General features: G+C 43.2%; 1 protein-coding gene across 2 annotated transcripts; it reads left to right on the top strand.

Moving 5' to 3' along the window:
• Positions 1-18,616: 18,616 nt before the first annotated feature.
• On the top strand, positions 18,617-59,502 carry LRATD2 (LRAT domain containing 2). Of its 2 annotated transcripts, XR_010936161.1 has the most exons (4): positions 18,617-18,750; positions 19,278-20,510; positions 49,586-49,705; positions 58,822-59,502. XR_010936161.1 is itself a non-coding variant. In XM_067711284.1 (2 exons), the coding sequence occupies exon 2, from the start codon at positions 19,374-19,376 to the stop codon at positions 20,310-20,312; it is 939 nt and encodes a 312-aa protein (XP_067567385.1). In that variant the 5' UTR covers positions 18,617-18,750; positions 19,278-19,373; the 3' UTR covers positions 20,313-24,013. The 2 variants fall into 2 exon arrangements, 1 of the variants encoding a protein (XP_067567385.1); XM_067711284.1 differs by lacking the exons at positions 49,586-49,705; positions 58,822-59,502 and having other exon boundaries at positions 19,278-24,013.
• Positions 59,503-72,089: the final 12,587 nt, after the last annotated feature.

Here is a 72,089-nt window from a genome sequence, read left to right on the forward strand (position 1 = left end):
AAAGGAACATGGAGGGCCTGGGATCATGAGTCTAGCATCAGCTTGGACAAAGTGGGGTTGGACATCTAACAGTAGTAGGTTTGAGTCCTGGCTTCATTACATGAGATCTGTGTTTTCTTGGCTCTGGACCCTCAGTTTCAATATCTGTAAAGTGGGATAATAATAATTACTTACAGATTAATTAGAATTATTTTTAAAATGGCAGAACACCAAATAGTAAATATTATAGGATAATGATAATTTTGCAAAATTTAAGTTACATTCCTGTATTTCTTAAAGAGGTTCACCCTCAGAGCTCCAGCTTTCTTTCTTATTTCTGTAAACATTTTTAGCACATATAGAAAATTTACACATAAGGGATACAAAGATTATCAAGACTCCGCCTTTGTCCTCTAGAGGTGTGGTGGAGACAGCCAGCCAGTTCCTAGAGCTCAGTAAGGGCTTCCTTCCCAGGAAGTGTGATGAGAAGCTCTGGAAACTGAGAGCACTTTATCTACCTGCTGTTGACAAAATAAAGGGCAGAGGCAGGTCTAGGGTGGGTACGACTGCTGGACCAAGGCCAAGATGGGCTGAAATGGGAACACATGTTTCCTGGCATATTTCCTCAATCAGGCCCAGGGATCACACAGTTACTCGCTTCCATCCCAGCTCCTCTCCAGGATTTTCCAAATACTATAGACCCGTGCCACTTTCATTTCTGAGCTTCCAGATGTGCAGGGACAGAAGAGTCCCCCTCCTCTGCCCCCAGGCATGTCCTTCCACCTTTCACATTTGGGCCCCAGTGACACCTCCAGATAAAATAAGCTTCTGAGGATAATTTGTCAAGCACACGATTCAGCAACAGGGCAGGGAATCTCTCCTGACTTCTGCAGATAGGGGCTTACATCACAGCATGAAATATGTTTACCCTTATCTTCGCACACAAGAACAAATTATCCCGCCCCTGTTATAAATCCATCAGCCCTGCTTCTGTGGGTAGGTTTCTGCGTAAATCTCCAGCAAACTCTACTTAGCTGACTGTTCACTTTGGTTTGCTGCCTTTTCCCGGCTCTGTGCTCACAAAATTGTCAGTCTCACTAGAGGACATGCTGGCTTTTATCTGTAGACAGAAGAAAAGAAAGAGAGCACTCATCAGTCTTAGACTGGACTTCTGATACCTGGGTTGACAGAGTCACTGCTGTCACCCAAACCACGTCAACAAGGGCATGTGTCTTCTCTCCCAGCTGAACTGCAGTAGCTCCCTCCCCTCCTCTCCACCAAGCCCTGGTAAGAAAAGTCCTTAACAGACTGGGAAACCAGAACTTACCAGCTTCCAGGTCCTCCTGTAGACTCACCCCGTTCAGGATGGTTAGTACCAATAGATGATCATGAGTGGGGTGAGGAACCTGTCCAAGGGGCTTAAGTAGCATCAGTAGGTCCCAAAGCCAAATGACCAGGATCAGGAAGGGGGAGGGGAAACTTTCCATACAGCTGACTGCTAATTGAACATCAAACACTAAAGTAAATATCCTTGGCCTGGGTGCTCATGTCTCAAGGACAACAGTATGGCCTAAGAAAATGATTTTAACAAATTGTTAGCAATGGGGGCTTCCCTGGTGGCGCACTGGTTGAGAGTCCGCCTGCCAATGCAGGGGACGCGGGTTCGTGCCCCGGTCCGGGAAGATCCTGCATGCTGCGGAGCGGCTAGGCCCGTGAGCCATGGCCACTGAGCCTGTGCGTCCGGAGCCTGTGCTCCGCAATGGGAGAGGCCACAGCAGTGAGAGGCCCGCGTACCGCAAAAAACAAACAAACAAAAAATTGTTAGCAATGGCGGCTTCCCTGGTGGTGCAGTGGTTGAGAGTCCACCTGCCAATGCAGGGGAAGCGGGTTCGTGCACTAGGCCCGTGAGCCATGGCCGCTGAGCCTGCGCGTCCGGAGCCTGTGCTCCGCAACGGAAGAGGCCACAACAGTGAGAGGCCCGCGAACCGCAAAAAACAAACAAAAAATTGTTAGCAATGGGGGTTTCCCTGGTGGCGCAGTGGTTGAGAGTCCGCCTGCCAATGCAGGGGAAGCGGGTTCGTGCACTAGGCCCGTGAGCCATGGCCGCTGAGCCTGCGCGTCCGGAGCCTGTGCTCCGCAACAGGAGAGGCCACAACAGTGAGAAGCCCGCGTACCGCAAGGGAAAAAAAAAAAAAAACACGTTAGCAATAACAACAGTAGCTATGGCGCCCTTACCTTCCAGAGGGCTAAGCTCCACTGAGCGCTCTCTCATTTGCCCTTAACCCTCCAGGTGCATTACATTGCAGGGATCACCACTGCCCAGAAGAGGAGTATACTGTTAAAACTAGGGAACTGAAGCTCAGGGTTAAGTGAGGTGCTCAAGGGCACACAGGTGTAAGAGATAGCGCTTGATTAGCGTGGGTGGTCTGACTTCAGAGCCTTTGTTCTAAATCAGGGCTTCCCAAGCCTTAACACTCACCAGAATCTCCTGGTGATCTTGTTAAACTGCAGATCCTCGTTCAGCCAATCAGGGGTGGCGTCTGAGATCCTGCATTTCCAGCAAGCTCAGCTCCCTCCAGCGTGAGGCCCATACTGCCTGTTGGTAACCACTCTTGGAGAAGCAAGGGTTGGCCTGATCCAGCCCTGAAAAGTGAAACGTGAGTATCTCTGCTGGTCCCCCAACTGCTTGTTACCTGTCCACAGAGGAAGAATGGAAATTGGGAGTGAGCTGGTAGAAATTTTATAACTATTTGGCGGTTATTTTATGTCTGCTGAGTGTAATAATAATTTAAAAATTGGGCTTCTATATCATTGTATTATATTCTTCATTCATCTAATAATTTATATCTGTTATTTTACAAAGGTATCAGCTCACAAAAAGTTGGAAGTTATAAACAAAACAAACAAAACAAACAGCCTGGCCCTTTTTTGCAGATAATTTGAAAATTACTTCTCTAAACTACTACACTGTCCTGGCTTCCTAACCGATGGGGTGTCTGGGACCAGGGTACATGTGTGTCTGTGTGTGTGTCTGTGGGTGTGGGTGAGGATATCTGTGTATATCTGTCTGTCCCCCCTCAATGCTCATTTCACGTAGGTTCCATTTCCTTATGGTTTTAGGGGCATTCCTGCCTATCTAGCCTCATATGCAGATGGAGACTACCATCCATAAAACTCCGCAAGTAATGTGGATTCTGGTTCGTCCCTTCCTAGGTTTTTTTGTTTGTTTGTTTTTTGCGGTACGCGGGCCTCTCATTGTTTTGGCCTATCCCATTGTGGAGCACAGGCTCCGGACGCGCAGGCCCAGTGGCCGTGGCTCACGGGCCCAGCCGCTCCGCGGCATGTGGGATCTTCCCGGACAGGGGCACGAACCCACGTCCCCTGCATTGGCAGGCGGACTCTCAACCACTGCGCCACCGGGGAAGCTCCCCTTCCTAGTTTTGGAATCTCGGCCAAGTCATTCAACCTCTCTGAGGCTGATCTGTGAGGTAAAACCCACCCACTGTGGGGCAGGGATGCAATGATATAAAGCACACAAAGTGCTTAGCACAACACCTGGAACCATCCCTAGCAATCAATAAAGAGCAGATACAATTATTATTAGGGGGGAAAGAAACAACAACAAGAAATAAATTCATATCAGACATTCATCGACTTATCAGAATTTTTGAGAAAATGCCCTGATACTCTGCTAAGCACGGGGTAAGCAAGATGCTGTACTTCTCTCAACAAAATTAAATTAAAATTTCTTCTTCAACTTAGAACAGTTAGAGCCCCATTTCTCACAAAAGTCGACAACTACAGTGAAATTTTAATCCTAACGTTTAGGCAGAATAATGCCCCAAGGCGCTGCAAGATGTCTGAGCATCAAGCAAAAATGTGATTATTTTCATTCTGCTCCAGAAACTTAGGTGCGTGAACTAACACAGTTTAAAAAGATTTTCAATAACAAGCCCTTAAACAAGGCGCGTTTTATTTAACCTTCAGTTAAGCAGGAATCCAGTTAACTAGAGATGGTCAAGGTGGGAGGGTTCCTGGTTAATGGCTTTAGATTCTGCCTGTAAGTCATTTACATAATGACTCAGGAGGCAAAAGCCCCTGGGGCTTGAGGATAAGGAAGGAAAAGGGCTGAGGACTGTATTGGTAAGAGTTGATCTAGTCCCTGACAATGGGGACAGGAATTTGTAAATCCCTAGGTGAGGGAAAATTGCCCTGGTGGGAAACAGAATCTTTGTGACCTTGCCAAAATGGCAAACTTCATGCCCAGGTTACTGTTGTGTTTAAGGGTCTGCAGGGACGTAGTGATTTGGTACAGCACACTGAAATCCAATTTATTTATCTTCATTGGCACGTCCCCAAAGCTCTAATGACCCAGGCCCTCCCACGGTAATACATTGGTCAAATTAGTCAGGGTCCCCAGGTTGTTTCTTTTTCCTTCTCCCTGGGCCATCCTTACATGGGAAGTTCAGGTTCCTCTTCCCAGTGGGGACATCTTCCATCAGTCTGTTTCTGCAATCAGTATGGGCATGCTAAATCCTAAGAAACCTGTTTGAAACCCTTGGACTAACGGCTCTGGGTGAAGCATGCCCCACTTAAAGGAGGAGGAAGAGGAAAAGGAAACAGTGAGTTAATGGCTGCATTTTGCCTCACCAAGAAGCTCTGTCCTATTGTTTGTGACGTCGATGGTCAGAGTGCAAAGGAGCCATGTCCAGTGGGGTTTCGATTCAGACCTGCCTGGGTCCACATCCAGTTGGTGGGATGACTGGCCAGCTCTGTGATAGGAACAAGTCACTTCTGACACTTCACGTTCCCCAGCTCTAAAATGGGTATTAGGATAATAATAGTACCTGCCCTGTGAAGTTGTGAGGAATGTTAACCAGGTAATGATTACAAGTAGTTAGCACAGTGCCAGGCACAGAATAAATCCTCCTGCCGTCTCAGAGATAGGACCTCATCTTTTTACTGGTTCGTAGTGAAGAGTAGCAGAATATGCTACCCCAAAATAGGCCACTTTGGTACAACGATTATTTTGAATTGAAGGCAATTGAGAAGAAGATACAAGAAAAGCTCTGCACCTTCCCCCTAGTTACCTAAAAACAGAACATAAATTTCCCTTGTTAAGGTGTCCCCTTCCCCACTTCTTTTTTTTTTTTTTTTTTTTTTTGGCTTGTGGGATCTTAGTTCCCAGACTAGGGATTGAACCCGGGCCCTGGCAGTGAAAGCACCGAGTCCTAACCACTGGACCACCAGGGAATTCCCTCTCCTTCCCCACTTCTGTACCAAGAGGGGCATAACAACCTTATCATTGGAGACAAGATGGCACCCAGAAAGGGTCAACATGAACAAACCTTAGCAACTAGCTTTTATCCCCCATTAGTTTCCCCACATATTTGCATTCTCACAATTTTCTGCCCCTAGAAGTTCAAAGTCCTTTTCCTTTGTCTTGTCACTTCTCTACAAAATTATCGTTCTTGGCTAAGATGCTCTACAAGCCCAAGCTCTAATATCCCTTTATCTACTTATCACAAGAGTGCTCCCATGTGTACATGATACACACATTAATAAACTTCTATTTGTTTTTCTCTTGTTAATCTGTCTTTTGTCAGTCTGATTTGAGGGCCCCAGCCAATGAACCTAAGATACATAGAGCAAAAACTTTTTTTCCTCCCCTACAATAGGTATGTGCAGAGTGGTTATAGCCCCTCCGATTTGCAAAAGCTAGGTCAACATAGCTTCTGTAGTTATATTGTTGGCTCAGTCTCTAAATAAATATCCCTTGCCTGACATTCCCAACTGCTTTTAAGACTCTTAAGGCAAAGGCCCTATTCTATGCACTCATTAATCCAAATACTTCAAAAATGTTTACTGATCATCTACTAAGTTGTTCAGGAGGTGCTAGTTGGGGTGATGGGTCTGTGAGCTCCCAGAGGGCAAAGATCAGGTTTCAGTCCCTTTGTTCAGCAAGTAGGAAGGGTGCGTGACGTAACATAGTAGGTGTTCATTAAGGATTCCTGGAACTGGACTGCCAGGCACAGCAGCTGACTGCCAGGTGTACTGGTGCACATTCAGCTCCAGCCACAGGGCCCAGGGCAGGGCTAGATGGAAGGTAAGTCCTCACCATGTAAAGACAGAGCTCCATCCCACTCTTTACTCCACTCCAGTCAGATAACTCATTCAGTCAACTGGAAATCAACCTGTCATGCAATGAACTTTAGCGAACCTTATTTGTTCTCCTTACTAGGCGTAACAGGCCCTTTCTGCTTTCCTCCTCTTGTGTTTTGTTTTTTCGTTTCTCTTCCTTGACCCACTTTTACTCCATCAAGCTTCCTCCTGGTTCCACTTAGCAGCTTAGCTTTGCAAACCTGAGCACATACCTGAAACTCAAAAATCACTCTTTGAAGAGCTGTTTCTCTTGACACATACAGAATGAGGAATGTCAGGCTAATCCAAAGAAGGACTTACTTACTCAGCACATATTTGTTAAGCATCTACTGTGTGTAGGATATGACACTGGACACTGAGGGTGTGACAGTGACATGTCAAAGTCTGGACTCCTGAAGAGACAGGCAGGCAATGACAAGCAAATAAGCAAATACCATCACTACTGTAATAGGCGTTTGTAGGAAGCAAGCAGGGGCTGAGGAAGAGTGAGGTGGGTAAAAGGCTAGTTAACAAAGCTCGCTCTCTAAGGACTTGACTTGATTGGAAGCAGAAAGAATGTGAGGAATTTAGCTTTGTGAAGAGTGAGATGAACAGAAACCAAGGACTGGTGTGGCCGAGGCATACAGGGCGATTGGGAAACTGGCAGATAAGCCTAGAAAGATGGTGAAGACTCAGACTTATGAACGCATGCAAAGGCGATGGCTTCATCACCCACAGATGGGACCAGGAGGAGTGTGGAGCACGAAGACAGAGGAACTCAGCCATATGGGTTCCTGTCTGGGCAAGGTGGATAGCAGGAGGTTACCCCTACTCCATGGCACTGTCCCGTATATGAATCTTGGCTCTGCAAATCACTAGTGGTGTTGCCATGGGCAAGATCCTTAAATTTACTATACCTCTGCTTTCTCGCCTGTAAAATGAGGATAATGATAATAATGCCTACCTCACAGGTAGGGATTACAGGAGTGAATACATATAAAGCTCTTAGGGTGGTGCTGGATACAGTAAGCATTCAATAAATGTTAGCTGCTACTATCTTGTTTCTTTGTTTAGTACCACCTTTATGAATTCTGTCACCTGAGGTGAGATCCTCAATATCAAAGGTTCAGAAACCCAACTCTGCCAACCCACTGAAAATGGACTCAGCCCACAGAGTGAGACACATAAAACCAGCCCCCGCAGCTTACTGAATGGCAAAAAGAACTGTAATTACTAGGTCAATATGTCATCTTTGTAAGCACGTCTACAGGGGCAGAAGAAAGCCTCTTAGAAGGTCGCTCGCTTGGCAGGGAGTAAAAGGGAGTAGAAGATGCTCAGTAATGCTAGGGCTGGAGTTCTGGCTCTGTGACAGCCAGCCTCGTCCACCTCCATCAGACTGGGAATTCCTTCTTCACAGACCCCACTCTCAATTTTGTGCAGGGGGCTATCTGCTTTAACAGAAGTTGCTTAAAACACGTAACCCTGGAGCCTACTTTAGCCCATTTCTTCCTCTGGAGATTTACCGTCCTCCAGAGACAGGCATTCATCTTTAGGTACTGTCTCGGGCAGCTTGGGCTACCATAACTAAATACCACAAACTGGTGGCTTAAACAACAGAAATTTATTTTCCTACAGTTCTAGAGACTAGGATTCCAAGATCAGGGTGCTGGTTATATCAGGTTCTGGTAAGGCCTCCTTCCTGGCTTGTAGATGGCCACCTTCTCACTGTGTCCTCACAAGTCAGAGAAAGGAAGCTCTGGTATCTGTTCCTCTTCTTATAAGGGCACTAATCCCACCACGGAGGCTTCATCCTCATGACCTCATTCTAATCCCAATTATCTCCCAAAGGCCCTACACCTCCAAATACCATCACATTTGGGGTTAGGGCTTTTACATATAAATTTGGGGGGGACACAAGCAGTATATAACAGGTATGTTAATCCTTTTGAGACTTGTTGATGCCTTCTGCATATCTTTGCTCTTATCCTCATAGGAAAGACAAACTCATTTCACTCTTGCCCTCAAGGGTCCAAGAGGTAATATACTGAAGACAGAGACATAAGGTGTCATGGAAACAGCTAGAAGAGCCAAATGCAAGCCACACATGTAATTTAAATTTGTAAAGTGGCCACATTAAAAAAAGTAAAAAGAAACAGGAGACATTAATTTTAATAATATATTTTGTTCAGCCCAATAGATTTAAGATGTTATAATTTCAGTATGTAATCAGTATGGAAACATTAGTAAGGTCTTTTACCTTTTCTGTACTCATTCTTGGAAATCGATGTGCATTTTACATTTATGACACATTTCAGTTCAGATGCTTAATAGCCACATGTGAGTGCTGGCTACCATGTTGGACAGTACAGAGATAGAATTTCATGGTGAACTTAGCTGTGTTACCTGGGCCCAACTTCTTAACCCCCCTGAAACTCAACTGCTTAGTACAGTACCTGGTGTACCCTAAGCATTTAGTACATTTTAGAATTCATTTTCTCATCTGTAAGTTGACAATATTCCCGCACCATTAAAGCTGTTGTGAGGATGACTAGAGATGACCCACAGAAAGCCTTTTCGCTTATTAATTTAACTACAATGTATTGAGCCTAGCACTCTTCTAGGAGGTCGGGAGAACCCAGTAAACAAGACAAGGATCCCTGATTTCATAGCGTGTATCGTCTAACTGGGAGAGATAATAAACTAAAATAAATTAATAAAGTATAGAACACTAAAAGGTGATAAGTGAGTTGAATAAGTGATAGAGAAATAGAGCAGGAAAGAGGATAAAGGGTATTGTGGATGACAAATGTCGCCTGCCATATCGGTAAACAAAGGGTGTTTCAGCCATCAAGCCATCAGCCACTGCAGTCACCCTGACTCTGCACCCTGAGGGGATTCGGGATGGAAAAAAAAGAAAAAAGATACTGGCCCTGGATAGTTAAGGTGCACATCAAAGGAATGATTTCAATGAGCCCAGACTCTTGCATCTTCCCATATATAGAAAAATGCTAAATTCATTAACTTGAGATGTCTGGTTTTTCTTTAACAGTAATCTTTTGATGTTCTGACTACCTGGTTTCTGTTGCAAAAGCTCCTATCTATCTTGGTTCTTCCTTTACCATTTTTGTAGCCATCCCTCAGAGCTATCTGAGTGGCTGCCTCCCAGACTTAAGTTCTCAGCAAGCCTGAGGAATAAAACATAATTCTCAACTTTCAGGTTGTGCGTTTTTCTTTTTCAGTTGACAGTATGTATGGGAGGACATTTGAAATTTTGAATAGGGCTCTTGGGGAAAGCTCACCAAGAAGCTAACATCTGAGTCAAGACTAAAGAGCACACCATGAAGATATCTGGGGAAAAGCGTTCCAGACAGAAGGAACAGCAAATGTTGAGGATGTGGGGGAGAAGCATGCCAACCACGGGGGAGGCAGAGCAAGGGGACAGTGCATCTGGAGGTGTGAGCGATGGGGCATCAGACAGGGAATGAAGGAGGCAGGCAGGGCTGTGGGGCTATTTTAGGGACTGATACTGAGCAGGACCCTGTGCGGCTCCTGGGCACAAAGCCTTTCTGTGTCCCCCATTTCTCTGATGACAGGAAACAGGCTTTATTCAGCCTCCATGACCCTCCCTGAGTTCCAATGGGCAGGTTCAAGTAGTTGTTAATTAGGGAAAGGAGGGGATGCAGAGACAGGGGAGGAACAAACAGTCAAGAGAAACCATAGTGCAGCCTTGGGACAAGGTCCTGGTTCCCCATCAAGGGATGCACACAACAACATCTTTGAGCTGTTTTGCGGATACTGAAACCCCCACCAGGTGGGAGAAGTTAACAGTTAATGGTTAAGGACAGTCTGCTGCCCACAAGCACGGAGACCCCAGACTGGCTGGAACCAGAAGGTTGATGATGCCGACTCCCTCCAAACCTCCCCACCAAACCATCAGGAGAATGTCCACCAGCTGATCACGCCCTCTTTGAACCACTCCTATAAAACTCCTCACTACCCCCTCTGGGTTGGGACACACAGTTTCAAGGGCATTAGTCTGCTGTGACCCCCTTTGCCTGGCAAAGCAATAAAGCTAATTCTTCTCTACTTCACCCAAAACTCTGTCTCCGAGATTTAATTTGGTGTTGGGGTAAGAGGCTGGATTTAGCTTCAGGACTTTGGCTTTTCTCCAAGGGAGACAGGGAGCCATAGAGTTTTGAGCAGACCTGGCTAGGCTCGCTGTCTCAGAGGATTGCTGGGGGCTGCTGTGTTGTGAATAGACTATAGGAGGGTGAGTCCTTCATCAGGATCCCTTGGCCCCAGGCCTAGAAGTAGTTTGGGGAAAGCAGACAGAAATCGACCAACAAGATGTAGTGAGCCCAATGCCCCAGTTACTGGGTGGGGGGTCCCCCTAATCTGTCCTGCAGAAGGCTGCACTGAACACCGTCTTCCTCTCTCTTGTCGGAGCTCTTCTTCCCTGGAAGCATGAAGAATGGCCAAGGAAAGAAAAGGAGGTTGGGTTTGCTCTGCCGAAGCTTCTCTCTCGTTATTGACAGCCTTGTCTCTTCTCTGAATAGCTCATCCTCCCCTTCTTGCACAAGAAGTGCAAAATAAGATGCTTAGAATTTAGATTTTTTTTGAAATCCCTACATTTGGATTTGCAGATATGCCAATATTTGGATTTGTAGAGCTGTAATTTAAGCTAGTCTCTCCCCTGGAACCACCTGGTGAAATGCATCTTTCATGAGGCTTCTGCAGGAGTCCAGCTACAAGCTCAGACTCCCCGGCACAAATCAGACTCTGGTTCAACACCAACAATATAATGTCAGGGGTCTCCTAAAACAGCCAGCTTCCAGGAGCCACAAGCCTCGGTGTTTTCCAACTGGTGATCCCTCTTCCAGGAAAGGGTTAAAAGCTTCCTCACAATTTAGGCACAGGATTAATGCATGGAGAGCTGAAGGTCTGGGGTGCGTGACAGCCCCAGACCACTTCTCAGGGCATCTCCTCCACATACCAAACCACAAGGCAGACCAGCTCTTGCCCAGCCTGCTTGAGAGAGCCTGTTCTGGGGATCTGAGGGGAAAAGGAAATAAAATGCAGAAGCCAAGGAAAAGGACACTCAAAAGCCTCTGTGCTCCCTTCCTTAATCTGAAGATGGAGGAATCATTCAGCCAAAGTGCAAAACTGTTTCTGCAGGTTTTAAAGCCCAAGACAGGCTGGGAGGGTGAAGAGAGAGGGCGCAGCTGCAGGCCAGTCCTCTCAAAGGAGAGACAGGCCCAGCCCTCACCTCCTGGAAAGAATCCAAGTAAAAAAAGAAAAAAAAAAGAATGAATGCCAAAAGCATGTAATATTTATTGTCTCTTTTACTGGATAACCCAGTTTGCCTAGCTGCTGCTGTTTGCATAACCTCGCCTGGAGATGGCAACCCTTTATGAGAGTGAGGTCTGGACTAGAACACCTGACTCTCCTTTCTCCCCTCCCCCTTCCCTGCTCCACCCCCAGCAATATCCCCAGTCCGCTCAGGGGCAGAAAAAGCAAGGACCAGGTTAGGGAGCCACCAAGGTAAGGCAGCCAAGTGTCCCAGTTTGCCTAGGACATGGGACTTTCAGTGTGAAACCAAGATCGTCCTGGGCGAACTGTGACAAGTTGGTCACTCTACATCCAGAAGACAAAGCAGCCCCCTGGTCCTCAGACTGGCCAGTGTCTGGATGAACAACACACATGCTGGTGCTCCTGAGGCCGCGTGACATGGCGTGAAAAGTATGGGCTTGGAGCCAGCCAGATTTGGATTTGAATCCAGCTTCTCCCACTCATAATCCGTAAGATTCATACTCCTGAGCCTTTGTGTCCTTATCTGGGAAGTGTAAAGAAACGGGATCGGTATGGACATTTAGTAAGCTGACGCCTGGAACAAATGGTTATTCTTTGGCTTCCCATATTAAAATCATCATCTGGCTCTAACATGGGCCTAACCTAGGGTTTGGTAGGTGTGAATAACACGTGGCATCTACACAGTCTTCAGGATTTTCGAGGTGCTTCCACATACACTGTCTCACATGACGATTCCCAAGCGAGGCAAATAGTATCACGAGCCCCACTTTAGAGTTTGGAAAAGGAGGCCCAGAGCAAGTAAGAGATGGCTCCAAGGTCATGAACCTGGCAAACAAGACGCCGACCCAGGTCATGTGTTTTCATTCTGCTACCACTCACTTTCTATGTCTCAACAGAACCCCAGCTGTGGGTAACAGGCATGGGGAAGTCTGGAAGTTTCCCAACATAAGGAAGTTGTGGAGGAACCTGTTTTCCAGCAAACTCACTCAGCTATCTGCCGTTGCCGTGAGCCTGGGGCCCAGCCCTGGGAACAGGCAGAGTTAGACTGCCGAAGCAGGCAACTCTGCTCTCCTGATTCTCTTTTGTACATTCTTGGGTCGAGCCATTTAAACCGAGATCTCCACTACACCTGCAGAGTCGGGGGCCAATGCCTTGTCAGATAGAAACATCTCTTCTCGATTATTCCCCTCTGCTCTGGACAGGAATGCTGTGAGAGCAATTAACTGGCATTCAACACAGCTTGTTTTTATTGAGTGCCTCCTCCAAGGAGGTGTGTGGAATGTGACACTTGGGTCACTGCTGGGGGAGGATGAAGCTACAGTATGGCTGGGAATTCAAATCTAACGTTTGAATTGAATCTAATGGCTGCTCTTGGGGAAGGTGCCTTGGTGGCTTTATCCCTTGTTCACGAGGCTCCATCTGCAGGGAAGGCCTTTCCGCCCTATGGCCTGGTCATTTATAGGACCTCTCTCATCCCTTTACAGTCCATTTCCCATAGGGCAGCCAGAGTGACAACCCTAAACCCCCAAAGCTTTCCCATGGCTCTAACTGCACCCCCTTATCACATACCTTCTCACTGACTGTGCTCTAGTCGCAACCTTTTATCCCCCCTTTTTCCTAAACACTCCAATTCCTTCTCACCTCAGGCCTTTGCTCTTGGTGTTCCCTGTGGAGGGAATGCCAAGGCCACCTCCTTCAAGTCTCAGCCCAAGTTTCACTTCTTTAGGAGCCCATCTCTGACCATTTTATCCAAAGTAGGCCACCTCACCCCTGCCACCCTCTCTGTAGCCACAGTTATTCAACCCCATTACCCTAGTCTATTTCTTTATGGCCCTTATCGCTCTCAGAAAGGAATATACAGTTACTTAAACTTGTCAATTGTCTCCTCCTGTCAACACATAAAAGCCATTAAGAGAAAGGACTTTGTCTACTGAGTCTGTGGCTTTTTATCTCTGGAGCCCAGTAAAGCCAGACACTCAAATATTTGTTAAATATTGAAGAATGTATTTGTCTCTATTTAAAACAAAGTGGTTATGAGCACAGGCCTTGAAGTCAAGCAGACCTGTGAGATCTTACCAGCTGGAAGAAGTCACTTAGCCTCTCTAAACTTAATTGTCTTTTATAACAGAATTAGAAGCTCACTCAATGGTAGATGTCATTGTTAATTTTAGAGTTGTGTCACCCCCACTAGTCCAAGCCCCTGATGGCAGGCACTTTAACATTCACCTTTGTATCAACATGTCTTGAAACTTCCCCTCCGCATCCTCTACTTTCCCTTCCTGTAGGACATGTCACACTGTCTTAAAGGAGTCTATATATTTCATGGGGACATGAATACCTACAAAACCTAACACAGTGCCTGTTGTAGAATAAATGTGTGGTGTTTAAGACTAACAGGTACCTAGCAGGTCTTCAAGAAATATATTTTGAATCAAGCTCTCTTTACTATTATTTTTTTTATTGGAGTGTAATTGTTTTACAATGTTGTGTTAGTTTCTGCTGTACAACGAGGTGAATCAGCTATATGTGTACATATATCCCCTCCCTCTTGGACCTCCCTCGCATACCCCCCAATCCGCCCATCTAGGTCATCACAGAACACCGAACTGAGCTCCCTGCGCTATACCGCAGGTTCCCACTAGTTAGCTATTTTACACATGGTAGTGTATTTATGTCAAACCTAATCTTGCAATTCATCCCCCCCTCCCCTCCCCGCCCCAGGAGTCCACACATCTGCTGTCAACATCTGCGTCTCTATTCCTGCCCTGGAAATAGGTTCATCTGTACTATTTTTCTAGATTCCACATATATGTGTTAATATACAATATTTGTTTTTCTTTTTTTTTTCCCCATCTTTACTGGAGTATAATTGCTTTACAATGTTGTGTTCGTTTCTGCTGTACAACAAAGTGAATCAGCTATACATATACATATATCCCCATATCTCCTCCCTGTTGAGCCTCCCTCCCACCCTCCCTATCCCACCCCTCTAGGTCTTCACAAAACATCCAACTGATCTCCCTGTGCTATGCAGCAGCTTCCCAATAGCCATCCATTTTACATTTGGTAGTGTATATATGTCAATGCTACTCTCTTACTTCATCTCAGCTTCCCTTTCCCCCGCTGTGTCCTCAAGTCCGTTCTCTACGTTTGCGTCTTTATTTCTGCCCTACCACTAGGTTCATCAGTACTGCTTTTTAAGATTCCATATATATATATGTGTTAGCATACGGTATTTTTCTCTTTCTGACTTACTTCACTATGTATGGTAGTCTCTAGGTCCATCCATGTCTCTACAACTGACCCAATTTCGTTCCTTTTTATGGCTGAGTAATATTCCATTGTATATATGTACCACCATGAGGTATCACCTCACACCAGTCAGAATGGCCATCATCAAAAAAAAAATTTACAAACAATAAATGCTGGAGAGGGTGTGGAGAAAAGGGAACCCTCTTACACTATTGGTGGGAATGTAAACTGATACAACCACTTCGGAGAACAGTATGGAGGTTTCTTAAAAAGCTAAAAATAGAACTACCATATGGCCCAGCAATCCCACTACTGGGCATATACCCTGAGAAAACCATAATTCAGAAAGACACATGCACCCCAATGTTCATTGCAGCACTATTTACAATAGCCAGGTCATGGAAGCAACCTAAATGCCCATCGACAGGCAAATGGATAAAGAAAATGTGGTACATATACACAGTGGAATATTACTTGATAATATTTGTTTTTCTCTTTCTGACTTACTTCACTCTGTATGACAGACTCTAGGTCCATCCACATCTCTACAACTGACCCAATTTCGTTCCTTTTTATGGCTGAGTAATATTCCATTGTATATATGTACCACCATGAGGTATCACCTCACACCGGTCAGAATGGCCATCATCAAAAAAAATCTACAAACAATAACTGCTGGAGAGGGTGTGGAGAGAAGGGAACCCTCTTGCACTGTTGGTGGGAATGTAAATTAATACAACCACTTTGGAGAACAGTATAGAGGTTACTTAAAAAACTAAAAACAGAACTACCATATGACCCAGCAATCCCACTACTGGGCATATACCCTGAGAAAACCGTAATTTAAAGAGACACATGCACCCCACTGTTCATTGCAGCACTATTTACGATAGCCAGGTCATGGAAACAACCAAAATGTCCATTGACAGATGAATGGATAAAGAAGTTGTGAATCAAGCTCTCTTTAGAAGACATTTTAAATATATGAATTAAAGAATAATACCAGATGCTATGTGATCAAGTGCTGACTTACATATAATCAAGTGATACAATGTATAATGTAGAAATTTGATGGCAGAGGTGGCCAACACAGAGTCTCCCAGGGCCAGTCAAGGAACTAGTAAGTGAGGTGGGTAGGACAGGGACTGGGGCCAACTGGAGGCTACATCTCATCTCCAAGGCAACCACTGCTCAGCTCTAGCTTTTTGTTGCCATCCTGGAATGTGGGCCCAGTGGTCTCATACATTAGCACTTTCAAGTGAATCTGAATTTTTATGTGAGATTTCCCAAGTCTCCAAATTACTGACAGTTAATTTAAATTTATTAAACAAGCATTGAGATGAGCAAAGCATGTTTGGGAGCCATTCTGTAAACTATGACCAAGAGCCCTGGGGGATCAGATGGAGGCTGGGCCCTAAACAGGCATTCATGGAAGAAGTTACACAGGAGACAGGTTATTGAAATGTCCAAGAATTCCCCTAAGGCGTCCATCAAGCATTTATTGAGTACTTACTGAGTGCCAGGCATTGGGATATAAAAATGACTCAGAGCCTGCCCCCTCCGAGACTTTATAGTTGGTCAGTTCAAGAACTGTTGTTGAGCCACAACCGGGTACCTGAACAGAGCTCATAAAGGCAATAGGCTAGACACCTGGACAACAAGGTGTTGTTTCCTTACTCATTAGATCTGTGCCTCAGAGTGCTGGCAGCAAACTGTCATACTACTGTGTCCTTCTGTGGATTCTCCCATCACCAGGCAAACTACCCAGTACCACCTAGGGGCAAAGTGGCCTACCACAGCTGATGGTAGCAGAGGTTCCCCAGCCTGACAGACATGGGATGACTTGCCATTGCCTCTTTCAGTCTAAACCCCCTCCCTCCCTGTAAAATGGGCGTCTACATGAGTTCACATGCTAGTGGCAAATACTAGTCAGGTTAAACAGCAGCTCCCAGAGCACGTGTTATCAAAAAGTCCAGGGAGGAGACTCATCTGGTCACACATGCCTGAGGCTGGTCAGAAAATACTTAATCTATACAGCAGACATACAGAAGTCTCTTTTGGTCTAACTTATACTGTGATCTTAGACTTGCTGAAGGACTAACTTCCATCACAGCCCTGCCAATATTGATTGTTGGGGCTCAAAAGTACGTAAGTAGATTAATTTTTTTTCCCCCCTCAAACTAAAAAGGATCACAGTGGTGTTAGTATATTCCTGTTTCCACTGGTCAGTATACACACTGAATAATAGTGTTACCTGGAAAAACGGAGTGAAAAGAAACAGTGATGGAAAACAGGGTAGAGGAGGTCTTGAGTTGCATTCTTAATTCCACCAAGAATTACTTTGGGTGTTCCAGTGTTCCAGTGAAAGTCTAAGCTTGTTTATTGTCATCCCTCCACCCCGACTCCAATCCATTATTTAAAAAAAGAAAAAAGGGCTTCCCTGGTGGCGCAGTGGTTGAGAGTCCGCCTGCCGATGCGGGGGACGCGGGTTCGTGCCCCGGTCCGGGAGGATCCCACGTGCAGCGGAGCGGCTGGGCTCGTGAGCCATGGCCGCTGAGCCTGTGCGTCCGGAGCCTGTGCTCTGCGATGGGAGAGGCCGCGGCGGTGAGAGGCCCGCATACCGCAAAAAAAAAAAAAAAAACATAAAAAAAGAAAAAAAAAAAAAAGAAAAGAAAAACCACTTTGGTAGCTTCCATCTTAGGTACAAGAAACAAAACCAACAAAGAGGGGAGAGGCAGGAACTGTCCTCTTGTAGTGGAGGTTAATAGGCAATACTAGTCTCCTGTCACTTCCTTCTGTAAGTCAGCAGGAAGGAAATATATCCACTGAGGGCCTCTGCTAATATGTTCTTAAAGACAATTAGGCAATTCCTACATCCTCTACCCCCAAAATAAACAAGCAGAGGTGAATGCTTTCTTTCACTATCCCGTGTATGAACTTGTAACTCTCAAAACAACAATGGAGGTTATGAAATCAACTTTGTACTAACTTCGAGGGACATTATTAAGAGCCCGGGTCTTGGAACCAAGTCAGCAACTAAGTCTTCATTCTGTTTTATACTGTTTCCTTTCTGTGAATTTTTTTCCTATCTGAAAGTTTCACAGGGCTTATTCTGGTAATACCTCTAAACGGAAGCACTTCTCCAGCTGTCCTAGTACAAAATTCTCTTCTGTGACCTTTGGCAAGAAATCGGTTCTAGGAAAGAAAAGAAAGAAGCAAAAGTTTGTTTGCTTTCTAATGACTGTTCCTCCCTCTCCAGGTACTCTGGGGATGAAGAGACGAAGGGGAAACGGAACAAACACCAAACTCTTAATCCCTCTCTCCTTTCTACACTGGCAGGTGGCGTTTGCTTTCCAACTCCATTTTGAAGCTCACAGCTCCAAAAAATACGACCTGAGCAAGCAGCGAGGACTTCACAACAAGGTCTTGCTCTAAGAAGGTAAGCAAAGATCCTACCGGTTAGGCGCGAAGACCGCCAGTCCAGTCGACCCATCGGTTATTTACCCGCGGGATTTAAACCGGCTCCGGAGCGGGGGCGTGGCCTGGGCGGAGCCCCGTGGCCCGTGTGGGCGGGGCGGAGGCGGGGATGCCGGAGGCTCAGCGCCGTGCAGGAAAGACCCGGGCTCCGGGAGCGAGCGCCTGTCTCTTTAAATGCCAGCGGCTGCTCTCCCGCCCTGGGAGCCCGGAGCCGGATCTACAATCCCGTCTCTCCCGGCGCTTGTTGCTCGCCCGGACCGAGCGGGAGCTGCCGCCACGGGGCACCAAGGCTGCTTCCTTCACCTCCTTCTAAGGAGCCCCACCTCCCCCAAGAGTAGGTTGAAGGGGAGAAGCGGCCCCAGGCAGAGGGAAGGGGTGCTGTGTGAAGAGGCGCCGCTCCCCACCTTCAAGTCTTGAGGCGCTGCGTAGCCGCGGGGGCAAGACATGCGCTGCTCCCCCATGACCAGCCTCGCAGCCGCTGGCGCCCGGAGAGGAGAGACTGCGGAGTCCACACCTGCAAACTCGCACTAGAAGTCTCAGGGTGCGGCGGGGGGCCCCTCCCAACTCCCCACGGCCTCCACCTCTAGGCGGGTGAGTTTGCGCAGGTAACCCGAGCTAGAGGGCGGGGGGAGGGGCGGGCAAGACGGAAGGAGAAAGCACCGCAGGTGAGCCAGGTAGGGCGGCTCACCTGCCCGGGCCGCGCTGCGGGGTCCTAGCCGGTTTCCTCAGCGATTGATATGGGGGCGTCTCTGGGGTAACTTAGGACCCTGAGGTGAAAGGAGGGGGCTAGGAGAGGGGAATTAAAGTTTCTTTTCCTTTCTCCCTCCTGCTTGGGATTGGCAGGTAGGGCGCTGGCGGAAGCGGTAGGAGTCGCTGATGCAATGGGCTTTTGCCCGGGCGAGGTGAAGGGCTGGGGGCGGGGGAGAGCTGGAGTTGCCCGGCCTCCTGCGACCGTGACCCTGGAGGCGGAAGAGTGAGGAAAAGCTCGCCACATCTGAGACTCCCCGTAAAATGGCTCCAAGTGCCCGACACCCAACCTTTCTTCCTCCTCTTAAGAACAAATCGCACGTTTCACGGAAGGGCTCCTACATGGCTTCCTTGCCTTCCTCTCCCAACAGGTGGTCTGAGCCCCTGTCCGGGGACCTGTGCCAATGACCCTAGTGGTGGTTTCGCTTTCTCCTCTCACGGCGGTGTGAACGTGTGTCCGCAGCGTGATGGGCAACCAGGTGGAGAAACTGACCCACCTAAGTTATAAGGAAGTTCCCACTGCCGACCCGACGGGCGTGGACCGGGACGACGGGCCCCGCATCGGGGTCTCCTACATCTTCTCCAATGACGACGAGGACGTGGAGCCGCAGCCGCCGCCCCAGGGGCCGGATGGCGGTGGCGGCGGTTTGCCTGACGGCGGGGACGGGCTGCCGCTGCCCTCGCCGCAGCCCTATGACCCGCGGCTGCACGAGGTGGAGTGCTCCGTGTTCTACCGCGACGAGTGCATCTACCAGAAAAGCTTCGCGCCGGGCTCCGCGGCGCTGAGCACCTACACGCCCGAGAACCTGCTCAACAAGTGCAGGCCTGGCGACCTGGTGGAGTTCGTGTCGCAGGCGCAGTACCCGCACTGGGCTGTCTACGTGGGCAACTTCCAGGTGGTGCACTTGCACCGGCTAGAGGTGAGCAACAGCTTTCTGACGGACGCGAGCCAGGGCCGGCGCGGCCGCGTGGTAAACGAGCTGTACCGCTACAAGCCGCTGAGCCCCAGCGCCGTGGTGCGCAACGCGCTGGCGCACGTGGGCGCCAAGGAGCGCGAGCTGAGCTGGCGCAACTCGGAGAGCTTCGCCGCCTGGTGCCGCTACGGCAAGCGCGAATTCAAGATCGGTGGCGAGCTGCGCATCGGTAAGCAGCCCTACCGGCTGCAGATCCAGCTCTCTGCGCAGCGTAGCCACACGCTCGAGTTCCAGAGCTTGGAGGACCTGATCATGGAGAAGCGGCGCAACGACCAGATCGGGCGCGCCGCGGTGCTGCAGGAGCTCGCCACGCACCTGCACCCCGCTGAGCCGGACGTAAGCGACAGCGACGCCGCGCGGACTACGCCGCCTCCCGGGCGCCCCCCCGCGCCCGCCCGGGAGGAGGGGGCCCGAGAGGCGGTGGTTCGCTGACCGGCGAGCTGAGAGCGGAGCTGTGTGAGGGAGCTGTTTGTAGCAGCCGCTGCTCCCTCCCTTCTCTCACTCCCTCCTCCACCACCTTCTGGGCCCCATCTGGGCTCCTGGGCCATTTGGAAAACGGAGAGTTGGCGAAAAGCGCAGCCAGCTGTGGCTTGAGTTTGTTATCTTGGACGGAGGAGGAAGAGGGAGCAGGTAGGAGCACTTTGGCCGGGGGCGCTTCTGGGCTTCTTGCCCGCCGGCTCAATCTGTCTTCCTTTCCCGAGGTGAGGCACACTGTGGACTTGCCAGACACTTAATCCCTGCTGGACTTGGGTCCAAAAATCGACGCCTCTTATGCACTTAGGGGTGGAGAAAAGTTCAGAGTACCAATGCCTGCTGTTGCCTTCCGACCGCTTCCCCTCCTACCATGGCCTTGGAGGATGCCCTGTAGTAAAGCCAGAGCAGATTTGTGGTGGTGCTACCTCCAAAGAGCAGTGTGAGGGATTCGGGAAGCAGGGGTGATTTATCTTGTGGTTTTTCTGGGGTGCAAGGCTGGTAAAACCAGGACCAGGTCTGGGAGCCACAGACTGAAATCAAGCAGCCCCCTGTGAAGTGCAAGAAGTAGTTGAGTAAACTTGGGCTACAAAACAAAGATTTTGCTACATGCCCCCTCCCCATCCCCAAGCGATTTGTCTTCTGGAGCTGGCTTCCAGCTGAGTCTCCTGGGCCATCGCCACTTCCCAGGTTACATGTAAATCATTGTCAGGGGCCAGCTAAAGGAAGGATTCAATTTTGGTTCTGTTTTGCTGCCTTTGTTTCTTGCTTGCTATTGTAGGCACTTACAGCTGTGGTATTTGTTATCAAAGGAGGGAATAGCCCTTTGTGTCTCTGATCTAATTAAGCCTGCTTGGCCATGTTCATCCCCAGGTCACACGGGAGGTTGGCTGCTGCCACCCCATAAGGTATCCACTACAGAAACAGCCAAACAGGGTTGCCCTGGCAGGAATCAGTCAGTTTCCTGTCCATTCCCCCACCTGACTCTCTTCCTGAATAGTGAAGGTAACTTTTTTTTTAAAAAATTTAAGGCTTTGGTGTGGTGGTCCTGTGAATTTTTTTTTTTCCTTCATTGCCTCGTCCCCCTCACTCAGTTTTGTTTTGCTGGTGGTAAAATCTTAGGCTTGAGGCATATTTCAGTGATAGTTGTTTATTTTGGTAGCCACACTCGATGCAGTTTAATTCAAGGTGTAAAGTCTTGTTATATTGCTACAGTCTTCTTGTCGCTTGGAGAACACCCCTTCAGAATGCTTTCTCAATGAAGAGGGGTGACAGCAATCATAAATAAATGCAACCTGGTGTAGTCGGCGCCAGATCTGGTGACAGTCCTAAAGCATGGATTGGTGATGGTGGGATCTGTCCGAAGCAGGATGGCTGATACTATTTGAATCTGCTGCTGTGTTTGCTTTACTCTGAGGCTTTAAAAAATGTGTACAATCTGTCCTTTGTTTTCATGTGAGCTCTTTAATGATATGTGCCCTTGATTTCAGAATCCTCTGCTGCACATGGGCATTGCTAATGCTGTCTCAAAAGTTGAGTGAAGTTTCTTTTTTTTCTGTTGGGAATCATTATAGATTACGCTGAACAAGTCATTTTGTGACCCAATTCTTACAGCTGGAGTAGACTCATACTTGAGTGTTCCACAGTGGTGGCCATCCTCAGGCCTCCTGGCTGGAGATCTTTAAATCAAGGCAACAAAACTTGAAGGATTTCCTTGTACACGTACTTTTTTTAAACTTGGGAATTTGAGGCCATAATTTTTAAAAGCCTAGACCTTTATAGCACCTCAACATGAAATTATTTCATTACAAGGGCATTAGCTATGTTCCCTGTTTTAACAGGAATCCCCAAACAGGTCCTGTCAATGTTAAAGATGAACCACACTCAGCCCTGGTCCAGGAATTTGGAGAAGCGTCAGTCTCCTGTTGGAAATGTTGATCTAGTTTTCTTGTTTAATAATCTCGCAGCTTTGCGTTTGTATTCTTTTGCTCATGGAAAAGCAGAGCAAGGTAAACGTGGGTAAAGACATTTAGGAGAGCCTTCTAGATTTGGATTGTCTTTTATGTTTAACACCATCAAGGGAAAGTTGAATGTAATGACATTGTGCAGACAGCAAGAGAGAAGAACAGAGCGGCACTGTCTAGCAGCTCTGGGCTAGCCAGCCAGCTCTCTTTTCCACTGCTCAGTCTCTGTCTCCCTCCTTCACCCCTCAATGGAAAGTGAATGTCATTGGTCACACCGAGGGACAGCAGTGACTCTGTTACAAACAGCTTTGTGAGAAACCTCAACTTGAAGGAAGAACTCCTATAAAATCCGTATCAGTAGTAGCATTCTCCCTCTAAGAGAAGAGGTTTTTGATAACAGGGCTTGAACATGATCTAGAAGAGGAAAGATCTACTCCAGATGCTGCTTTATCACGTGTTTTTACAGGGTACCAGAGATGTGAAGTACGTAATGCTTCGGAACAGTGATTCTGTTGGAAGTTTTATTAGGGTCATCATGCTTAAAGTAAAGCACCAATCAGCCACTGAAGGTTGCAAGGAAAGGGGACTGAATCAACTGTTGGTATCTTTCTCAAAGATGGCAGTGTTGTGGATAAGAGTTTTTAATGTCCAGGCAATGGCTACATCTGGCACTTTACAAAATATATATATATATATTTAATAATTTTTGTTTCTCCTTAGGACTAAGATTCTAGAACTGTTTTGTACTGTGAATTACGGATGCTCTTTGAAGGCAAGGAATATTGATTCTAATGTTCTTTAGAAGCTCTGGCAGGGATAAGCAGGACACCCAACTGGAATGGATGCTAAATGTAATCAGACAAATTATATTTTCTTACTTGAGCAAATATTTTATTGAGACTGCTTATGTATGGCAAAGGAGCCTACAACTTCAGCTACACAACTTTTTATATTGAAAGAACTCATAGTTTTTGTAGTTTTATTCTACATTTCATTAAAAATGACTTTATAGCACTAACAAGCCTAGCAGAAGACTTTACTCCAGACCTTTAAGGAAATTTTTAGTTTTTATGAAAAATGACACTTCAGTAGTTAAATTTCTCATGTCTTTGCTGCTTCTGGCCCTAAGAGCACCAGTTGACAACACCATAACCACATGGAAACATATTTTTGGAAGCAGAACTTTAATTTTCTACAACATATGCTATGGAGAGTGAAGAAAATTTAAGGATTACTTGTTTTCTATTTTTTTTCTCTTAACAAATGGAATCCACTGTGTTGAAGACTCTTGATATTATGTGATTGTCTAACCATTGTTTTTTTGTAAATCAAAATAAAATCTAGTGTGATCATCATTGAAAGGATTTGTTTGGAAAGTTACATTTTATTTGTGAATTTTTTTTTTTAATCAGGGTAACTATAAACTTGACTGGTTTATTCAGCTTTTCATTATGTTTTGTTCTTAGCGATACTTGTGACCCATGGAGAATTACATTGACTAACTTGATAAATTTCATGTATTTTATTTCCTAGTGAATTGTGTAAACTTTATTTTTGTTGAAGATTATATGTTAAATCAATGTTATGTTCTCACACCACTTCTTGAGAAGGAGGTTCAGATTTGCAATTGTATCATTTCCTTCAAAATGAAGGGCAAGTGCTTAGTTAAATAAAAGATTGATGACATCTTTTAAACCATTTCCTCTTCACTATGTCTTATTACAATAGAATCTGTCAAATCCTTTTGACAAATGCTCTGAGGGTTTCCAATAAACCATTCATTAGAATTAACTCTATTTATACATGGGTTTTTTCCATTTGTATACTTTCTGCCAGTTTTGGCCCAAATCCAAGCTCCTCAGCTTAACTGCAATTTTTCTGAAATATTAAGTGTGTTTCATCTTTACATTACTCAGTAAACATTTTGATGAATTCATTTAGTGACTGGAAACCCTCCCTGCATTTACTGTGTGGGAATTAATCACCTATTGCTTCTAGGCTCCATGTTCATGAAGAACATCTTGTGAACATACATTTTCAATACACATTGATTTTTTTCAGGATCAGTGCAAACGTTGCCAGAAGCCACACTCACATTTTGGAGTCTGTACTGGGGAGGTTTGGTAATAAGATCAGTAACCCATGTTGCGTGTTAGGTGGTTTCAGAATCCCAGACAAAGGGAATGGGCTCCCTGAGTGATTTAATTACAGAAAACAGGCCCATGTGATCAAGTGGCACTGCTGACATGATAAAGGATGCAGGTGCCAGCAGTAGGTACAGGAGCAGATGTGGCCTCTGGGACTGGCGTGTGGGAGGCCACCAGCACTCCTTAGACCAGCACCTGAAGTCACTGCCACAGTCCTGTGAGGCTCAAAGACTTGGGCTCCATCAGCAGGCTCCCGTGAGGATTTTAAATAGGAAGAGTGTTGAATGCTGAAGGTTATCCAGAGCTCAAGCAGCAGTGAGACCATTTTTCCCTAGAGTGGTTGTCCTTAATTTACCATGGTTCTCATTGCACAGGAAAGTAGAGAGAAGGAGCCTAATATAGAATGTGCATATATTTTGGGGTGATTTTGGTGGAGGCCGCTGTTCCTCTTTCTCCTAAATGGAGTGAGTTTGCTTAATGTAGGAAAATGACATGTTTGGAAGTGTTTAAAAGGACCTCCAAAATGAACAGGCCCAAAATGTGTGCAAAAGGGCTTTTATTTCCCTTTACTGAGTTTCCTGGAAAAACTGCTTATTAAACACAATTTTATCTGCACAGTAGATGCAAGAAAGGTTAGTGTCTGTGATTTGCAATCACAGCAAGGTACTGAGTATGAAGGGCTAGAGGATGCTGAGCCCTAGACGAGATACTAGAACATAAAAAGTTTAGAGACGAGCAAAAACCTTAGATAATCTCTACCCCTGAGCTTGTTTCTAAGGGGAAATCAAATTTCACTCATACATGTAGAACAAATGTAATGAAAGGTGGTCCTGTGAAGTGCTGATGGTTGATCGGTATTCAATAAAGCAGATATGTGTAGGTTTAATTGGAGAACTCAGAGAAATTGGAGAAATCAGATCAAAGCCCTGAAGGTACAACGATGATAGAGGAAAGGATGTAACTAATATAACTAATATTCATGAAGTATTTAATGGGGAGTCTCCTAAATTCCATTGCGTAAGGTAAACCAGATCCACAGTGTCCGTCCTCATGTGAGTTACTTTCTAATTGATAAGACAGATAACTGCTTACTACCAAAATCTTCACAAGAAGGAATTTAGAGATGTGATAGGTGCAGTGAAAGAAATGCACAGGGTGTAGGGAGAGGCTCTCTCGCCATCACTGAGTCAGTAGGCTTCCCTGAAGATGCATTTATGCTGAACTTCGGAAGAGGTAGAGGAGAAAGCCACGTGCTTCAGAGTGGATACTGATTACATTAATTCAGGGAGGAAGGCTGGGGAGTGAATGAATGAACGTTGAGTGCTCTCAGAATGTCTTTGCTTAATGCTCCAGTGGTAGCCATTTCTCCTTGGGGTTCCTTTCTGCAAACTGTTGTCTAATTCAGTGTATCTGACATTTAACACAGGAACAGGCAGAGATACTCTCAAAGTTTGAGTGAGTGAATGAAATTGGAGGTTGGGATTTGTTGGTCTAGAAAGCCCTATTAACTCAAGGTGTTGTCAGGACTGTGGTTTGAAGAGGTGAAGTCACAGTGGTTTTTAGGATGGATTGAACAGGGAGAGCAAATGTGACTGCCTTCCCCTCTTCCAGAGCTAGAGGCTGTACTGCTCATGCTATTGATGGCTTATATTGCCAGCCAGGTAATGATGTGTGTGAATTCGGGCCTTTGCCCAGTTCAAGTGAAAGGAGAAGTGGCCAGGCTAGGCTTGATAGGGACAGAGATAAGCAGGAGCAACAGGTTTTATAGCCTGCGCGCCATAGCCTTGGAGCCATGATTGAAACAGAGGTTCTTTTATACAGTTGGCTAACACAAGCCGCTGCTATGATACAGTCTCTCATGCCTTGTCTAGTGTGGCCATAAATGACTCAAAAGATTAGCTCACTGCTCTTTTGGAAAACTTGTGCAACAATGTAATTAACTCCCAAGGTTTGATTATCAACATTCCGTGCCGCCTTTTTAACCTCATAACTTTGAGGATTCTCAGTTGTTGGGCTAAACTGGAGGTAGAGAGTCTGGTCCTAGGCCCACAGAATCAAATAGCAGTTAAGGCTTGACAGTCAAACTACCTGGGTTTCTCTACTCTGGCCCTGCTGGTAACATTGGGAGAAAGTAGATACCTGCTTGGAAACTTTATTTCTTCCTATGTGCAATGTGGCTTATTGCATTGGTCAATTCAATTCTGAATATCAGTTATATTTCTAAAATAACATAATATATGATACATGTAATATAACATAGTAATAGTATCAACTTCACATGGTTGTTTTTGAGTCCAAAATGAAACAATGCACATAAAGCCCAGATCATTAGCTACTGAGATTAACTAAAGAAAATCTGGGATATTATAGGTGTTCAAAAGCCTTATTCAAAATAAAGTTACTGTCTGGGAGAGAGAAGTCTTCCCTTTAGTCTTAGAGAATTTCTTAGCTAAATAACTCTAGTTAATACGTAAGTTGTTGAGTTCCTGCTGTAGTGTTTGAAATGTTTCTTGAGCTTTGATCTTTAGTAGAAGAACCATTTAACTTGTTTCTACATTTTATATGTTTACTCATTAATTCAACAAGTTATTTCCTGTGAACTTCTAAGGTGCTAGGTGCTGGAGAGCCAAGAGGGGATAAGAAGGGATTACTGCAATAGATAGTAATATTGACAATGATGAGGTCACCTTGCCTACGCTGTCCTATTTTAATCATCACAATAGCCTTTCTGGACAGATACTAATATCTTCATTTAAGAGTTGAGGAAACAAGTTTAGAGAAATGAGGTGATTTGTACATGGACACGTAGCTAATAATTGACTGCTTCTGGCCAGGAGCAGGAATGCTGGCCTTCCAAGCCCTAGGCCATGGTTCCTCCACTGAGAAATCATCTGACCACTTCCACCCTTTGGCTCCTCCCCGCTTCTCCTTACCCTGGGAGAATGCATAGCACCTTATTCTGCTCCAGCTTTTGGCATGCAGCACGATCTGAGTAACACACATATTTTCACTCTTGTTGCAGCAACTCTGGAGCTAGTGACTCTGGGATGCAAAAAGAGGCAGGAAAAAGAGGAAAGGCAACTCTCAGCCATGAGGAATTTTACGTCCTTATCCATCCTGTGTAATAGTGTCAGGACTAGGGTAAAATTGGCCAACCCATACTTATGCCCCCCTCCCTGTGGCTGGGCACTGTGACAATCCCTCCTCAAACTGCCCCTCTTCTCTGTGCCCCCTTTTGTGACTCTTTTTACCTCTCCAGGCTGAGGTCAGGTCACACAGGCCTGCCTCCAGCTGACCTGCTATGTGACCTTGCCAAGTTAGTAACTTTTTTAAGCCACCTTGACTTATTTAAAAATTAGTGCCTCCAACATAGAGGCGTTCACTGGCTTACACGAGACAAAGTAAATCAAGCACACATGGGACACTTAGGTGTGGCATGGTGGCCATATTGGTTGGCTCTGCCACAAATGGCTCTGTTAAGAATATATGACCCTGGACTTCCCTGGTGGCGCAGTGGTTAAGAATCCGCCTGCCAATGCAGGGGACATGGGTTCGAGCCCTGGTCCAGGAAGATCCCACATGCTGTGGAGCAACTAAGCCCGTGTGCCACAACTACTAAGCCTGCGCTCTAGAGCCCGCGAGCCACAACTACTGAGCCCGCGTGTCACAAATACTGAAGCCTGCACACCTGGAGCCCATGCTCCACAACAAGAAAAGCCACCGCAATGAGAAACCTGTGCACTGCAACAAAGAGTAGCCCCCGCTCGCCGCAACTAGAGAAAGCCTGCGGGCAGCAATGAAGACCCAACGCAGCCAAAAATAAATAAATAAATTTATATTTAAAAAAAAAGAGAATTTATGACCTTGAGGAAGTCCCTTTACCCTCTAGGACCCTGGATCTACGTTTCTGTGTGTGGAGCACCCAACTCGAGCTGGAGTCTATGACAAAATTCCAAGTGCAACTTTGAGATGGTTATATTAGTTGCTCTACTTATAATTAATTAATACTAATTAATACTGATTCCTTGGCCATAACCCTAAACCTTGCCTCATTCATATAAAAAATTAATATGTAAAATGTAAAAAAGTTAGTGATAGTAATAATATGATGGAATTTCAGGGAGTGCTTTTGTTATGAAAAGTAGGAACTGTACACAAAACTTTTTTTTGAGAATTGGCAAATTTTTTTATGATCTTGCATATTAGAAGTCCAAATCTGGGCCATGGATAAGAAAAAAGATGATGATAGAAATAAATTAATCCATGTCTCCTTTATTTTGGAAAAAGTGCTTAGAATTTTTGTTTTTAATTTTGCTTTTCGAACACTGATTCCTCCCCCCATTCCCCCCTCCCACACACACTCGAGTACATTTCTCTTTGCTACCTGGCTCTACTCTTGGTCAATACATCATACCCATGAGAGAATTCTCCTTTATCTTCAGTAGATAGGCGTGATTTATTTTACTTTACTTTAATGGGGTCTATTTCTTTTTGTATTTGAGAAAGAGCAAGGTTGTTCATAAAGCCATAAAACATCACATGGTGACAGTTCTTTGCGCTGACATCTATTTTACTACTTTAAAAAATACTAATAGACTTAATTTTTTTAGAGTAGTTTTAGATTTACAGAAAAATTGAGTGGAAAGCACAGAATTCCCATATAACCCCCCTCCTAACCACACAGCCTTCCCTTCCATCAGCATGGGTATCAGAGTGGTACCTTTGTTACAATGGATGAACCAACATTGACTCGTCATTATCAACCATAGTTTACACTAGTTTTCACTCTTTGCGTTGTACATTCATTGGTTTTGAGAAATGCATCCACCATTATAGTATCATACAAAGGAGTTTTACACAAGACATGTTCTTTACTTCTTTCCCTTCCCAAGCTAAGAATTGGACTATTTTCAGCTTCTCTTATCAAACCTTAAGAGACACTTCTCTGCTGGGCCCTTCTGCTTTCTTTGCCCTCCCAATGGACATTCCTGGCTAGAACTGTGTTCATTCATTCTTTAAGTATTTATTGGTACTTGCTAGGGCTAGAAATAGGAATGCCGCAGGGTCCCTACGCTACGCGTGCCTGCCCACATTCCGCTGAGGAAAACAGGCAAACAATGAATGCAATACCTTGTGATTAAAGTGTGATGGTTGGAGGATAGGTAGGCATCAGGAATTATGGTGGCACTGGAGGGGCAGGGGGTCTGGTGGCTAACCCCACATAGTGGGGTGGGGAAGGGTCCAGGATAGGCTTCCTGGGTAGACTTAAGCAGGTAAGGGGAGGTATTATCAGAGAAAAATTCTGACATAATCCTGCTCCCATCTCATCAATCCTGTATTTTAGGAGTAAGACACACATCTGTCTTTGTATGTGGCTGGGGTGGGTGATGGGGTGAGGGGGTTTTGAGGACAAATACTATAAATTGCTTAGCAATTCCTTTTTTCTTTTTCATAGTGCTGATATAGATTTCAGCTAACTAGGGAACATTATCGAAAACTCTGAAAGGATATTAAGTCCAAGTGTTCTCTTATCTTTAGCACCGTTATCCAGCTGACTTTGGGCATAGCCAAGCCGTTCCAACATGGTGAGGATTGAGGCTGCTTTCTCTGTGTTTTGAGGGAGCTGAGAGGCACTGGGGAAAACATTGCCTATGGTTGGAATTAAGCCTGGGCTGACACCCCAGCACCTCCCTTGCTACACCACCTGGACAGATGACTTCCCCTGGCTTTGGAGGCTGCATTGTATTCATTGGTAAAGTGGGTATAATATGTCACCTACCAAGCAGGGTTATGGAGTAAGTGGTAATATACATAAATCACCCAGAAGTGGTCCTGGCAGGAAGGTGTATGCTCAGGGATTGGTTGCTGTCATTATCTATTTTCTCTTTTTCTGTTTCGCCCAGTGTTCATGACTCAATCCCAAAATCTCACAGATGAATTTCAGATTGGAGCAGGTTAAGCCAAACAAATTTAATCAGAGTTAAGATGGTCAGAGGTGGTGCAACATCTGGTTTCGTAATGGTTAACACCATCTGGCCCCAGGTATTTGGGAGAAAATCATAAATATGTGTGTACACACACACACACACACACACACACACACATATCAACAACCCAAGTGCATTTGACTCTGGTTTCTACCCAACCTGACAACCAAAGAATTGAAGCTCTGGACTTTGGTATCATCACAAAACTATGATGATCACTTTCTTACCTCCATAGTTAATGTCTCTCTCTACCTGCCCTTTAAGCCTATGGGTATTTTTATTAATGTAATTTTATCACTTTATATCTTATTTTACTTTATTAGCTGTGCCACACGGCTTGCAGGATCTTAGTTCCCCAACCTGGGATCGAACCATGGGCCCCTGGCAGTAGAGGCACTGAGTCCTAACCACTGGACCACCAGGGAATTCCCAACTTAATATTTTAAAAAATATGTGCTTAGGGCTTCCCTGGTGGCGCAGTGGTTGAGAGTCCGCCTGCCGATGCAGGGCACACAGGTTCGTGCCCCGCTCCGGGAAGATCCCACATGCCGCGGAGCGGCTGGGCTGGTGAGCCATGGCCACTGAGCCTGCGCGTCTGGAGTCTGTGCTTCGCAACGGGAGAGGCCACAACAGCGAGAGGCCTGCGTACCACAAAAAACAAAACAAAACAAAACAAAAAATATGTGCTTAATATAAAAGAAGTTCAAATACCAAAGTATACATAGTGAAAGTGAAGGATATCCTCCACTGCCTTTTCTCACCCTGTTCCACCTCTAACCAAGGGTTATTGGTATTAAGTGTATTGTGTGTTCCTTCTAGACTTTTTTTTGTAAACATTCATTTATGTTTATCTGCATATATTCTCCCAGTTTTTTTTTAATTTAATTTTATTTATTTTTTATACAGCAGGTTCTTATTAGTCATCTATTTTATACACATCCGTGTATACATGTCAATCCCAATCTCCCAATTCATCCCCCCATGACCCCCACCCCCTGCCGCTTTCCCCCTTGGTATCCATATGTTTTTTTCTCTACTTCTGTGTGTCAATTTCTGCCTTGCAAACCGGTTCATCTGCACCATTTTCTAGGTTCCACATATATGCATTAATATACAATATTTGTTTTTCTCTTTCTGACTTACTTCACTCTGTATGACAGATGCATCCACGTCTCAACAAATGACCCAATTTCGTTCCTTTTTATGGCTGAGTAATATTCCGTTGTATATATGTACCATTTCTTCTTTATCCATTCTTCTGTCGATGGGCATCTAGGTTGCTTCCATGCCCTGGCTATTGTAAATAGTGCTGCAGTGAACATTGTGGTGCATGTGTCTTTTTGAATTATGGTTTTCTCTGGGTATATGTCCAGTAGTGGGATTCCTGGGTCATATGGTAACTCTATTTTTAGTTTTTTAGGGAACCTCCATACTGTTCTCCATAGTAGCTGTATCATTTTACATTCCCACCAACAGTGCAAGAGGGTTTCCCTTTCTCCACACCCTCTCCAACATTTGTTGTTTGTAGATTTTCTGATGATGCCCATCCTAACTGGTGTGAGGTGATACCTCATTGTAGTTTTGATTTGCATTTCTCTAATAATTATTGATGTCGAGCAGCTTTTCATGTGCTTCTTGGCCATCTGTATGTATTCTTTGGAGAAAGATCTATTTAGATCTTCTGCCCATTTTTGGATTGGATTGTTTGATTTTTTAATATTGAGCTGCATGAACTGTTTATATATTTTGGAGATTAATCCTTTGTCCGTTAGTTCATTTGCAAATATTTTCTCCCATTCCGAGGGTTGTCTTTTCATCTTGTAATGGTTTCCTTTGCTGTGCAAAAGCTTTAAAGTTTCATTAGGTTCTATTTGTTTATTTCTGTTTTTATTTCCATTATTCTGGGAGGTGGATCAAAAAAGATCTTTCTGTGATTTATCGCAAAGAGTGTTCTTTCTATGTTTTCCTCTAAGAGTTTTATAGTGTCTGGTCTTACATTTAGGTCTCTAATCCATTTTGAGTTCATTTTTGTGTATGGTGTTAGGGAGTGTTCTCATTTCATTCTTTTACATGTAGCTATCCAGTTTTCCCAGCACCACTTATTGAAGAGACTGTCTATTCTCCATTGTATATCCTTGCCTCCTTTGTCATAGATTAGTTGACCATAGGTGCGTGGGTTTATCTCTGGGCTTTCTATCTTGTTCCATTAATTGATCTGTACTTCTGTTTTTGTGCCGGTACCATACTGTCTTGATTACTGTAGCTTTGTAGTATAGTCTGAAGTCAGAGAGTCTGATTCCTGCAGCTCTGTTTTTTTTACCTCAAGACTGCTTTGGCTATTCGGGGTCATTTGGGTCTCCATGCAAATTTTAAGATTTTTTTTTGTTCTAGTTCTGTAAAAACTGCCATTGGTAATTTGATAGGGATTGCATTGAATCTGTAGATTGCTTTGTGTAGTATAGTCATTTTCACAATATTGATTCTTCCAATCCAAGAACATGGTACATCTCTCCATCTGTTTGTATCATCTTTAATTTCTTTCATCAGTGTCTTATAGTTTTCTGCATACAGGTCTTTTGTCTCCCTAGGTAGGTTTATTCCTAGGTATTTTATTCTTTTTGTTGCAATGGTAAATGGGAGTGTTTCCTTAATTTCTCTTTCAGATTTTTCATCATTCGTGTATAGGAATGCAAGAGATTTCTGTGCATTAATTTTGTATCCTGCAATGTTACCAAATTCATTGATTAGCTCTGGTAGTTTTCTGGGAGCATCTTTAGGATTCTCTATGTATAGTATCATGTCATCTGCAAACAGTGACAGTTTTACTTCTTCTTTTCCAATTTGTATTCCTTTTATTTCTTTTTCTTCTCTGATTGCCGTGGCTAGGACTTCTAAAACTATGTTGAAGAACAGTGGTGAGAGTGGACATCCTTGTCTTGTTCCTGATCTTAGAGGAAATGCTTTCAGTTTTTCACCATTGAGAATGATGCTTGCTGTGGGTTTGTCATATATGGCCTTTATTATGTTGAAGTAGGTTCCTACCATGCCCACTTTCTGGAGAGTTTTTATCATAAATGGGTGTTGAATTTTGTCAGAAGCTTTTTCTGCATCTATTGAGATGATCATATGGTTTTTATTCTTCAGTTTGTTAATATGGTGTACCACATTGACTGATTTGCGTATTTTGAAGAATCCTTGCATCCCTGGGATAAATCGCACTTGATCATGGTGTATGATCCTTTTAATGTGTTGTTGGATTCTGTTTGCTAGTATTTTGTTGAGGATTTTTGCATGTATATTCATCAGTGATATTGGTCTGTAATTTTCTTTTTTTGTAGTATCTTTGTCTGGTTTTGGTATCAGGGTGATGGTGGCCACATAGAATGAGTTTGGAAGTGTTCCTCTGCAAGTTTTTGGAAGAGTTTGAGAAGGATGGGTGTTAGCTTTTCTCTAAATGTTTGATAGAATTCAACTGTGAAGCTACCTGGTCCTGGACTTTTGATTGTTGGAAGATTTTTAATCACAGTTTCTATTTCATGACTTGTGATTGGTCTGTTCATATTTTCTATTTCTTCCTGGTTCAGTCTTCAAAGGTAATACCTTTCCAAGAATTTGCCCATTTCTTCCAGGTTGTCCAGTTGATTGGCATAGAGTTGCTTGTAGTAGTCTCTTAGGATGCTTTGTATTTCTGTGGTGTCTGTTGTACTTTCTCCTTTTTCATTTCTAATTTTATTGATTTGAGTCCTCTCCCTCTTTTTCTTGATGAGTCTGGCTAATGGTTTATCAATTTTCTTTATCTTCTCATAGAACCAGCTTTTAGTTTTATTGATCTTTGCTATTGTTTTCTTTGTTTCTATTTCATTTATTTCTGCTCTGATCTTTATGATTTCTTTCCTTCTGCTAACTTTGGGTTTTGTTTGTTCTTCTTTCTCTAGTTCCTTTAGGTGTAAGGTTAGATTGTTTACTTGAGATTTTTCTTGTTTCCTGAGGTGGGCTTGTATAGCTATAAACTTCCCTCTTAGAACTGCTTTTGCTTGCATCCCATAGGTTTTGGATTGTTGTGTTTTCATTGTCATTTGTCTCTAGGTATTTTTTGATTTCCTCTTTGATTTCTTCAGTGATCACTTGGTTTTTTAGTAACGTATTGTTTAACCTCCATGGGTTTGTGTTTCTTACGTTGTTTTCCCTGTAATTGATTTCTAATCTCCTAGTGTTGTGGTCAGAAAAGGTGCTTGATATGATTTCAATTTTCTTAAATTTACTGAGGCTTCATTTGTGACCCAAGATGTGATCTATCCTGGGGAATGTTCCATGCTCACTTGAGAAGAAAGTGTAATCTGCAGTTTTTGGATGGAATATCCTATAAATATCACTTAAATCTCTCTGGTCTATTGTGTCATTTAAAGCTTGTGTTTTCTTATTAATTTTCTGTTTGTATGATCTGTCCACTGGTGTACGTGAGGTGTTAAAGTCCCCCACTATTATTGTGTTACTGTCGATTTCCTCTTTTAGAGCTGTCAGCAGTTGCCTTATGTATTGAGGTGCTCCTATGTTGGGTGCATATATATTTATAATTGTTATATCTTCTTCTTAGATTGGTCTCTTTATCATTATGTAGTGTCCTTCCTTGTCTCTTGTAACATTCTTTATTTTCAAGTCTATTTTCTCTGATACAAGTATTGTTACTCCAGCTTTCTTTTGATTTCCATTTGCATGGAGTATCTTTTTCCGTCCCCTCACTTTCAGCATGTATGTGTCCCTAGATCATAAGTGGGTCTCTTGTAGACAGCATATAGATGGGTCTTGTTTTTGTTTCCATTCTGCAAGCCTGTGTCGTTTGGTTGGAGCATTTAATCCATTCACGTTTAAGGTAATTATCGATATGTATGTTCCTATGACCATTTGTTAAATTGTTTTGGGTTTGTTTTTGTAGGTCCTTTTCTTCTCTTGTGTTTCCCACTTAGAGAAGTTCCTTTAGCATTTGTTGTAGAGTTGTTTGGTGGTGCTGAATTCTCTTAGCTTTTGCTTGTCTGTAAAGCTTTTGATTTCTCCATCGAATCTGAATGAGATCCTTGCCAGGTAGAGTCATCTTGGTTGTAGGTTCTTCCTTTTCATCACTTTAAGTATATCATGCCACTCCCTTCTGGCTTGTAGAGTTTCTGCTGAGAAATCAGCTGTTAACCTTATGGGAGTTCCCTTGTATGTTGTCATTTTTCCCTTGCTGCTTTTAATAATTTTTTTGTCTTTAATTTTTGCCAATTTGATTACTATGTGTCTTGGTGTGTTTATCCTTGGGTTTATCCTGTATGGAACTCTCTGCACTTCCTGGACTTGGGTGGCTATTTCCTTTCCCATGTTAGGGAAGTTTTTGACTATAGTCTCTTCAAATATTTTCTCTGGGCCTTTCTCTCTCTCTTCTCCTTCTGGGACCCCTATAACGCGAATGTTCTTGTGTTTAATGTTGTCCCAGAGGTCTCTTAGGCTGTCTTCATTTCTTTTCATCCTTTTTTCTTTATTTTGTTCCACAGCAGTGAATTCCACCATTCTGTCTTCCAGATCACTTATCCGTTCTTCTGCCTCAGTTATTCTGCTATTGATTCCTTCTAGTGTATTTTTCATTTCAGTTATTGTATTGTTCATCTCTGTTTGTTTTTTCTTTAATTCTTCTAGATGCTTGTTAAACATTTCTTGCATCTTCTCGATCTTTGCCTCCATTCTTTTTCCGAGGTCCTGGATCATCTTCACTATCATTATCCTGAATTCTTTTTCTGGAAGGTTGCCTATCTCCACTTCATTTAGTTGTTTTTCTGGGGTTTTATCTTGTTCCTTCATCTGGTACATAGCCCTCTGCCTTTTCATCTTGTCTGTGTTTCTGTGAATGTGGTTTTTATTCCACAGGTTGCAGGATTGTAGTTCTTCTTGTTTCTCAGATAAATGTTTTTTAATGTCATTTTTGCCCAAGGACTCTGTGTGTCTTGAAGCGTTTTTATTCCTCATTTGAATTGTCCTACAGCCCAGCTCTCTTATTCATCCTTTCCTACCCATGTTCTCAAGTTCAGTTGTGGATTATTGCCCAGGATTTCCTTCTCTCTCCCATTGTGCATACAAGTCTGGCTCTGCCACAGGTCAGCTTGAATTTGGATCACTGTTCTACCACTTACCAACCATTGTCACTTTATAATAGAGTGTTAGAATTTCCTTATCTGAAAAAAGGGGCTTGAAGTAGCACTTTCCAGAGTGTTTGTGAAGATTATATGGAATCATTGGTAAGTTTAGCCATGGTACCAAGCACAGAGTAAATTCCCCTGGAAATGCATACTCACATTGCAAAGGACCCATGTTCATTCTACAGCTGTACCTGTTGTTGAAATATTGAAACACTTTCATATCAGTTGATAAACAGCTGCTTCCCTGAAACCCACCCCTCACCACAGTAGCACTGTCATCTTCCTGACCACCTGGCCACTGCCCTGGGGCCACCATGGATATTCCTACAGTCCAATAACAGGTAGCTGCCTGTGGAGCTGGGGCCTCCAGCACCCTGCTGCAGCTCTATGTGCAGCATTGTGATTGGTTGATGACTTCTGAAAAATATTAGTTTCTGTAGAATATTAGCTTACTGCCTATAAATACTATGACTCCTGTTTACAAATGACAAAGGAAGCCAGGGGAGAGGAGTAACTTTGCTCAGGGTCACACATAATGATTTAAACTGAAACTATTCAATTTCCAAAACCATGTCCAGTCTCCATGGAGTCAAATCCCAGTCACTAAGTGTGGTTCAGCCCCTGTGACCTTGGACAGGGGACTACATCTTTTAGAGGGGGCCAGAGTGAGAATGATTCTTTTGGCTTCCCTTTCTCTCCAGGCATTGAACAGTGCCAATATAGGGGAATTTTCCTTGTCTTTTTGTTCAGGGCAAATAAGTTGAGCAGTCAATTTTAGGCCAGAGATCAAACTCAACTCGTTAATTATTCACCGAGTTGATCACTCTGCTCTGTTCCTGAAACTGCTAAACCAGCTGCGACAAAGCAGAACTACAATGCTGGTAAAATAAACTTTTTGAAAGGAACTTGTTGAAGCAGAGCATACAGATACTTTTAGAGAGGGAATGTGAGCCAATGAAAGCAAAGACACATAGTGAAAGGAGCCAGAGAGACGCCACTTAATGAGCTGTGTGCTATTGGGCAGATCACGTACTAGGTAACCTTGGTTTCATCATTTGGTAAATGAGAATAAGTACCTTGAAGAGTTATTTAGAGGCAGATACAGTAGGTGCACAGTCCCAAGCTCTGTGCCTGGCACCAGGAGTGAGAGCCAAAATATCTCCTAACCTAGACTACAGGACCCTAAAGAAACCAGGGTCACTGTGAATCAGCACCCCAAAGACTCCTGGAGGGCCCCAGCAGGCCAGGAGTGAACCTTTACCTTGCGGGATCAGGGGGGCAAGGATGAGACTGTTGACCAACCGGGATGGAAATCTTTTATCTGCTGTGCTCACAAGTCCCAGCTGAAGAGCAGCCCTGCCTGGCAGTAAAAGAAAGTGCTCAGGCACCATCAGGTCCACTCTTCATTACTGGAGAAAGAGGGAAGGACAAGAGACGGCTAATAATTGTGGGGTTGGTTTGTTTCCAAAGGTACAGAAGGGGTAAAGAGAAGGTTGAAGCCCTTCTCCTTCCTACTTCCCATCCTTACTCCCAAGAAATAACAATTAGTAGCAGATTCTTGTATCTTTTTCTATAAATGAGTCATTAGCCTTCCTTCCTTCCATACACATGGAATTATAATAATGGTTAATATTTAGCATGTGCTTGCTATGTGCCTCAGAATATTTTAAGCATCTTATGTAGACTGTATGTTATTTAACCTTCATGAAAACTCTGTGAAATACGTACTGCTTTTATTTTCATTTTTTAGCTGGGGAAACTGAGGCACGGAGAGGTTAAAGCACTTGCCTAAAGTCACACAGTAGGTAGGGACAGGAAAAAGAACCCAGGAAGTCAACGTATATCTATCTTATTCTGTTTTATGCTTGTGTAGCGTCTCAGTATGAATGAATGATAGTTTATTTAACTTATTGTTGGATATCGAAGTTGTCCAAACCTGTTCTAACAATCACAGCTCCACCAAACATCTTAGTGTATTTATCTTTGAAGTTTTAACTCGTATTTGATGTCTACTTTGTGCCAGGCACTCTGGGACACTCTTGACAGGCATTTTGTCATTTAATGCTCACACTCCATGAGGTTAGGAGCCATTCATTTTGCAGGGAAGGCTATTGAGACTCCTAGTCATTAAGTAACTTGCCCAAGGTCCCAGAGTTGGTAAATGGCAGAAGGTGAAAATGAACTCAGGCTCTCTGATTTCAGGGTCTATAATACCACAGTTGCTATGGAAACTACACGGTTGTATGTGAAAATGCCCATGAGGAATTCACACATATACAGGAATCTCCTTTTAATAACATTACCCTTTTATATTTTTTCTTCTGTATTAATCTCACTGAGGCCAGTTTTCATACCTATCAAAGAGAGTTAATAATACCTATTACTATGGACTGAATTGTGTTCCCATTACCCCAATGTGTTGGTATTTGGAAGTGGAGCCTTTTAGAGATAATTAGGTTTAGGTGAGGTCGTGAGGGTGAGTCCCCTTGATGGGATTGGTGTCCTTATATGAAGAGACACCAGAAATCTTGCTTCCCCTCTCTCTCTCTGTCTCTCTCCACCATGTGAGCAGTCATCAAGAAGTTGTCCATCTGCAAACCAGGAAGTGGGTCTTTACCAGAACCTGACATACTGGCACCTTGATCATAGACTTCTAGCTGCCAGAACTGTGAGAAATAAGTTTCTGTTGTTTGGGAATTCCCGGGTGGTCCAGTGGTTAAGACTTGGCGCTTTCACTGCCATGGCCCTGGGTTCAATCCCTGGTCTGGGATCTAAGATCCCGCAAGCTGTGCAGCACGGCCTAAATAAATAAATAAATAAATTTCTGTTGTTTAAACCACCAGTCTATGATATTTCATTCATTATGTTACCCTGAGCACATTAATACACCTCCCCTATAAAATTATTTTGAAGATTAACAGAAACAACAAGGTAAACCATCAAGAATAATTTCTAGCATGAATTATGGAGTTATTGTATGCTAGGTATTGTTCTAAGAGCTTCAAATGTGCATTAGTTTCCTAGTGTTGCCATAACAAAATATCACAAACTGGGTGGCTGAAAACAATGGAAATGTATTCTTTCACAGTTTTGGAGGTTAGACATCTGAAATCAAGGTGTTGACAGGGCCAAAGTCCCTTAAAAGCCTCTGGGCGAGGATTCTTCCTTGCTTCTTCCTAGCTTCTGGTAGCCCAGGCGTTCCTTGGCTTGTGGTAGGATAACTCCAGTCTCTGCCTCCATTGTCAAATGGCATTCTCCCTGTGTGTTTGTGTTTTCATATGGCCATCTTCTTATAAAGACATCAATCCTATTGGAGGGAGGGCCTACCTTACTCCAGTATGACCTCATCTTAACTAATTACATCTATTGATACAGTGACCTTATTTCCAAATAAAATCCCGTTCTGAGATATTGAAGGTTAGGACTTCAGCATATATTTTCTGAAGGGAACAATTCATCCCATCACAGTACATCTTACCTCATTCAATCTCCATGGCAACCCAATGAAGCAGATATTATTACATTAGTTTTAGAGATGAGGCCATGGAGGCTCAGAGAGTTCACATAACTTGTCCAAGGAAGAGTGACTAAGCAAGTATGTGCTCTACTACTTCTTGGCTACTAGAGTTTAGGGGCATAGTAAGCACTCAGAAAAATATGAGTTTATTACTCTTTTTGTTTGTTCATTTGTTTTATTTTGAAATGCCTTACAAATGACCATATTACCCCAGAGTAAGGGTAAGCAAACTTTTTTTCTGAAAAGGGACAGACAGTAAGTGTTTTAGTTTTTGCAGGTGATGTGGTCAGTCTCTGTTGCAACTACTGAACTCTGCTATTGTAGCATGGAGCTAGCCAAAGATAATATGTAAGCAAATGACCATGACTGTGTTCCAGTAAAACATTATTTACAAATAGACAGGGTTTATCTATTCAACAGTTGATGGACATTGGGTTGCCTCCACATTTTGGCAATTATGATGAATAATGTTGCTGTTTGATAGTGTCTTTCAAAGCCCAAGACTTTTAAATTTTGATGAAGTTCAAATTATGTGTCTTTTTCTTTTATTTCTTATGCTTTTGGTGTCCTAAGAATGAATTGCTTAATCTGAGACCATGAAAACTTACTCTTAGGTTTCCTTCTAAGAGTTGTATAGTTTTAGTCTGATATTTTTCTCATCCATTTTGAGTTAACTTTTATACATGATGTTGACTAGTTTCATTCTTTTTCGTGTAGTTATCCAGTTGTCCTAGCACAGTTTGTTGAAAACACTGTTCTTTTCCCGACTGTATTATCTTGGCACTCTTGTCAAAAGTCAATTGACCATAAATGTAAGGGTTTATTTCTGGACTCTCAATTCTATTCCATTGATCTGTATGCCTGTCATTAAGCCAGTTCCTCACTGTCTCGATTACTGTTTTTGTGTTAGAAGTTTTGAAATCAAGAAGTGTGACTTCTCCAGCTGTGTACTTTCATTTCAAGATTGTTTTCACTTTTCAGGGCCCTTGGATTCCCATATACATTTTAAGATCACCTTGTTAATTTCTTCAAAAAAGCCAGCTGGGCTTTTGACAGAGATTGCAATGAATCTGCAAATAAAATTCGGGAGTATTACCATTTTAACAATATTAATTTTTCTAATCCATGAACATGAGATATCTTTCCATTTATTTGTGTCTTCATTAATTTACTGCAATGGTGTTTTGTAGATTTTAGTGTAGAAGTGTTGTACTTCTTAAATTTACTAAGTATTCTATTCTTCTTGATGCTATTATAAATGGAACTGTTTTCTTAATTATAGTTTCAGATAGTTCATTGTAAGTATACAGAAATATATTTGATTTCTGTATACTGATTTTGTATCTTGTAATCTTGCTGAATTCATTTATTTGTCTTAATATCTTTTTAGTCAACTCCTTACTTCTTTCTATAAACAAAGTCATGCTATCTGCAAATAGAGATAGTTTTCTTCTTCCTTTTCAGTCTGGATGCCTTTTATCTCTTTTCCTTGTTTAAATATTCTGGCAAGAACCTCCAGAACAATGTTGAATAGAAATGGCAAGAGCAGGTACCTTGTCTTGTTCCTAAACTTAGAGGGAAAAACTTTCAGTCTTTCACTATTATCTAAGATGTTAGCTGTGTTTTTTTCATAGATGCCTCTCATCATTTGAGGAAGTTTCTTTCTGTTCTTAGATTGAGTGTTTTTACCATGAAAGAGTGTTGGATTTTGTCAAATTATTTTTTCAGCTATTGAGATGACACTGTGATTTTTAAACTTTATTCTATTGATATAGTGTGTTATATTAATTTCTTTCTGTATGTTGAACCAGCCTTTCATTCCTGAGATGATCTTATTCATGGTATATGATCCTTTTTATATGTTGGTGAATTCAGTTTGTTAGTAATTTTTGAGGATTCTTTTGTCTGTGTTCGTATGGGATATTGATCTGTAGTTTCCTTTTTTTGTGATGTCTTTGATTTGGTATCAGGATAATGCAAGCCTCATAGAATTGTGTCCCACAGGTCTCTGTTTATTTCCTTTGATTACTTTCTATTTATACCAAGTAATCTTAATTGACCTGTCTTTAAGCTTACTAATTCTTTGACCTGCTCAAGTCTGCATTTGGGCATACTTTATATCTTTTAGTTGATGGTCTCTGTTTGAGGACACATTTTTCTCATACTTTAATTCTTAGAAATGGTTTCTTTGAGTTCTTTGAATATACTTATGATAACTGATTTAAGTCTTTATCTAGTAAATCTGTCTTTCTTTCTAGTAACGTCTGGGCTTTCTCAGGGACAGTTTCTGTAAACTATTTTTTTCCCTTTGGGCCATATGTTCTTGTTTCTTTGTATTTCTTATATTTTTTGCTATTGTTATTGAAAACTGGACTTTTTATCAAAACAAACAATTTTTTATTGAAGTATAGTTGATTAGCAATGTTCTATTAGTTTCAGGTGTACAGCAAAATGATTCAGTTATACATCTATCCATCTATCTCTCTGTATACATATGTCTGTTCTTTTTCAGATTCTTTTCCATTATAGGTTATTACAAGATATTGAATATAGTTCCCTGTACCATACAGTCGGTCCTTGTTGTTTATCTGTTTTATATATAGTAGTGTGCATCTGTTAATCCTAAACTCCTAATTTATCCCTCCATCCCCTTTCCCTTTTGGTAACCATAAATTTGTTTTCTATGTCTGTGAGTCTATTTCTGTTTTGTAAATAAGTTCATTTGTATCATTTTTTTTAGATTCCATGTGTAAGTGATATCATATGATATTTGTCTTTTTCTGTCTTAGTTCACTTAGTATAATTTCCAGGTCCATCCATGTTGCTGAAAATGGCATTATTTCATTCTTTTTATGGCTGAGTAATGTTCCATTGTATGTATATACCACATCTTTTTTATCCATTCTTCTGTTGATGGATATTTAGGTTGCTTCCATGTCTTGGCTATTGTAAATAGTGCTGCTATGAACACTGGGGTACATGTATCTTTTTTTCTTTTTTAATACTTATTTATTTGGCTGGGCCGTGTCTTAGTTGTGGCATGCAGGATATAGTTCCCTGACCAGGGATCGAACGTGGGCCCCCTGACTTGGGAGCATGGAGTCTTAGCCCCTGGACCACAAGGGAAGTCCCTGTATCTTTTTTTTTTTTTTTTTTTTTTTTTTTTTTTTTGAGGTACGCGGGCCTCTCACTGTTGTGGCCTCTCCCGTTGCGGAACAACAGGCTCCGGACGCGCAGGCTCAGCGGCCATGGCTCACGGGCCCAGTCGCTCCGCGGCATGTGGGATCTTCCCGGACCGGGGCACGAACCCGTGTCCCCTGCATCGGCAGGTGGACTCTCAACCACTGCGCCACCAGGGAAGCCCCCCTGTATCTTTTTGAATTAGTTTTCATCTTTTCTGGGTATATGTCCAGGGGTGGGATTGCTGGATGATATGGTAACTCTGAAAATTGGATATTTTAAATAGCACAGTGTGTCAACTCTGGAAGTAAGATTCTCTCTCACCTTTGTGCTTTGTTGTTGTTGCTGCTGTTTGGTTTTTTTTAGTGACTTTCTTCGACTAATTCTGTAAAACCTGTATTCTTTTGTCATTTGTGGCCACCAACGTCTCTATTCAGTTTGCTTAGTGCTTAGCTAACGACTGGATAGAGATTTCCTTAAAATTCCTTGAACTAATAATCTCCCAGCGTTTGTTTTTTTAACTTCTTTATTGGGGTATAATTGCTTTACAATGTTGTGTTAGTTTCTGCTGTATAACAAAGTGAATCAGCTATACGTATACATATATCCCCATATCCCCTCCCTCTTGCGTCTCCCGCCCACCCTCCCTATCCCACCCCTCTAGGTGGTCACAAAACACCGAGCTGATCTCCCTGTGCTATGTGGCTGCTTCCCACTAGCTATCGGTTTTACATTTGGTAGTGTATATACGTCCATGCCACTTTCTCACTTTGTCCCAGCTTACCCTTCCCCCTTCCATGTCCTTAAGTCTACTCTGTATGTCTGCATCTTTATTCCTGTCCTGCCCCTAGGTTCTTTTTTTTTTAGATTATATATATATATATTAGCATACGGTATTTGTTTTTCTCTTTCTGACTTACTTCACTTTGTATGACAGACTCTAGGTCCATCCCCCTCACTATAAATAACTCAGTTTCATTTCTTTTTATGGCTGAGTAATATTCCATTGTATATATGTGCCACATCTTCTTTATCCATTCATCTGTCGATGGACACTTAGGTTGCTTCCATGACCTGGCTATTGTAAATAGTGCTGCAATGAACATTTTGGTATATGACTCTTTTTGAATTATGGTTTTCTTAGGGTATATGCCCAGTAGTGGGATTGCTGGGTCATATGGTAGTTCTATTTTTAGTTATTTTAAGGAACCTCCATACTGTTCTCCATAGTGGCTGTACCAATTCACATTCCCACCAACAGTGCAAGAGGGTTCCCTTTTCTCCACACCCTCTCCAGCATTTATTGTTTGTAGATTGTTTGATGATAGCCATTTTGACTGGTTTGAGGTGATACCTTACTTTAGTTTTGATTTGCATTTCTCTAATGATTAGTGATGTTGAGCATCCTTTCATGTGTGTGTTGGCAATCTGTATATCTTCTTTGGAGAAATGTCTATTTAGGTCTTCTGCCCATTTTTGGATTGGGTTGTTTGTTATTTTGATATTGAGCTGCATGAGCTGCTTGTATATTTTTCTCCCAGCATTTTTAAGGCCTCTGTGTATGTGTGTGTGTGTGTGTGTGTGTGTGTGTGTGTGTATGTGTAATGTATTATGTTTTAAGTGCTCTAGCAGCCAGTTTACAACTCCAACTTATCCTAAACTTCTTGCTCATACAGAGACTCAAGATAACCATAGGTGAGAGAGTAGACCTTATCGAGTCTTCCCTAGATGTATGCAGCTCTGAAAATGCACATGGGTTTCTGGATTTCCAGGAATACGCTGGAGCTTTTCAAAGACCCCTATGGACATCTCATTATCCAGTTGTTCTTTTTAAAATTTCTGGTTAGCCCCAACTGTTAGCGCCAACTGTTAAAGTATCCTCAGGTAGCTGTGATATTAAACAATTGCCACTAATTGTATTTGACAAATAGTCAGTGGGTAGAGGGCTCTTCACAAAAAGCAAGCTCTGATTAGTTCAAATAAAGACAATCCCTGAAAATGGAGCTTTTTAGTGAACTGCCAGACAGGTCAAATAGTGATAGTTTTCTAGAAATGGGGCTTCTGGGGAGCTCCAAACCCATTTTACTTCCTTCGGTAACAATTTAGCTGCTGTTTTTCACATCTATTGTAGTTGTGAGCCTGTTGGCTTTCAGTGCTGCTGAAGAGCTAGGGAGAGGGTGATGGGCACAGGTTAAAATGCCATAAGGCTCACTGTCCTTGCTGAGATTCAGCCATTTTTCTTCAATAAATGCTCCTTGGATTGTTGCAAGCCTTTGGTGATTTTTCAGAGTTCTAAAGAAGTTTATTTTGACAGTTATACAGGGTTCTCATTGCTTTTATGGAGGAGTATATTTCAGAGGTCGCCCTCAATCTGCCGTTTTAAGATCAGTTGATTGCATGTTTGGTTTTTATAGCTATATGTCAGATTATCACACACTTAGCAGCTAAAACAACCCCCAGGTATTATGTTATAGTTTTTGTAGGTTAGAAGTCCTGGCACAGAGTAACTGGGTCTTACAAGGCAGAAATCAGTGTTTTGGTTGGACTATATGTTCTCTTCCTGAGCCCAGGGTCTTCTTTCACACTCATTCAGGTTGTTGGCAGAATTTAAATTGTTGTTGTAGGACTGAGGTCCCTGTTTTGCTGCTGGCTGATTCATCTCAGCTCCTGGAAGCCACCTTTAGGTCTAAACCATGACCCAGAAGCTTACTTTCTCAAAGCCAGTAGGAAGAATATTTCTCCAGCCTGTTAAGCTTGAGCCTTATATAACCTAATCATGGGAGTGAATATCCTATCATATTCACAGGACATTCTCAAAGAAAGGGGAGTATATAAAGTATATTTACTAGGAGGTGAGATTCTTGGGGGCCATCTTAGAATTCTGCCTTCGTTAGGCTTAATTGTGGGCTTTTAAGCATTTGGCTACAAAAGATATCATTTCCAGCTCTACTTCATTTGTCTAGAACTGTTTCATATAAATTAATCTAATATAATCTTTACCATAACCCTCTGAGGTAGGCAAGGACGGTGTTCCTAATCCCATTTTAGAGCTGTGAACCAAAAGGCTCAGAGAGATTATATGATTTGCTCATGGACACACAGCTAGTGGGGGGCAAATTAATTCCTCAGACTCTAGGTAGAGTGCCCTCTGCCCTACCCCATGCCTGTTCAGTCCTTTGAGTTTTGTTACATGGCAATGAGGATGTTAGTACCTGAGGCTTCTTTAAGGGACTTTGTCTCTGAAACAGTCTCCCTCTCGGCTTCTGTATCTCCTGCATGTGTATTTGGGAAGAATACCTGAGCATAGAAAATAGTATTAACCAGGAGTTTTGATAAAATGGAGCTTTCAGGGGTGAATTGCAATTTAAATAGCTGAAAAATTCCATTTACTTCCAGCAATGTATTCTGAATGCTCCCTCTGGCCCAGCTCAAGGGGAGCAGACAGTCATCTCCTGCAGAAAGTAAATGGAATTTTTTTTTTCTTCAAAGGGCCTTGAAATCAGCAGTCTCGAGGCTGGCAGTGGGGCCTCAGTGAAGACGTCATCAGAAGGAACAGCAGAAGGTTCTGAAGGTAGCCAGACATCGAACAAACTCACTCTCACTTGAATTTGATGATTTTGCAAGTGGTAGAAAAAATTAACCATTTAAGACCAGCTTTCCAACCTTCCTATACTTAATCTCCTGGTTCAGTATATCCAATCATTTAAAAGATGATGGGGTTTCATTAGTTCCAATTCAACCCTTTTAATTATTCTGTGTCTTTCTACAGCAATGCACATGGCTGTTTGTAGACTGCATTAATCAATTCTCCAAATTTCTGAGGGCAGTAGAGAAGGGATATTGGTTCCCTCTCCAGATTCCTTTTACCTGGGCCCTGTACCAATTCCCCAGCTGCTGGGAGAAGGTGGTTCTCACCTTCTAGAAAGGCCAGCCCCCTTGCCTCAAAGTGGCAGTAACTTGGGTGGCTTTCATGCTCCAGAGCTCCCTGTGTGGTCGGGCTGAGGCTGGATCCAGCTGGGACCACATATTTGCTTAGCTGCCTCCCCTGCCCATCCTTCCTGTACTTCCTGTCTCCTGAGCGCCCTCCACATTCACTGAATATAATTCAGTGAATCACATTCACCCAAATCACTGTCTCAGGTGCTGCTTCGATGGCAGTGACCTAAGACAGATAGTAAAGAAGTTCTGCTGTACCATTCCAATATCTAAGTTAAAAAAATATACATATGTATGTATGTGTGTATATATATATATATATATATATATATATATATATATATATATATATATACATCTCCAGGAATTAAAGGCTTTGCTTACAGAAACATCCATTTAAATAATATGGAGGTCATTTACCTCTCAACCTCAGTTATCTGGAATACAGCCACGAATATAGAAAAGGCCTACATGTAACCGATTTAGATATTGTAAAATGAAAGGCAGTCTGTACTTTCATCATTGAAAACAAGTGAGGTTTTGGTGCCTGACAGATACACAAATGAATGACCCCTATTGCATGTACTGGGCAAGCGAGCCTGGATAAGCTTGTAACCTCTCCAGCTCTGTTTCCTGTCTGTGATACGAGTGTCACTTCACACACTCACAGTGTTTCTGGAAAAACAAAGGGTACGATACATTAAATGGGTTAACAAAACCCAGAGCTTTCTTTTATTATTAAGGTCTTCGTGTAACAGGGAGCATGCTATTTCATTCTGGTTACAGGCCAGTTTTTGTTTCAAAGCTGAGGCTGAGAGCAGATGCTTTTTCATGCACAAAACAAACAAACACTCACCAGCTGCAAGTAAACCAAAACTGAACTTTGATGTTGTTTCTCACCACACTGAGTCCCATTTGCAGAGGAAGGGGATGAATCGCTAAACCGAGGAGAACGTGGTGGGTTACAGTTCTCCAGGCATGGAGAGATAGGCATGGACAGCAAAGAGAAGCAGGCATTGTCCTGGGCTCCTGGAGTTTGCTGAGCCCCAGGAGCTGGGTCACCCTCATCCAGACAGAGGAAGGGCAGCAAATGTGGGAGGTGGCTCATGTCAGCATTGGTTAAATCTGGGCAACAGGTGATCTATGGATGTTTGTCTTATTCTCTGTAATTTTTTGGAAGTTTGAAATATTTAAAAATGAAAAGTAACATAAGAGTAAAGGTAACAAAGGATTAAATGAGAATGATTAAATTCACTTTGTGAATGAACTAAGCATGGTATAATTTATACTACCCTTAACTCAAATTCATATAAACACACCTTGTGCATGCATGTGGATTTCTATACATTTATGTATATGTCCCTCTATATCTTTTTACATAACATATATAATCATGTATGATTTTATATATATATATATATATTTTTTACACACATGATTTTAACTGAATCTTCTACCAGCTTACATGGCATCTGTCCCAGGTTAGTGAATGAGGAAATGCTTCGTTCCTGTGTCTCCTCTACAGATGGCTATTTCTCCCCAGATTTCAGGTTAGCTTCATAGCCTCAGTTCTTTGATGGGTTTAAGAAAAGTTGTTAACTTGCAGCTTGTCCATCTTTTTTCATGTTGTAAAGATTGGAGCAATGTTCATTCCAGCTTTCTCTATCTCTGAGCTGAAACCAGAAGTCTTTGCATTAAAATTGTGAATCTAAAAATGTGCCCTGCTCGCAGTGGTTGAGAGTCCGCCTGCCGATGCAGGGGACACGGGTTCATGCCCCGGTCCGGGAAGATCCCACATGCCGCGGAGCGGCTGGGCCCGTGAGCCATGGCCGCTGAGCCTGCGCGTCCCGAGCCTGTGCTCCGCAACGGGAGAGGCCACAAAAGTGAGAGGCCTGCGTACCGCAAAAAAAAAAATAATAATAAATAAATAAAATAAAAATGTGCCCTGCTTTAGAAAGCTTTCCTCCTTTGTTTTAAACAGTTATTGTTATTTAGTTTCCTTTCCGCAGGTTTCTAGTGAAGTTGAACCTCTGTTCTGCTCTTCATCGGTCATTTGTAGCACCCCGCCCCCCTGCCAGATCCAGTGTGGTCCGGATCTACTCTTGGGAGTCCTGGGAGGGAACCTGGGGGTGCCAGACTGGGAGGAAGGTGTGGTGGGTGATTCTGGGAGGCAAGAGAATTGATGTAGGTTGTTCCTAGTTCCAATCATCGGCTCTTTCCTTAGGCTTTATTCATCTCTGGGGCTAAAGTCTCTGCAACACTCCCCTCCATTCCTCCAGGGCCTGAGCTGTCCACTCCAGGATCATGTATTTTAACTAGTACTTCATTCTCTACAGAGACTCAAGCCAGAAGAGCTTCAGAATTGGACCCTGACCTTCTGTCAGGGAAAGCAGCATCTAAGGCAGAGTGACGAAGCCAGGATCAGTCAGGGTCCTGGGAGAAGACATCGCCTTCAGGTTAGTCATGCTCAAGGAGAGTTCAGTTGAGAGATTATGATGCTGTGAGTGTGTATAAGGAAACCCTGATGGAAGAAGCAATACCAGGGCTATTAAGAGCAAGGTTCCTTTCTCACCTCAAGGTCTGTGGTATATGGAGCAGGGACAGAGGGGGCCTGTATGGGGAAAGCTGCGTGACCTGAGCCAGACCCAAGGCAGAGAGAGGTGGCCAGTTCCAGGCGCGACTGAGAATAAACACCCACCTCACTCTCCTCCCTCCCTCTTTCTTCTGCTGGTGTTTAAAATTGGCCAAAGCCAGTTAGAAGCCAAATGGCAAGGGAGCCCATTGATGGCTTCTTTTTTTAATTTCTAATTTTAATTTAATTTTTATTTATCTATTTATTTTTGGTTGCATTGGGTCCTCGTTGCTGCACGCGGGCTTTCTCTAGTTGTGGCAAGTGGAGGCTACTCTTCATTGCAGTGCATGGGCTTCTCATTGCGGTGGCTTCTCTTGTTGCGGAGCACAGGTTCTAGGTGTGCGAGCTTCAGTAGTTGTGGCATGCGGGCTCAGTAGTTGTGGCTCGCAGGCTTAGTTGCTCCACAGCATGTGGGATCTTCCTGGATCAGGGCTCGAACCTGTGTCCCCTGCATTGGCAGGTGGATTCTTAACCACTGCACCACCAGGGAAGTCCCCCATTGATGGCTTTTCCAGGTCAGTCTCTTGGGACACAGAGAAGATGCAGAGAGGACCTGGGAGGGTCAAGTGAACACATCCAGCATGAAAGCCATGGAGACCACACCTCAGTAGGTATTCATATGGCTATTTAAGAATTTTTGAATTAAGACCAAAATACTGGATAATGATAATTATTGTGCTCTCATAATTCAATCACTTCTTTGTGTTACCCTATACTATTATTACCTCCACAAAATCCAAGGCAGAGAGTGATTAATAATTTGCCCCAAATTATATAGCTAGAAAGACTGGTGAGAAAAAGTTTATACAACTCCAAAGTCCTTGCTTATGACTACTACACTCTACAAATTTATTCGACCCTTTTCTTGGGCAATCCCTTAGAGCCAGACTCTTCTCCCTCAACATTCTAAGGAGCCTTTCTGACCTCATCCTTGCCTTTCCTTCCTCTCCGAAAGAGTCACTTGTCACAGCTTCAAGAAATTGGGCTCAGGCACTAACAGGCAGAACCAGACCAGGCAAGGCCACCTGCTATGTAAGCAGGGCACGTGGTGGACAGACAGAGCGAGGGAATCAGGAACAGGGAAACAGCAGAAAGGAAGAGAGAGACCAGATGCAAACATTTCGCCTACAGCCTGGAGGTCAGCCCAAGGGGAAGAGAGATAAGGGTGGCAAAGGTCACAGGTGAGGTTGGCACAGCTCCTTAAGAAATGGGTGAAAGATGAAAGTGACTTTGCTTTCATCCAACAAAAGCAGCTAATACTTTTACAGTGCTTTAGTGGTTAAAGCAAATTCCCACATGTTTTACTAGATGATGTTTTATTAGACTGTGGGCTTCCTGAAGGCAATGCCTTTTCATTTTGTTATCCCTACCACGAAGCAAGGTTCTGGACACCTAGTAGCCAATATCAGCAAACACTTGTTAAATAAATAATTGTAAATAGAGTAAAATATGGAATTCTGAGGGGTTTGGGAGCCCATAACATCAGGAACATAATTTTGGTTTTGTTGACTATTGAGTGAGAGTCCTTGGGGTGATCTAGTCTTTGTGAGCTTTAGTGTGCTGGTTCATGAAATGAAAATTTAAAATTCATACATTTGCAGGGTTGTTGGGAAGTTATACACACACACACTATACACACACATATACTATACACAAAATGCTGACATACTGTATGTTTTATATATATATATGTATGTATACACACACCCAAACACACTCATACACAGTCAGCACCACTTTTACATCTATCTAGCAAGGTAACCATGACAATATGATGACAGTGACCATGATAAGGAAGGAGTAACTTCCCATAGGGGTGTTCCTGTATATTTTTTTACTACCTCCATTATTTGAACAAGTTTATTTCCAGTCAGCTCCATCTAAGCAACAAATAGGTCTTAAGCTTCCCACTTGAGAAAAGAGCAGATGAGAAATCTGTGTGGGTGGCCAGGTGACCTCTGTTATTAAATCAACACAGTAGGGCAGGCTCACTCTCCCCTACATATATACTGTTCTAAAGGAAGGTCTAAAAGCCACGCCACCATGTCCTCTCAGAGGTAAAAGCTCTCGCTGCAGGGGTTTGCTGAGTCTTCCTAAGCCTGGGTAACACTGGGCCATGAGCCGGGAGCTTAAATAGTTCTCTAGGTTAGTTGTGATTTAAAAAAAAATTTTTTCCCTGTCAACCTTTCTCAGTCTGTAAAAGTTAGAATCCTTTTGACTTCGTCCTTCTCATCATTAGAGGTCCATACCTTTACTCTCATCTCCACACCTCCCACCCTTCATTCCACCAACATCTATCTGTTTAGTGGTAAAATTGGTTAAGATGGCATTTAATAGAAAGAACGACGACTGACTCCCCCTCACTCTCGGTACCAGCTGCCTCGCTGATACAAGCACACCCACCTGTGTTCTGACAAGGAGCCTGCAGACAGGAGCTCTCCTTGTGTTCACTGTGCTCCCAGCCTGTGCTCGTCATCTCCTTTGCAACCCGGAGGGCAGGGGAAGGGAGAGGTTGCTGAAATCAGGGGCCATGGAATATAAGACAGCTTTCCTTCAAGGAGTTAGCCAAGCATTTTTTTTAATGTTTTTATAAAATTCATCAGCTGACAAAGGTACTTGGTCCACGTGCATTATGATGATCTAAATTAACATGAATCACAATCACGAATCCAAGTTGGACTTGAACCAAACTTACCCGAAATGCTCGGCATCAGTGAACATTGCTTTCTGCTGCAAGAAAATGTGCCGCGAGTGCTCTGTTGAGAATTCCCCGTAAAGTACTTTCAGTAACATTCACCCAAGTGATCTTCTTCCCCCTCCTCCTGGATTCCTTGGAAGAGGAGCCACTTCGGATTCATTGAGCCTCTGGTTAGCGCTGATATTCTGAGGGGCACCGAGAAGGAGGTACCCTTTCACTTCCATGAGGACAGGAATCTCAGCCTGGAGCCCATCAGTCTCTGTAAAGTTCTGTGGATAATGTTCATGAACCATCTGATATTTAGGCAAAGTTTGTATCTATCTCTTCTGTGGGCTTCTTTTTTTTTCGGAAAATTTTCCATATCTTTCAGGAGATTCCCATGGTTGTATGCATCCTCTAAAATTTTAAGAGCCACTAACATAAAGTGTTTATTGAAACATTCTGTAAATTTTGCACAGTATATTCTAGGCAAAATTCAGAAGGAAAAATTAAAAAACAAACAAACAAACCTCCCTTTCTTCCTGGCTATTGGGATTCTCACTCCTTTCCCAAAGGTCAATGAACTGTGTCCAGAGGCACTGTGACACAGTGAAGGAGTCGTGGTAGGGAAGGCTGTGTTGTAGCCAAGACTCTAACACCACTTGGCTTTCTTAGTCCGTGTAGTCTCCGCAATACTAGCTGTGAAGAGGTTAAAGGAGAATACTTCCCCTCAACCCCTGCCACACAAATACAGCCTGGAAAGGACATGCTGATTACACAGAAAGTTTGGTGGCTTCCGTGTACTCCAACAAGCACACCCACCAAGTGTGCAAAACCAGAGAGTTAGTCTTCTTAAAGAATGGTCCATTAGCAAGGTTCTATTTGTGTCCTACTAGTGAATTTTTGCAAGTCCTTTCATGCCCCAGCCTGTTTTCTCACCTGTTCAATCCAGGTGAGTCTACTCACCTAACCTGCCTTTAAAGGGTATAATAGTTAAATGATAGAGCTGAATCACCAAAGAAGAAATGAAGTATGAAAGAACATAGACACGGAGGTATGCTAATCTTCATGGAAAGAATCTGATTGTTCTGAAAGAGCAACTCTGACGAAAGTAACAGGGTAGATGGCTTCCAGGAAGAAGAAACTAATGGGTAAGGTAGTAAGGGACTTGTTGAAAGCGAATTTGGAAACCAAATATTTTGTATGAATTTGTTCATACAAACATACATACTGCTATAAGAGTTTGAAGATTATTATGTGTGTCTGATGTGCAAGGGGACCAACCAGTAGTGTGGATTTGGACCAGATGTCAATTCAGTGATCATTGTGAAAAACCCTGTGGACCTTTTGTATTTTGCTGTTAGCTTTCTGGACACCAGTCTGGACACTCAAGACCCTAAGGTCCCCTAAAAACATATCCCTGGGCTCCAAGCCCACTGGGCAACCACTCTTCTACATTAACCATATCAAACTGTGTGACTACTTCATGTGTCATTAACTTGCAGACTGAAATCTTTTTTTCTTCCTTCCTCCCTCCCTCCCTCCCTCCCTTCCTTCCTTTCTTTTTATTTTTGGCTGTGTTGGGTCATCGTTGCTGTGCGCGGACTTTCTCTAGTTGTGGCGAGCGGGAGCTACTCTTCGTTGTGGTGTGTGGGCTTCTCATTGCAGTGGCTTCTCGTTTTGGAGCATGGGCTCTAGGCACACAGGCTTCAGTAGTTGTGGCCTGTGGGCTCAGCAATTGTGGCTTGTGGGCTCTTGAGCGCAGGCTCAGTAATTGTGGTGCACGGGCTTAGTTGCTCCATGGCATGTGGGATCTTCCTGGGCCAGGGCTCGAACCCATGTCCCTTGCATTGGCAGGCAGATTCTTAACCACTGTGCTGCCAGGGAAACCCTGAGACTGAAATCTTTAATAGTAATACTACAAGTAACAAGGATGTACTGTGCTAGGTACTACTTTATGTTCTTATAGTTATTCTTCACAAATACTCTGCCAAGTAAATATAATAGATTTGTTGGAAGTAGGTTAAATCTGGTCGATAACAATCAGGAAACAGCTTTGCTTGTCTCCCTATCGCCTTCAAACTCACTGGTGTATTGGCTTTCTCCTTCCCCTGATGGCATATCAGGGAGACTCTATAGCTTCCTGGTCACTTTCAAGTATTAAAACACACAGTCGAATCTAAAACATAATTTAACCTACATTCAGTTTAAAGCTTCTCCTCACCTCCCTGCTCAGGCGTGTCCAGACAGTTAGGTAAACCTATAGGGCGCCTGGTCTGCTCCTCGATTCTCCTTGCTCCACCTCTTACCTGATCCCCCTAATTGCTGATGGATTTTCCAAGGTTAGGGGAGTGGGAAGGATGAGAGATCAGGTGGCAGATGCTGTTTGTGCTGCTGTCTCGGCTGTTGAAGCTGCTCCAAGTGGTAGAATCCAAATGTTGGCTCCTCCGGGTGCACCTTTCATGCGGGCTCCTCAGAGACGCTGACTTGGCAATGTGCTAGACTATCTTGTGGGGCTTCTCTCAGCTCCTGCCTCTTGTGGTACCCCAGTCCTCTTGAGAAGATGAGTTAAGCAGGTTACCTTCCATCATATTTACCTGGTCCCTGTAAAATGTGCATACACTTGCTCTGCCATCGTGGGCAGTTTTGACGAGCTTCACCCTTAGTCTCTCCAGGGAGGTTCTAGTCTCTGTGTTCCCAATGCCAGGGGAACATCTTTTAAGATTGCCCAACATCTCCACTGTGCTCTACTTCAGGGGCAGCTTGGAAGCTTGGAACCAGTCTTGGCATCTCTGCATCCCAGCAAGCATCCAGCCTGGGAGTGAGATGCCAGTCTGCCTTCTTGCAACAAATCCTCCCTCCGAGACTGATTACCCTACACTTCTTCGTTTTACCATGGCTGAAGGGAAGCAAACCCACCCCCAATACTACAAGGCTCTTCGGAAGAATCCTCTTCTCTCTAAGGAGGCTTCTAGCTTGCCTGTAAGCAAGCTATTGGGAGTGTCAGATTTGGTCTCCAACGAGCAGTTCTCATGTGGGAGTGTCTAGCTCTTCTCTTTAGAATGCATGGCTACTTAGCTTTTTCCCATCTTTGGGGGTCTCAGCCAAAGCTCGAAGTTCTGTTGAACATTTGTTATAATCCTTTTGCCTACAAGGAACTGGATCACAGAGATTTGTTGCAAAATGCTGGAGATTATTCAACTTGTAAGAGCAAAAGTTGGATTTAAACCCTGACCTGTCCTTTTCCCAAGCTAATAGTCTTTCCCATCCTCCAAGTGTCCTCTTTAAAGTTGCCTAGGACCAGGAAGAAGGAACTACACTTAATCCCATTTTACAGATTAGTTAATAAAAGCTTAAAAAATTTTAAAAGACTTGCTCATGATTACCCATGGACTGGTCAAAGTCCCAACAGGAAACAGATGGCTAAGCAGAGGAGGCCACTTTAAAAACAATTTAGTAAAAGGGTATTTGAAAAGGCGTGGGTAGTATTGGGAAGCCACAAGGGTTGGTGCAGTACTTCAGCACTAGTTAGCAGCAGGGCTGTCACCCGTAGGACTAAAGGGAGGAGAGGAGGGGATTGTGTTCCGAGGGGCACCTCGAGAGGAGCAGGGACTTCAGGTGGTAGGAGACAGCCAGTCCTAAGTCACGGCTCAGAGGTGAAGCTGGCCTGCCTGCATTTCCTCTCAATCTCCAACCTCCTCTGGAGCCAAACCCAGTAGGAAGCCAGAAGCCACTGGATCTTGTTGAAGCTGCACCTGCAGGTTGGTCTCCCAGAGCAGAGAGCCAGTGACGGTGGAGAGTGGATCTGGCCCACACAGCTAGTCATGGCAGAGCTGGGGTTTGAAACCACATCTGCCTGCACGAAACCCAGTGCTGCCTCTTGTTGCCTCTGCCCTTATTTCCTTATGTGACTGTGACGCTTTATATTGTAAATATTCTCTGGGTGGGGACTTCTTCTTACCATCTTTATAAATGTTGCCATTCCAAGCACACAAAGACATTCAGTAAGTTTGTTGACTGAACGAGTTAAGGGATGGAGGGACAGGCTACAGCTAAGCTTGAAACACATGGGGACATTATAAGCAAAGCGAGGGGAATGGTATGTATTGCAATAACTACCCGCATACGAGATGATGTCTGCATACTTTTATATACATATACTTTTATGTTAAATATTTTATATATATTTTCTCATTTAAACCTCACATACATCAACACTTGAATTATTACTCCTTGATGATTCGCCCAAGTTTATTTGTGTAATGACAGTAGCTGAAGCAGGATGTGACCTCAGGTCATCTAGCCCTAAAGCCAGTACTCCTTCAAGTACCACTCAATTGAGTATAATATTGTATGATAATAGGATAATCATAGTTCACTCTCAACATCTTTCTCTCTCTCTCTCTTCGTCTCGCCATTGACTCATTGCAGAGATCAAGTCATCTTTCCAAAAAGAGATGTCTCACATTCTGGATGTGTCTGTTTGCTTCCTTGTAGTTTCATTTAAGTTGTTTCTCTATTCCATGCTCTATTTTTTATACATAAAGCTATTGAGGACTGATTTGATTAAGATTCAACTTTTGGTTTGTTTTTTTTTTTTTTTTGGCAAGAACACTTCATGAGCAGTGCTGTGTGTTTCAAATTGCAGTACCTCAGGATAGACACCAAGCCTGACTATCCCACCTTTCATGAGGCAAATATTAATTGGTGGATTTAAGTGACTTAGGAAAATTTTAGTTAAGGAAAACTTTAATTATTATAATTAATAATTGCTATTCTAAAGTTAAGCATCAACCATGTGGCAGGCACTGTGCTTGGCATCACACATATGTTATCTTGTTGAATCCACGCAAAGGCTGCATGGAAAAGGTAATCTCATCCTCATTTATTAAATGAGAAAACTGAGGCTCAGAGAAGTTAAGTAGGTTCCCTGAAGTTGTACAACTAGGAAGTGACAGGGGCAGGATATGAATTTGGAGCTGATGGACTCCAGAGTCTATGTTCTGAACAACTATGTGACATTATGTATGGCTTCATTTCTTTTCAGCACATTCTCACAGACTGCTCCTAGAACTTTTGATTCTTGCTCCTTTAATAGACTGTCTGAGTCAGAGTAATTTATACATTTAACTTTAGAGTGAGTGTTGGGAAAAGAGCCAAGGAGGGAGGCAACTTTGATGCCAACCATGCCATAAAAGGAGGGAGGAAAATAGAAGAAGGGAAAGAAGAAGTAGAGCAAGGCACTTAGAAGAGGTGGAAGTAGGCAGCAAAATCCAGAAAGGCAATCTATTAAGATCTTTTAAATTGTACATTATAAAATCACAACCCAAAGTAGCTTAAGGAAAAAGGGTCATTGATTTGCTCAAGTCACCAAACTATAGAAAGGCCTGAGATGGACTGACCTCAGGGGCCACTCAACCCACCAACTAGATAGAATTCTGTAGAATGCTCTCTCCAACTCTCAGCCTTGCTTCTCCATGCATGCTGGTTTCTTGCTCTCAGGCTGGCTGTCTCCACATGGCAGGAAGCATGGCTACAAGCAGCTCATTCTTAAAATTACGAGAACCAAGAGGAAAGAGACATTTCTCGTTTTTAAAAAAAATATTTATTTATTTATTTTGGCTGTGCTGGGTCTGAGTTGCGGCACGCAGGCTCTTAGTTGTGGCATGCCTGCAGGGATGTCCTGAGACCTTTCTCTTCTTAACTCCAGTAGGGAAAACCCCAGGGAAGGACTCTGATTGGCTGAACTTGGACCAATCAGTACAGTCAGGGAAGAGGGGCCCTATTATTGGTCCACTTGGGTCACATGTCCCTCCTACAACCAGGAAGGCAGGGTCCATTACTATAAGAAAGAAATGAATCACACAGATGAGGCTACTTGGGGGGATTGCGATCTGGGTAGTCACCTCCATCTCCATTTTCCATATATTCTTATTATGAACAAATGACAACAGGTGATATTCAGAGGCAGGCTCTGGGGTGACTGAAAAAAAAGAAATGTAGGGGGAAGGCAACTGATGTTCATTAAACACTCACATGTGCTATATAATATTCCAAGTGCTATATACATAGCTCATTTTGTTTTCACAACAGTACCATAAACTCAGTATTTTATTCTCATTTTTAAAAACAATAAACTGAAGCTCACAGAAATTAAATGATTTGCCTAAGATCAAAGTTGGTAAATATGAAGCTAAGATTTGAATCTAGATTTTTATAGTTCTAATATCTATGCTCTTTCCTTTGGATCCAACATCTTTTAGTGCTGGAGGCACTGAGGAATATTACCCAAGTACCGAAATTCTGTGCATGAAGCAGAGCCCTATTTATGTACGGGTTACGTGGTCAGAGCAGAATCAAAATCCCAGCATGTGTTGCAGAATAAAGACTGTTTTTCATCAGACAAATCCAAATTGAGGGACATTCTACAAAATATCTGACCCATATTCCTCAAAGCTCTCAAGTTCATCACAAACAAGGAAAGACTGAGATACTGTTACAAACCAGAGGAAACTAAAGACACATGACAACTAAATACAATGTGTTACCCTAGATTTCGTCTTGGAACAGAAAAAGGGCATTAATGGAGAAACTGGTGAAATACAAAGAAAGTCTGGAGTTTAGTTAAAAACAGTGTACTGGGACTTCCCTGGTGGTGCAGTGGTTAAGAATCCGCCTGCCAATGCAGGAGACATGGGTTGGAGCCCTGGTCCAGGAAGATCCCACATGCCACGGAGCAACTAAGCCCGTGAGCCACAACTACTGAAGCCCGTGCACCTAGAGCCTGTGATCTGCAACAAGAGAAGACACCGCAGTGAGAAACCGTGCACTGCAACGAAGAGCAGCCCCTGCTCGCCGCAACTAGAGAAAGCCCACGTGCAGCAATGAAGACCCAACGCAGGCAAAAATAAGTAAGTAAATAAATAAAAACAAACAAAAAACAGTGTACCAATGTTTGTTCCTTAGTTTTGATAAATGTACCATGGTAACATAAGATGGTAATGATAGTGGACACTGGATGAAAGGTATATGGGTATTCTCCATACCATCTTTACAACTGTTCTATCAATTTAGAATTATTCCAAAATTAAAAGTTTATTGAAACAAAATTGTGTTTTGTTTTTCTCCCCTGAGTAAAAACATGAGCAGTTGCAGAGCCTGGGGCAATTCTGCAGGTAGGAGCTCATTACTGACTGTGATGAAGGGGTCTCTGGAGCTCCTGACACAGGATGTTATGGACTGGAGGTTTGTGTCCCCCCAAAATTCCTATGTTGAAGCCTTAATTCCCAGTGTGATGGTATTTGGAGGTGGCACCTTTGTGAGTTAATTGGATTTAGATGAGGGCATGAAGACGAGGCTCCATAATGGGATTCATGTCCTTGTTAAGAAGAGGAGGAGAGACCAGAGCTCCTTCACTCTCTGATATGTGAGGACACATGAGAAGGTGATCATCTGCAAGTCAGGGAGAGAGCTCTCACCAGAACCAAATCTACGAGCACCTTGATCCTGAACTTCCCCTCCTCCAGAACTGTGAGAAATAAATGTTGTTATCTAGGCTGCTATATTGTTATAGTGGACTTGGCTAACTAAGACACAGGGGATGACATACATCGTTATGGGTCGCGAGCTAAAGGAATAACACCCTAAAATGAGATTGCAGTCATGTGAGGGAATTGGTTAATTTTTGCTCAAACCTCAGGTTCCACCCAAGCAAACTTTTCCTCTACAGTTACCCTGCTAACATGCCTTCAGTTCAGACTGCGGCATCTCACTTACTTCTGTGACACATTCGAATCACCAATCCATGGTGATACCCCCAAACAGTGTTGATAGATGAACAACCCTTGATGAAGTTGTCCCAGCTGCCCCCCTCCCCAGGTGCTTCTTATCTCAGCTCCTGTCCATGGCTTCTCTTGGTTCTTTTGGTTTAGAAACACTGCAGACCAGAGACAGACTTACTAGTATTTAATGGTGACTGGTCTCAAATGCACCACTTAGACGACTTACTGAAAATGAAGAATATCCCCCCCCATTACAGTCTTTACAGATGATAAAACTGCACAACCCACTAAGTATATTATGGCTCCTCACTGCTGCCAATGATGTCTAATTTTTTACCTGTGTTCCTTAACCAGCTATAAGAGGTGGGTTCAAAAGAGAAGATAATGAGTGACTTGGTTCTAATTGAGAGAGGTGAGATTCTGTGGATACTCTTCTTTCCAGGGTAGAACAGAGGGTCTCACATAAAGTTTATAAACACACAGATTTCAGATTTGAAAGTAGGGTGAACAACAGTCCTGGTTTGTCCACGACTGAGGAGTTTCCTGGCACGCAAGACTTTCAGGGCTAAGACTGGGACGCTTCTAGGCAAACGAGGATGGTGGAAGGGACCTTGCAGTGATCTTCTCAGACATAAAGGCTCCAACATATATTCTCTCCTCTGGGGATTCTGACTAGATAAATATCCAAAGGGATTTGTGCATGGCAAATGCATTGTCAGGAAGAAATGGGTGTAACTGACAGAGATGGATTCGGGCCGGACAGGGAGAGAGAGGAGGCCTATGTGGCATACTCAATGTCAGAACACCTGGGTGCAAATATCATCCCTATTGCATAACAGCTAAGAAAACTTGGATAAATGATTTTTCTCTTCTTTTTCACTATCTTCATAAGCAAAATGGGAATGTTATTTAGTACTTCCCTCATATGTCTATCTTGAGATTAAAATTCAATAAAATAACTCAGGTACAGTTCTTAATATTCTGCTGAGCACATAGAATGTGCTAAATAAATATTACATTTTACTATTGCTATTGATACTATTAGCAGTGAGGATTCTGATTCCTAGTTCCACTAGTTACCAGTTATGTGGCCCTGGTAATTGCAGCTTCCTCATCTGTAAATGGAGATAATGATATTCCATAGGGTTTGGAATGACTTCCATAGCGTTTAGGTGGATTTAGTGAGATAAAGCAAGTGCATAATCAGCATGTGGATTATGGAGGCTGCTTTCTCGATTCCTGAGTGTCCAGGGCTCGTGCTTTCTTGTCTGATATTTAACTCTGCTATTGGAGTAGAGAGAGAACAGGATTTATAAACAGGGTCTTGATGTTGGCTGTGCTATTACCAGGGTCTTTATTCAGTGGCTTTTCCTTTAAAGAAAAGCTGTGATTTTCTTGGAAGGCTGGGAATTGGCTCTGAAAACAGTTACCCAAAAGGAGTGTCAGTTATGTTTTGACAAATGGAATCATCATTGGAAGAAGCATGTAATCTCTTTAATTATTCATTCTATAAACCACGTGTTAGCTTTGTCTTCCTTCTTCAGTTGTAGTCCTTTCCATTCATTCACAGTCATTCCTGAACAAAGTACACCCTGAAGTTATTTTTTAGGGACAGTGGAGTCAGGGATCCATAACACTAGCCAGCACAAACTCCTTCAAGTTCTCCTTTGCCCTTCCCTTCTTCCCTTCTTTCTTTCCTTTTCCTTTTCCTCTTCCCGCCTTCTCCCCTTTCTTTCCCTTCTGTCTTGCCAATTCTTCCTTCATTTTTTTTTTTGCGGTACGCGGGCCTCTCACTGCTGTGGCCTCTCCCGTTGCAGAGCACAGGCTCTGGACGCGCAGGCTCAGCGGCCGTGGCTCACGGGCCCAGCTGCTCCACGGCATGTGGGATCTTCCCGGACCAGGGTACGAACCCGTGTCCCCTGCATCGGCAGGCGGACTCTCAACAACTGTGCCACCAGGGAAGCCTCCTTCCTTCATTTTCGACACTCTCCAACTTTCTGGCCTGGCAGTAGAGACTGCTATGTGTTCTTTAAAGTTGATTTTCTCTTGTTCTTGGGCACATAGTTAGACTACATTTCCCACATTCCTTTGCAGTTAGGTGTAGCCATGTGACTAAGTTTATCCAATGGGACATGGGTAGAAGTGACATGTACCACTTCCTGATAGTCTGACCTGTAAAATCCTCCCGTGGACAATCCTCTCTCACTTATTCCCCCTCCTGGCTTTATGTTGAAGTCCAGGGACTGTTGATGGTATTGAAGTCTCCATCAACCTGGCTCTGTGTGGGGCAGAACTAACCCCACCTCTAACCTACAGCCCTACCCCTTGCCATCAGGATCATCTTATGGGGGTTTACACGAGTGAGAAACTTTATGTACGTGAGAACTAAACTTTATGTGAGTGAGAAATAAACTTCCATTGTGTTAAGTCAGTGATATTTCAAGGTTTATCTGTTATAATCACTGGCTTTATATAAACTAATATAGCCATCTCCCTGAGGATTGCTCTTCCACTGTTTCTGATTTTGTGCTCCTCCAAATCTCTCTCTTCTTAACTATAATTAACAATGTGGATCTCAAGCTGCTGTTTTTATGCTCGCACATTCACAATCAATGCAGTACTCAGCAAAGAAACTTCAGATTACAAAGAACCACCTCTTTAAAAGGAGGAGTCTATTAAATAATATTTATTTTCTGTGACATACCATCTTTCATACAAAACATAATCACAAGACACCTACTATGTCATCTGTCCTTCTGTAGACACTAGAGATAGAGCAATGAAAGTCAACTTCCACCTTCAGCACCTCTTGGCCTAGTGCTAAAATAGACAACAGAAGTATAGTTTGAAAGTCATGGGAGTTCACGTAAGTCAAAGGAGGGATATCTAATTCAACTTGGACTTGAGTCAGGCAAGTCTCCCTAAGGAAGGACCTGATTTGAATCTCAAAGAATGAGTATGAACCATGCAAAGGGTGGAGGAAGGATATTCTCACACGAGGACTGTGAAGGATATTCTCGCACGAGGGTTGTGAAATGACATGGATTTCCTGGAAACTTCATTTTAGGTCAGGCCAGAATGAAAGGCATATGACTGGGGTATGGGTGTGGTGGGAGATACAGCTGGACGTTGCAGCTGGGACCAGATCCTGACAGTTGGTCAAGTTGAAGGTTAACATGCATCTAGCACTATCTGTTCTTGTCTTCTAATTAAGACACCATGTCATGATTTCCCAGTCACCACATCAAAGATAATTCCCTTTCCTCATACAGGGCTCTTCCTGTGTGGTAAGCACAGTCCCTCAGGTAGAGGAGATGCCAGTGAGATGACAGAGCTTCTCACAATTGCTCTGAATTGTCTCTGTCCTTCGTATTTCTAGGGTCAGCCTTGCTCTATGTGAATTTGCTGGGGAGCTGGCATGAAGAAAAAACCATGAGGCTTAGGGGACCTTGATATGGAACACTAAAAATCTCCTTTCTGTGTGGGCCAAGAGCCTTTTTATCTTCATCCACGTTATCGTCATTGTTGTTGCATTTTGTCCTTTTTACTTATAAAGTTCTTTACCATTCATAATGGCTTTCACATAACTGATTTCATTTTCTCTTTCCTGCTGTCCTCTGTCATTGGATTGGACTCCATGTTCTCATTATATAGGTAAACAGCCCGAGGTCTAGAGAGTTGAGATAATTTGCCTCTCCTCCTCTGTCAGAGGTTGAACCAGGACTAGAATTGCAATTTAACTTATATTTTCTAGGCCTTGATCTCCTTGAGACAAAGTATCACATCTTCTAAATATTGCCACTTTACCAGTGCCTTATATAGCTACTTAACCTATACTTGCTGTTTAGCGTAACATAGTGATGAAAAACACGAGCTTTGAAATCAAAGGACACCTAGATTCAGCACCTGGTTTTTGGTATATTGGGCAAGTCATTCAACCATTTAAACAGCAGGTTTCTTATTTGTAAGTGGGACTCTTAATGTTTTTCTCATAGGGTTGTTTTAAGGAGCAAATGAGATGATATAAATGAGTCATTTAGCATAGTGCCTGGCACACAGAATTGCTCAATTTATGCTAAGGTCTCCTGGTCTCTCTTTCAAATTATTTTGTTTTTTAATTTGTAAAAATTTTAACTGTATTCAAAAGTATGCAGAATAGCATAGTGAACCATTACATATCAAACTCACAGCTTTGGGAATTCCCTGGTGGTCCAGTGGTTAGGGCTTGGTGCTTTCACTGCCGTGGCCCGGGTTCAGTCCCTGTTTCCTGGTCAGGGAACCAAGATCCCGCAGTCGTGCGGTGTGGCCAGAAAAACCAAACACCAAGAAAACCTCACAGCTTCAACAATGATCAGCTCATGGCCAGCTTTGTTTCCTTTATCTCCATCTTCTTTCCTCTCTTATGTTATTTTGAAGGAAATTTCAAGCACCCTATCCTTTCCTCTGTAAGTTGTGCCATATGTATCTTTGAAAGATAAGGACTGAGAAATAGTGATATCCACAATGCAATGATCACCTCCTCCTGCAAAGACACAAACACAAACAAAAACAAAAACCAATGTTTGTAGCAGGCAGAATAATAGTTCCCAAAGATGTTCACACCCTGATCCCCTGAACCTGTGACTATGTTACATGTCAGTGGAGAATTAACATTGCATATGGAATTATGGTTGCTAATGGGCAGAATTTAAAACAGGGGGGTTATCTGGGATTATCGAGGAGAACCCAATGTAATCACAAGGATCCTTAAAGGGGAAGAGGGAAGTAGAGAGGGAGAACCATAGAGATAGCAGCACAAGAAAGACTCAGCCAGATGCTTCTGGTCTTGAAGATGGAGAAGAGGTCCCTGAGCCAAGGAATACAGGTGACCTATAAAAGCTGGAAAAGGCAAGGAGGGAGATTTTCCCCTAAAGTCTCCAGAAAGAAGGCAGCCCTCCTGATTCTTTTATCTTAGCCCAATGAGACCCCTTTCAAATTCCAGAACTATAATTAATTTGTGTTGTTTTAAGTCACTAAGTTTGTAGTAATTTGTTATAGCAACAATAGGAGACTAATACAAGAATAATCACTTAATATCATCAAATATTCAGTCAGTTAGCTTAGTATTTGAACTAACAGCTTAGAATTCTAGTCATTATACTTCTCTGTTTGGACTAAAATTCTGAAATACTGCTTTCATAAAGAATAGTTCAGAGGGCTTAGAGTCTGCATTTGACCAGATAATTCAATTGAAGTACATTTCTTCTAAAATGGAAGGTTATTCTTGATGAAGTTTCTTTTATTTATTCATTTGCTCGTTCTTTTACTCATGTGCTCTTTCTTTAGAAAGCACATAGTAGCAAGGGCCTACTATGAGTTATCAATTGTGCTATAGCTCTTGGGAGGGTAGATCTACTAAGACCCACTCTTCCTCCTTAAAGACAGTAGCATCAGGATAGTACAAAGATTAAAAACACACATTCTGGGAACATACTTTCTGGGTTAATTTCAGCTATGCCCACCACCAGCTGCATGATCTAAGGCAAGTTAACATCTCTGAACCTCAGTTTTTTCATATATAAAATGGGGTCAGTAGTGGTACCTACCTGATAGGAGTGTTATGAAGATTAAATGAGTTAATTAATATATGTAGAACCCACAGAACACTGCCTGGAACATGTTAAATATTCCACAAGGTTTTTTGCTTATTATTCTATACCAAGGATTGATGGTCTTGAGTCAGACAGATCTTGCCAAGTTCTGAATCCTCACTTTCTCATCTACAAATGAGATTAATAATAGGGACTTACAATACTTAATGAAATAACAAGTGTTTGGTTCAGTGCATAGAACACAGTAAGTAATCAATAGATATAAGTGGTAATTATTTTTATTGTTCATTTCGTTGCTCACTTAAGAAACTCCCAGATCAATGATGTTATACAATATTTTTTGAACTAAGAAGAGAAAAGCCAAGCAGTGCTCATGCATCTCCTCCTTTATTCCACCAAAAATGGTCAGTCAACCATTTTTGCTTCTGTGCTATGGAGGGAGAAAGCAGAAGACCACGGTTGGGAAGGGGTTCCAAATCATTATAAGAAGCATGGTGTGGTGAAACACCCTAAGGTAACTCACCTTAGTAGTTATCCTTTATATAATCCCCTCCTCTTTACTGTGGGCAAAACCTGTGACTTGCTTCTAACCAATAGAATATGGCAAAGGTGACGGATGTCACTCTCTCGATTAGGTTATATTATGTGGCAAAGAGTGTCCCTCATCTCTAAGGCCTAAGAATAGAAGCATTTTTTTCAGGGAAGTTCCAAGTTAGCTGGAAAGTCATCATTGCTCTCACTATGTCACAATCCTCTTCTGGCATGACCTGACTTTTCAGTGAAAGACTTCAAGTGTTCTTGCAATCTGCAGGATTTGACTGGTGGGGGTGAACAAGAAGAGGGCCTGGAGAGAGATAAGTCAGCTCTACCCAATTTCATTCCAAGTTTTGGCAAAGAATTCCTCTTGGGTGAATTTTTCTCTTGAATGGATTAGGATGAGGCTATAAGTTGTAGCAGAAAGACTTTCAGTCTGGGGGCTGTAGAGAAGATCTAAGTACTAAGTAAAGTGACACCAAATTTTACTCTCATCAATACTAGAAATTAATAGGCAGCCCTTAGAGTGGAGAATTCCTGAAGCACCTGCTTTTCAAGGCTTAATTACACCAAAGAAAAACAGAGAACCTGCTTGGGATACCAAGGAAAGTGAGGCGCACACACACACACACACACACACACACACACACACAGACACACACAGATAGACCTCCACAATCACAGGAGCTTCAATGAATAATCCAAGATTTTACAGTGAGAAAATCTTTTACTTTTAGCATACATGCAAGTTTTATGTCTTATCATTCACAAAAGATGACAGGGAACAGGCATTGTGAGCCTTTCTTTGTTGTAGAGACCCTGCTCAGGCTATACATCTAACGACACTTGGAGATACTCACTTTGTGTGGCTCTCACAGCTCTGACAATGGCAAAGGTACAGATAAAAACTCAATTCCTGCACAGCCATCTGTTGTTGATCTCTGTTTGGCTCTCTCTAGTCTCTAGAGATACACAGACTTGTGAGTCCTCTGAGATAGGGGAACCTTAAGGAACACCTAGGTCGTCTCCATCATTTGGCAGAGGAAGTAACTGAGCTCCAGAGGAGTGAAGTGATGGATTCAAAGTCACATGACCACTCTGGTGTGTGGACAGGATGAGCAGCCTTAGCCTGGCCCTCTTTCCAGCTTTCTGTGTTTGGCCCTTCCCTATTGCCATTCTGCACATGCTGGAGGAAGAGGTGGGTAGACGTTCAGGGAATAAACTCATGCTACTGTTTGAATATTAAGATTTAATATTGTAATTTCAGCCTAAAACAAAACCAAATTAAAAAGGTACATCTGCTGCCGAAAAATTAAATAACGCACTTCCGGCCCCAATACACATGATTCTGAATAATTTGGCTTTATTCCTGGTAGCAGGGCTGGCATGGGCAGCATGGATAGAAAGGGAACAGGGCTTTGTGGGGCCTCTATCCTGTTGGACATTTTTTCCCTTTATCCCATTATACTCCTTAAAGCCTTTTGTTTCCATATAGTGGCCCCAAACTTTCCTGCATTCTCAAGGGCACCCTTTCCACCATCAGAACTGAGGTTTTGTGCGCTCACTGGGTGACCACTTGTATTCATTTGCTATGGCTGCCATAATGAAGTGTCCCAGATTGGGTGGCTTGAATAACAGAAATTTATTGTCTCACAGTTCTGGAGTTTGGGACTCCAAAATCAAGGTGTCAGCAGAGTTGGTTCCTTCTGAGGGTTGTGAGGAAAGGCTCTGTTCTAGGCCTCTCTCCTTGGCTTGTGGATAGTTGTCTTCATGGTTACATGGTATTCTCCCTGTGTCTTCACACGGTCTTCCCTCTGTATGTGCCTGTGTCCAAATGTCCCCTTTTTATAAGGATGTGAGTCATATTGGATTAGAGCCCAGCAGAATTGTTACCGAACACAAGTTCATGTGCCCGATGAGGACAAACAATACCAAAAGCTCAGAGTTTGGAGCAGAGAAAGGTTAATTGCAGGGCCATGCAAGGAGACAGGTGGCTTGTACCCCAGAAAAGCCCAAATTCCTCAAAGGGTTTCAGCAAAGCCCTTTTAAAGGCAAGGTGAGCGAAGGGCGTGGTTAGTTGTTGCAAACTTCTTGGTGTTAGAATCCTCTGTTCTTGCACCTGACTACGTAGGTCAGTGGGCTCTTCAAGGTCAGAGACAGCATGACTACGCATAGGCAACAGAGCACAAAGGTTAAAGTGAAAAAGGAACAGATCTAATATGGAGGCAGATGGGTTCTTCCCTATTACACAAGGTCTTCATGTCTGCTAAGTCTCCAGTCTTCTCTCTTGCCATTTTCCCCACGTCCTCACACGTCGACACCACACTCCTTGGACTCACTCACTCTTGGACTCATGTCTCTCACAATTCCAGCACCTTTGCCTACCCTCCCTCAACCAGGAATGCCCCTTCCCCCATTCACTATCTAGCCAACATTCTAGTCACCCTTCTATTCCCTACGGAAGCAGGAACAAAAGCGACCCGCATCTGTGAAGCCCTCTCCTGGCTCCCAAGCCACTGTAAAGGCCACTTTCCCTATGTCCCAAAGACCTTAGAAAATTACTACCATTAAATGATGACGGGGGGCTATAATTATTTGTTTGCACTTCTGTTTCCGCCCCAAAACTGTGAGCTCTCGGAGGACAGAAATAGATTTTTCACTCTCAGTTCCTTTCTATCATAGCACCTGATAGTTTTCCTTGCATTCTTTAACGATAGCAGAAGCCTAAAGAATGTCAACTCTGAGGAGAAACAGACTGCGGGGAAGAATTGTTACTAACATAAAGGGAAATCTCGCGACACGTAGGTCTTGAGCGGGAACCTTATTCAGCCCTTGAACTGCCATCCGCCCCGCCCCTCCCTCCTGGCCGCTGAGGCGGAGCGATTTCCCGCCTTAGCTGAGCTTCAGAGGCCGGAACTCTTGCTGGTTCTTTCTGCTGCCCTCCTAGACGGCGGTGGCGGCGGTTCGCGTGGGCCCTGAGTCCGTGGTTTCCCGCTAGTTTTTTTTTTTTTCTTTTGCGGTACGCGGGCCTCTCACTGTCGTGGCCTCTCCCGTTGCGGAGCACAGGCTCCGGACGCGCAGGCTCAGCGGCCATGGCTCACGGGCCCAGCCGCTCCGCGGCATGTGGGATCTTCCCGGACCTGGGCATGAACCCGCGTCCCCTGCATCGGCAGGCGGACTCTCAACCACTGCGCCACCAGGGAAGCCCTCCTGCTAGTTTTTTAAAGGTAAGGGCAGGTGTGCCGAGTCCCTTCCCTATTACAGAACGACCTGGCTTCATATTGGTTACCTCTGTAAAGACCCTATCTCCAAATACCGTTATGTTCTGAAGTACTGCGAGATTAAGGACTTCAATGTATGAATTTGTCAGGGGACACAATTCAAACCGTAACACCAACCAAACTGGTAAACCACACGCTGTGAGCTGGCCAGAGGACAGGACACGGTTCTCACGGCTCTCGGCTCCTTTCTCAGCCCCACCATTGTCTCCGTGCAAGAACTTGGCCCCACCATTGTCTCCGTGCAAGAACTTGGCCGGGTCCCTGCCAGCTTCTACTCCCCAGGTTTCAAATGAGCGGAAATCACCCCTGCTTCCCAGAGCTGTGATGGCAAATAAACAAGGTAGTCCTAGGACAGCATGTGATACATCAAAACATAATTAAACAGAACTGTTTGTGTTCCTCCTTTTGTCCACACCCAGAAACTCTTCACAGAGGAGGACTTATCCCAGTCACTCAAAGAGGAAACTGAGCAAAACATATGCACGTATCTGCCCTTGGGAACTTTTGTTCCAACAGAACCTCGCGGATAAAAACAAAAAGTCGATGTGTAAAATAAAGAAAGGAGAGTGGTAGAAGTGAGGATGGGACCACCCAGCTCCTTCCCTCTTTTCTCCAATGTTTATACATTCACTGAGAACGCTCAGGCATAATTTCTTACCTTGTTACTCTAATCATGGAGGGCAACTGCTTGGGTAGTTTTATTTTATACTTAAAAATAACAGCATTATATACATACACACACACACATACATATATATATATATATATATATAAGTTGGGAACATCATACTTTTTTCAGTAAAAATCTGTTTTTGTCATTTTTTTTGTAAAAAGTAGGCTTATATGATAAGTGCCATTTGAGAAATCGTCACATTCCCCATGTTAACAATGTACCTTGAACATCTTTCTATATTAATACATATTTTTCTCTATGTTATTTCAAATGGCTAAATAGTTTTTTGTTGTAAGAATGAACCATAATTCATTTAACCATTCTTGATGGGCATTTAACTTCTAGCCAGCTTTGAATTATTATGTTATTATTAGAAACCAATGCTTGGGTGAGATCCTTAATCTTTCTACATCTCCCTGCTCTTTCCACTGATACTACTATTAATCTTTGGCTATATAGACCCAAACTCACAATAGCTGGGATGGTAGGAGATGAAAGGGACAAGCTATTCACAGAGCTGTATTCGCAATGTTTTTAAAAATCCTGTGCAGGGATTTGTAAGTTTTTCTGGAGAGACTTAGTATGGCTGTGCCTCAAATGAATGTTACCAAACCGTTGCTGAAAAAATTCTTCTAGTAGGACACTCCAAAACAATGGGGAGAGAAAACATAATTAGATGTCAGAATAAGTTGCAAATGAGTGGCAGAGGAATCTGCAGAGGTTTTTGATTGGAAGGAAAAATGGTTGAGGAAACATGTAGTGAGTGCGGATTGAAAGGGCAGCACACCTTTGCCATAATTTAGCATAAAGGGGGCTCTTATGCAGAAAGTGTTGCATTAAATAAAACATAATGACTTAAGTAAGGAGCCACGTTATGATTTTTGGTGCTGTTTTCTTTATAGAGCTTTGTGGAAAAGGACTGGGAAACACATAGCCAGGATTTCGGTCCTGGAGTTTCAGCTGATCTTGTGCAAATCAAGCAAGTCTGTTTTGGTCATTGGCTGAGCTTTCTAAATCTGTAAAATAAGGACGTTAGATTAGAAAATGAATAAGGTCCCTCTTAGATGCCGTTTTTTAAAAAATCCTGGGTCTTCTAAGATTTCATAGGTAGAAAACCAGCATCTTAATGGATAAAGGATCACAGAGGCCAGGAGGTTAAAAGGGCAGCAGTCAGGGCTTCGCCAAACTTCATTAAGCGTCTGCTCCCACCTCAACTATAATCCTGTGACTCCTGCCCTTCCTTCTGGGTCCTGTCAATTTACTATTCAGATCAACAGACTAATTTTGTCTGAAAAGGGAATGGAAAATCTCCGTGTCATCGGATACACATCTGATTTGATGGATAAGGCTTAAATTCCAAAGAGAATGTCAGGCAGGAAATATCCGGCTCTTTCAAACTAATTACTGCATACCTGATTTATTTCTCTCCTTACTGCTGTTTATTTTGTTTTTATTCAAAATATAAAATTGCTCCCTGAGTTGGGAGATTAATAGCTTTCTTCTCCTTTAGCAACAGATCATTTGTGGATCCAGGTTATAAATAGGAGGTAAGAATCCATGACTCATTGTTTTTTCCTTTTTCATACAGAATGTCCCCTGAGATGAACTGTGGCTTTTTTTTTTTTAAGTTACAGACATTAACGCCTAATTATTTACAGGCTGCTATGTTGG

This window comes from Pseudorca crassidens, chromosome 17, assembly GCF_039906515.1.
Source record: "Pseudorca crassidens isolate mPseCra1 chromosome 17, mPseCra1.hap1, whole genome shotgun sequence".
Taxonomy (NCBI): Eukaryota; Metazoa; Chordata; class Mammalia; order Artiodactyla; family Delphinidae; genus Pseudorca; species Pseudorca crassidens.

Excerpts from the sequence above, each read along its gene's own strand:
- LRATD2 (XM_067711284.1), top strand. The coding sequence starts at position 19,374 with ATGGGCAACCAGGTGGAGAAACTGACCCACCTAAGTTATAAGGAAGTT.